The sequence below is a fragment of the Sminthopsis crassicaudata genome, chromosome 4 (genome assembly GCF_048593235.1).
Source record: "Sminthopsis crassicaudata isolate SCR6 chromosome 4, ASM4859323v1, whole genome shotgun sequence".
Classification (NCBI taxonomy): Eukaryota; Metazoa; Chordata; class Mammalia; order Dasyuromorphia; family Dasyuridae; genus Sminthopsis; species Sminthopsis crassicaudata.
In genome coordinates, this window is record NC_133620.1 from 374455569 (window position 1) to 374527657 (window position 72089).

General features: G+C 32.9%; 1 protein-coding gene and 1 pseudogene across 1 annotated transcript; both read left to right on the plus strand.

Annotated features, from left to right (window-relative positions):
• Window positions 1-6542: 6542 nt before the first annotated feature.
• LOC141540832 (olfactory receptor 10R2-like) lies at window positions 6543-14923 on the plus strand. Its single transcript, XM_074264775.1, has 2 exons — window positions 6543-6566; window positions 13958-14923. The coding sequence occupies exons 1-2, from the start codon at window positions 6543-6545 to the stop codon at window positions 14921-14923; spliced, it is 990 nt and encodes a 329-aa protein (XP_074120876.1).
• Window positions 14924-32327: 17404 nt separating this feature from the next.
• Window positions 32328-57330, plus strand: LOC141540833 (olfactory receptor 10R2-like; annotated as a pseudogene).
• Window positions 57331-72089: the final 14759 nt, after the last annotated feature.

Sequence of the window (72089 nt, forward strand, 5' to 3'; positions counted from 1 at the left end):
TGCACTCATTCTTCAGGATTGCATTATTTTGTTTCCAATTAACTTGCAATTTTTATTGCATTATACTTTGAAAAAGTTCATTGAACATCTCTTCCTTTTTGCATTTTGTTGTGAAGTTTTTAATGTTCTAATATATGGCCAATTTTTGTAAAGGTGTCATAAACGGGGAGAAAAAGTCCTAATACTTTAAAAAAAAAGTCCCTTTACTTTTCTCCAACTGTCCATCATATCTAAATTTTCTGATAGTTTATTTATCTTCTTGATTTATTTCTTTTATTTTAATGGATGATTTATTTAGGTCTTAGAGGAGAAAGTTGAGGTTCCTCACTAGGACAGTTTTATTGTTTATTTTCTCCTGTAATTCAGTAAATTTTTCTCATTAAAAATTAAAAATTTGGACTCTATGTCATTTTTTTTGCATAAATATACACATAAATACATATTCTATTTATACATATATGTATGTATGTATGTTACTTCATTACCTATGGTTTATTTTTTATTTTTGCTGTATCTGAAAGTATAAATGTTACCCCTACCTTTGTTGCTTCAGCTATAGCATAGCAAATTCTGCTCCAGCCACTTATTTTAACTTTGTATGTCTTTCCCTGTTTCAAGTGTATCTCTTGTAAACAACATATTGTTGGATCTAGCTTCTTATGTGTTCTTTTAAACACTTCCATTTTATTGGTGAATTAATCCCATTGACATTCTCAGTTATGACTGTTGGCTCTATACTTCATTTCAACCTGTTTTCTTCTGTTTGTCTTCTCTCTTTTTTTTTCTTGTCTCCTCTCCCTCCAAGTCAATTTTTCTTCTGTTCACTGTCTTGTTTTATTTGCCTTTCCTTTTATAACTTCCCCTTTTTTGTTTGCTTCCCCTCATAGTTCTCAGTTTGAGAAGTTAGGGTTCTATTATCACTTGAGTGTGTGTATGTATGTATGTATGTATTCACACATATATATGCATATGTGTTCAAGTATTGTCCACCCCATTACCATTTTCCCTTTCACTATAAAAGCTCTTCTTTAAATGCCTCTTTTATATAATATAACTTTTTCCCTTCTCCTCTCTCCTGCCTTCTCCCAGAACATTCTGCTTTTTTATTTGTTTTTTTTTACTTCTTAATACAAATCACTCCTACACTGTTTTATATAGATTCTTTCTAAATACCTTCCAAATAATAAAGTTTTTGAAGATGTATGTATCATCTTCCCATATAGTAAGTAAACAGTTCAACCTTATTGAGATCTTTTTGATTTATCTTTCGCTTTACCTTTTTATCCTTCTCTTGGGTCTTGTCATCAAAATGTTTTACTTAGTCTTTTCAACAAGAATATTCTAAAGTTCTCTATTTAATTAAATGTCCATTTTTCCCTTGAAGTATTATATTCATTTTTGTTGGGTACTTATTCTTGATTGAATTCTCAACTCTTTTGCCTTCCAGCATATCAGCATACCATATACCAATCCTAGTCCTTCAATATAGCTTAACTGCTAACTCTTGTGTGATATTGAATGTGGCTTCATGTTATATTAATTATTTCTTTATGATTGCTGGAGGCATTTTGTCTCTGATATAGAAGCTGTGATATTTGACTATAATATTTTTGGGAGTTCTCATTTTGGGATTTTTTCAGATTGTGATTGATGAATTCTTTCAATTTCTTTTTGCCCTCTGGTTCTAAGATATCATGTTAGTTTTCCTTGATAATTCTTGAAAGATGATGTCTTAACTTTTTCTTCATGACTTTCAAGTAATCCCAAATTCTTATATTGATGTTTTTTCTAATTGAATTCCCATATATTTTTCATATTTTTCTTTTTTCCTCATTCTTTTAACTATTGTTTCTTGATTTTTCATAGAGTCAATAACTTCCAATTGAGTAATCATTCATTGACAATTTGTACAATTTTCCCATTTGGCCATTTCTGTTTTTTAATATATTATTTTCTTCAGTATTTTTTGTGCTTCTTTTAGAAGGTTTTTTATGATTTTTTTTCTAGAAAATTGTACCTCAGAGTTGTTTTAATTTGTGTTTCTCTAATCAATACTGATTTAGAGAATTTTTTCATATGACTATACATAACTTTAATTTCATCATTTGAAAATTGTTCATATTCTTTGACTATCAGTTGGGGAATGACTTGTATTCTTATAAAATTAAGACAGTTCTTTATTTATTTTAGAAATGAGACATCAGAAACTCTGGCTGTAAAGATTTTTCCCAGCTTTGTATGTCCCTTTTAATCTTATTTCTGTTGGTTTTGTTTGTGCAAAACCTTTTTAATTTAATGTAATCAAAGTTGTGCATTTTGCCTTTCATAATATTCTGTAGTTGTTCTTTGCTCATAAATTCCTCCCTTCTCCAAAGGTCTGATAGGTACTACTCTTTGCTCTCCTAATTAGTTTATGATATCATTCTTTATGCCCAAATTATGAACCAATTTTTATCTTATTTTGGTATGAGGTATGAGATGTAGGTCTATGCCAAGTTTCTGACATATTCTTTTCCAGTTTTCCTAGCAATTTTTGGCAAATGAACTAGAATTTTTAAGTCATTTGAATGATAACAACAGTCACGTTGTGTTTTTATACATCCCATATTGTTCTCTTCTTAGATTTCTAAAGAAAGGCTGACCAACTTTAGAATTAATAAAAAGAAGTAAGAAAATCATGGATTTAGATCAAAATAACAGAAAGAGGTAAAATATATGAGGGTCAATACAATGTTGCATTTATAAGGTTATAATATGTAACCCCACTCTATCATTAAATGAAGTTTTTTTCCTTAAGTACAATATTGAATTATGGCAACCCCTACTTTTGACCTTTAGGTATAACTGGATATAGTAACTATGCACTAAATAATAAGGAAATACTACAATGTAGTTGTTATTGGATAAATTAATAGACAAATCTTTCATTGCTATTACAACTTGTATGTGAGATTCTGCAACTATACAGGATCAAACTCCAACTGAATTACTCCCCCAAACAACTTCTTTTAATTGGATTCCAATAGTTCATATATATGACTAGTAACTTTGGTAGATCTGATCCTCTTAAAATTCATGTGCTCTTCTTCATATTGAAATATGTAGCTTCCTAGTAACTGATCTTCAGCTTTTGAATATTTAGCCTTTTCTGAGATTTCATATCATTTCAAATGTAACTCACTAATTTTATTTTTATTGCTTCTTTTTCATTCCTTAGCATTACAAGCCCTAACTATTATGTTACACAGAAAGACATCTTTTCTCTCTAGAATGCAAGCTTCTTGAAGACATATTTGTTTTGTTTTGTTTTTCTATTCTATTTGTTTTCAAGGATAAAATCACTTATTTTAAGGAAGCATGAGAGGAGGAGAGAACTCTTCCTCAAAGAACTGCCAAAAAGTAGAATGGTTGCTTCTCTGGAGTTAATGGTTTTATTCTCTTTCCTCCTCAACCCTCATATGTCTTTGTAAGTACATGTTACATGACTACACTTTAGGAGAATTGTAGTGAGGATTCTTGTTAAGATATGGGTTGGATTATCTGACTTCTAAAGTACCTTCAGACTCTGAAATTCTAGGTATAGAAAGTGAGTTAATGGTTCCTTGGGGAGGAGGTCCTGACTGTGAAATCTGGGTGGTCACAAGGTAAATGGGTATTGTCCTGGGATCTGACAAAAAAAGAAACTCATGAACAAACTATACCAGAGGGCATGCATGGGGATTTTGATAGCTTGATCTTCTATCTGTGATATAGGAAGTAAAAACTCAGGACACCAACACAAACAAAAAATGTCTTTGATGATCAGAATAATGCTCATGAAAAATCATATTTATATAATGATAAAACCAAATATACACAAATAACTTTCATCACAATCTTCTCAATAGGTGATTTATTATCCTTATTTTGTGGATGAGAAATCTGAAGCTAAGACATATTTAAGTGGATAATTTAGAGTCAAGCAAGCTAGTTAATATCAAAGTTTAGACTCTAACTGAACATTTCTGACTACACAGCTAGTGCATTTCCCCCACATTGTGATGCCCTAATCAATTGCAAAGAATATCTGGTTCTAGTTGTTCAGAATTGCACCTTTCTGTCTGAAATTATTAGGGTCCATAATACTCAATCTTTTATTTCCTGAATACAGCCTTTCCTTGAACATCATTAAAGTTTTCTTTCATGAGGGGGCCTGTGAGCCCTGATTGTTATTCTTAGATGCAATGCTACTGCTATTCTTCTCCATCCTCAGATGAAGCTGAAGTTGTAAAAAATAGTTACCTCTAAAGGATGTCTGAGCCCATTTTGGAAATCTGCCTGCTGCTACTTGTCTAGATAATTTTGAGGTTTTTCCTTCCTCTCCCTGCCCTCAGCATAGAGATATATTAGCTCCCTGAAGTTGGAAATAAAACTGAACCAAAATTTTGGTAACATTTTGCAAAGTGATCTTACACAAACTTCACTTCTCTCTGTTTCCAACTTGCTCATTTTTACTACCTCTTCAGGCTCTAATTCTGTCACACAAAAGTTTCATATATTTGGAGAATGGAGTGACCTTTGATGCCATGGAATCCAAACTTCTAATTTCACAGTTAAGGAAATTGAAACATAGAGAGGTTAATTGACTAACTAAGGTTCACTCAGATCAGATGCTGAGATCAAATTCCAACTAATCAGATCTGATTCCAACTTCAGTGTCCACTCATTATGGTCAACTACCATTCTAGGAAGCAGCAGAGAAATGGAGATATGGCTTACTGAGCTTGATCCAGGATCTCATAATTTGAGAAAGTAGGAATCAGGAAATCTCCTAGGGGAAATTGGCACAGACTTGTTATTCTCTTCACTCATGGTGTTCAATAAGAGCCAGGTCCCTACTGAGAACCAAAGAAGCCTATGTGAAGAAGCCAAGAAATTCTCTATCTAAGTGTTTTCTTTCCCCAATTTGACCATAGATCTTTGGTATTCATAGTTTCATTTGTAATCCCCACTGAATTCCAGTCACTCATTAAGAAAAAAAAGGACCTGGTTGATAATGGCTCCCTAGAGTTATGGTGACACAATTACTACTCAGGATGAAGGGATCACTGTTGACCAAAAAAAAAAAAAATAGAAGAAGAAGAAGACAACATTGAAGATACTCATTGGGACACAACTTAGAGGAATGTTCTTGGAGAAGAAGCTAGTTGGGGCCTGTGCACAGGAGTTAGGTAAGAAAAGTATATCAGGGGAAATTCAGAAAAAGCTTTCTTGCTTTTAAGTTTCTTGCACACAGCTACAGGATTTCTGAGTATGACAGGGGAGACAGAAGAGCTAGAAAGTGGGAATAGTTTGGGAAATCTCATTTGGGAGTGAACTGGAGCAGAAAGGGAGATATACTCATGAAAAATCATATTTATGTAGTGATAAAACCAAATATACCCACATAAATTTCATCACAATCTTCTCAATAGATGATTTATTATCCTCATTTTGCAGATGAGAAATCTGAAGCTAAGAGATATCTAAGTGGCTAACTTTTATTGTAACCAAGTACCCATATTTGTGAGGACCTAAGACAGATTTGCCCTAGAAGTCTGGAGATTATTTTTTCTGAGAAGAAAGTTGAAGATGTAGGTTTCTTAAGGATTTTAGGGTCCTTAATACATTGGGGACTTGCCAATCACTAATAAACATAAAAATTATTTTCATGACTTAAAGTTGTTTTATTCATTTCATTTCATGGCTCTTCCCTGAACTATTGTCTATTGAACTTCCTTGATTGGATTATGGATGAGACATGGCAATATATTAAGCAGTTGGGGAAGAGGGGAGTAAGATGCTGAGACAGAAGCAAGCTGCTAATAGAAAGCAAGGGATAAAGGAAAAGGAGATGATGAATACAAGGCTTAGTGAGAGGGACCTTTAGGAAGCAGCTTGGAAAAAGAATAGAATCAACTCTGTTGAACTGGTCAGTGAGGTCTTTATGGTCAATAGAAATAGCTTACCACTTCATTCTAATTACTCAGCTATTTAAGTCCCTTGAAAATTTTTCTACTGAAGAGAACTGAAAATCTCTTTATTTTACCTGCCTCATCTATTTCTTATTCAAAATGCCTCATTGCTTTCTTTTATTTCTTTTATTACTCAATCTCTTCACACAAGGCTAGTTGGAATTCATAGTTGCTAGGTGGTACTTGGCATTCATAACTTTATGGCCAGACCTTATCTCCTATTCCATACTCTCTCCCTAATCTTTTAAACATCTTTTCAAAACATATCTCTTTTAGTAAGAGTCCCTAAGTTTTTATGAGAAGCAATGTTTTATTCAAGCTTCTTTGAAATTCATTTCCCCTAGTAATTCTTCCCTCATTATGATTCTGTTAATGACAAAGGGAAGTGGTCTCAGAGCACTAATGTGTAATTGAAAAAAAATGTCCAAGAAAATAATAACGAAGGAAATTTGTAACATGACTGTTTTATTCTAGAAAACCTTGTTCTCCTTGGATCTGACTTTCCTGTATAAATCTGAGAATTAATTCACCACACATTCAATATCAGAGATGAAGAATCAGATCACTGATGAGGTAAGGGACCCCAGTGGGCTGAGGAAAATCATGATAGTACCTGCTACATCAACCTGTTTCTCAGTCAGTGATTTCATCATTCATCCAGTAACAGTATGGATTTTATCCTCTTTGGGCACAGAACACAGTGGGACCATGCTGACTCAACAAATAGCACTGGTCCAGTTTGGAACGGAAGTGGAAAAAGCATTGAACTGGGAATCAAGAAGCTGGTTCTAACTATTAGCATTTGTCTAAACTTTGGCAAGTGACTTAGACAAGATCCTCTAAAGGTTCAACATCATTATCTATATATTGGGAGAAATAACACTTGTGTTGTAAAAACATGTACAATTCTTATAAGAATTCAATTAGTTAATGGATTAAAAAGTGCTTTGAAAAATCTGTCAAGTGCTATATCTGTTTAAGACATTCTTATTATCCAGTATTGTGGGTAATTATGGGAGAAACAAAAAGAATACAAAACCTATTCCCTATTCCTAGAGAGCATATGATCTACTTTAATAGATATATCTCTTATACATGTAACTGGTCATTGAAAGAAAGAAGGAAGACAGGAAGGAAGGAAAAGGGAAAAGATGAAAGAAGAAAAGAAGCAATTATTAAATACCTATTATGTGTCATGCAGTATGTAAAATGTTTTATACTTATTATATCAGGAAGACTAAGAGAGAGGGTGTTTGGTTTTTTCAATTTAGATTGACTTCATCACTCTGCATACCAAACAAGGTAAGGAATGGATGAATTGGGAAAATGTAATCTACTATAGAGATTATCTAGTGCGATCCTTATTTTGTAAAGGGTGAAACCAAGGTAGAGAGTTAGAGATTTGTTCAAGGTCACATAGCTAGTAAGAAGCAGACCTAGATTCAAATTAATCTGCTTGCTCCAGATTCAACATTCTTTCCATTATATCTTCTTGTCTTTTAGTAAGTCTTCATACAATATCTGACTGCTACTTGGAATAATCAATTCTGGGTCTCACTAGGAAAAGATATGTGCTTCTCAATTCTGATTAATGAATAAATCTGGTAAAGAAATTTATTCTTGTGAGTCTCCTTATAAAAACCATTCTAATGTTTCTCATATTGGTGAGAAAAGGAAAAACTAGAAAAATAATAATAGAATCAATTTACAGTATTTATAGAGTTGTTTCTTTTACTTATTGTCCTCTATAGCATAGTAGATATAGAGTTGAGCTCTGATTCTGGAAGACTGGAGATGAAATCCCTTTTCTCATGCTAACTGGTTGGGCACCCTTGGCCAATTCAATCTCTCACTGCCAGCTGACTATTCAAAAATATACACCAAGACAGAATGTTATAGAGAGGGAGGTGCTCTATATTGGTAGATATAATAACTTCTTCAACCAGGACATGTGTATTTAAATGAAATCACAGCTATAGCTATGGAAAAATGGAGTTAAAGAATAGATTATAAAGGGTTAAGGACATCAAACATGAGGTGGTTCAAAATTTTGCTAAACATTGACCCAAAACTGCAAGAGAAACTCAGCAAAAAGAAAGAATTTTTACTTTTAAAGTATCTTCTAAGTGAATTCAAAGTCATCTGTATGAAGCCCTTTAAATAAACTAATAGAGTATCAGTAGCTCAGTATACATTTATAATGTGACAAATATGTGGGATACAGAGGCAAAAGACAGTCCTTGCCTTTGAAAAGCTTAAAAATGGGGGAGACAACATGCAAAAAAAAAAATATATATATATATATATACATACATATATATATATAAACAAGGTATACATAGGATAAATAGAAAGCAATTAATAGAAGGAAAGCACTAGAATTAAGAGGGCTTGAAAATATTTACTGTAAAAGTTGAGATTTTAGTTGAAACTTAAAAGAAGGCAGGGAACTTGGTAGTAGAAGTTGAAAAGGGAGAGCATTCAAGGCATGGAAGACAGAAAATGCTCAAAGCAAAAAAAATATAGTATCTTATTTGTGAAGTTGAAATAGGACACTAGAGTCACTGAATCAAAGAGTTGGTTTTTGTTTCTTTGTGTGTTTGTTTGTTTTTGTGGGAGTGGGGAAGAAAGAAAGAGAGAAGAAGGGTGGAGGATATAGTATAAGTAGACTAAAAATGTAGGAGGGGCCAGTATAGTAAGAATTTTGAATGCCAGATAACCTTTTGTATTCATTCCTGGAAGCAATAGGGAATCACTAGAATTTATAAAATAGGGGAGTGAGATGGTTGGATTTGTGCTTTAGGAAATTTTTTCCTTTTTTTTTTTTTTTAAGCTGTTTCGAAGATGGATTAGAGCATGGGGGAGGGAAAAACTTGAGGCAAGCAGACCAACTAGCAGGCTATTGCAATAATTCAGGTGCATAAATCTTATTGTAGTTACCTATATTCTCTCTATTTGTAATTTTAATGGTACAATAACAGTTAATTATCTTAAAATATGACTTTTTCAACTACTGTCCAGACATTTTACCATACAGATAGTTGATGATTTTTATTATTAAAAATAGAATATTTAGGGGCACATAAGAGTTTTTCACCCCTTTTAATAATTTCCTTTTCTAACTTCACCTCAAATAAATTAGTTCATTGTATCCTGGAGGTGACCCTGTGTTCTTGGATGTTTGACAATCTCTGATAAAATCTATGAAGTTAGAGCTGCTTCAAGTAAAAGTTAAGTAATGGACTGTATATTTGTTATTTGAAGACAGATCTTTCTAATCAAAAGGATGCATATAGGATGAAGAAATTTTGACTATAACAACTTGTGAAATTTTCTTCTAGCGAGGAATTTTGAGCTGAAATAAAAAAGGGATTGCTCATATCACCACCATTTAACATCAGCAGTAGCACTATCACAACCAGCAGCATCACCAAAATCAATAGTAGCAAACCCAGATCCTGTACTGGAGATTGCTAACTTCCTTAGAATATAGTCATAGTAATAAAATCACTGGATGTAGGGGTATATGATCAATTTATAATTTAGTGTATAGTTGTATTGCCCTCCAAAAAAATGGCCTTTTTGTAATCCTACTATACTATGTATATTGTATTGCCTTGAAGCCTCAAAAACTTGGGTTCAATTCTGTCTTTGACATATAAATAGTTGTGTCCTAGACAAATAACTTAATCTTTCAGTACCCTCTGAAATTATGAAATTGCAGAAAACACACTAAACTGCATTGAAAGAGGCAGGTTTCTTTATTGAGCTCTTCCCTATACTAAAGGAATCATGGATTCCATAAAGGGAATTTATACTCCTCTCTCTTGCTATATGTGATATCATGGAATTCCTGTTTCTCATAATCTTACCAACTTTCATTACTGCCATTTTAAAGTTTTGTCTGGCCAGTTGATAGGTTTAAGATAATGTTTCAAAGTTCTTTTTATTCACATTTATGATTTTAAGACAACTTGAGCAATTGAAATTTACATTTTAAATTTACATGTTTGTATCTTGTGTCCATTTATCCATGGAGAAATTACTTTATAAAATTTTTTATCATCTCTATTGAATGAAGCTGTTAGATTTTTATCAGATAACTTTATTATAATAAATTTTTTCACTGTTTCTTTTTGAAATTTTCATTTATTTATTTTGCTATTGACATCTTTTTTTCTACAATTATTAAGTCCATTTATTTTGCCATCAATTCTTTATACATGTGACAGATAAAATATTTTCTAATTCTCCATGACTGAGATAAAGATATTTTTTTTTACATTTTAATATTTTTATATATATAAGCTATATACTATATGTAATATATGTCTATGTGTATATATATGTAGCATATGTTAAAATCTATATAATATAGATATATTTAGTTATCTTTATGGATAGATGTTATGACATGCAGGTCACATATGCAGATTCCATCTACATGTATTACATATATGTATATTTATACCTAAACATACATATACACACACATATATATATATAATATATATGTGGGTATATATATGCATATATATGTGGGTATATAGATATAGATATAGATATAGATATAGATAGATACCTTACTTCTGGCTAATGAGCTTTTGCTTTCTTGATGTAGTTTGCTATTGTTCTGAAGTTTGATGATGTGATTCTGTGAATTGTATTTTAAGTTTCTTGAAGTTCAGTGGTTGAGTTTTTTGGATTGAATTTCTTTTTCAGTCAACAAGTATTTATTAAGTGTTTATTATGTATCAGGCACTGTGTTAAGACTTAGAGATACAAAGTGAGAAAAAGAAAAACAAAACAAAATAGTTCTTATCTTTAAAGAATTCACATTTTAATGCAGGAAGCAGCATGTAATTGGGTAGATGCTCTGTGTGTGTGTGTGTGTGTGTGTGTGTGTGTGTGTGTGTGTGTGTGTGTGTGTTTGTGGTACCTGAAAACGTTTCTCAGAGGGGAAGCCACTAATTAGCAAGGAGGAGGATTAAAAAGGCTTCTGGCAGAAAATAGGATTTCAGTTGACTCTTAAGGACAGTCAGAAAAAGTGAAGTGGATATGAGGAAGAAGTATATCCTAGCTATGAGAAAAAGCAGTGCTAAGGCATTGTTTTACTAGGTTATGAAGATCTTTAAATGTCAGATAGAAGATACTGAATTTAACCTTGGAAGTAATAGAGAACCATAGATTTTACAAATGGTCATGGACATACTTATAATTTAAGAAAAATATTTTGGGGAGTTAAGTGAAAGATGTACATTTGTTGTCTCATTTTTATAACATTCTGGAAAATTTTCTTGAATAATTAAAATATGATAATTCACTTCTTTTCTATTTTAAATTTTTCTGAATCTCAAAAATTTGGTGCTGGCACAGTAGAAAGAAAAAATGGCTAGATTTGGAGTGACAGGACTTAGGTTTCAGTTTTAGCTCTATCACTTGCTACCTGTGTGATGTTGGCACAATTTTCTTTGTTTTTGTAATTGTTCTTGTGTTTTTGTTAGTGGTGGTTTTTACTTCTGGTTATATGAAGCTTAATTCATTTACTTCTTTAATTTTGTTTTCATCTCAGAAGTCCTAAATTGTTTTGAAATCTGAACAGTCAAGAGAATATCTCACGCCTGAACTGTATGGCAGATGTGGAGTAATACTTGCATAAGATGGTATCAGTATGAAGTGAGAGTAAAAGTATAAAACCATTGGCTAAAATAAGTAAACTACTTTTACCAATATACATTGCAGGACTACTCAGATGTCTCTAAGATTTCTTGTGGTCATACAATAAATAGATTCAGTGTAGACACTGGGAATTGTAGACTGTAATAAACTATATATAATAAGGAATTTCTAAACATATATGATCCTTATTCATGAAAGCATAAAATACTGTGGAAAGTCAACATGGTTGCTACATGGGGAAGAAAAGGAATAAGTATTTATTAAGCATCTACTATTTGTCAGACACAGTGCTAAATGTTTTTAAGATATCTCACTAGTTCTCCATCACAATCTAGTGATATAAATGCTGTTATGATTCCATCATATTTTTTAATTTCCATAGTATTTTATTTTTCAAATTATTTATAAAAAGTTTTCAACATTCATTTCTTTTTTTGGTAACTTTTTGTTTACAAGATATATGCATGGGTAATTTTTCAGCATTGACCATTGTAAAACCTTTTGTTCCAATTTTTCCCCCCTTTCCTCCACCCCCTCCTCCAGATGGCAGGTAGACCAATACATGTTAAATATGTTAAAGTATATGTTAAATACAATATATGTATACATATCTATACAGTTATTTTGTTGCACAAGAAAAATCGGACTTTGAAATAATGTACAATTAACCCATGAAGGAAATCAAAAATGCAAGCGAACAAAAACAGAGGAATTGGAAGTGCTATGTAGTGGTTCACACTCATTTCCCAGCGTTCTTTTGCTGGGTGTATCTGGTTCTATTCATTATTGAACAAATGGAACTGATTTGGTTCATCTCATTGTTGAAGAGAGTCACATCCGTCAGAATTGATTATCATATGGTATTTCACCATTCATTTCTTTAAGATTTTGAGTTTCAAATTTATCCCCCCTCTCCTTACTCCTTATTGTTCCCAAGACAGCAATCTGATATAGGTTATACATTCCCCTTTTATTGCTGAGAAAACTGAAGCAAATCATTTAAGTGACACAGCAAACAGAATTTAAGTGTCATACAACTATTAAGAGTCTGAGTCTAGATTTGAACTCAGGCCTTCTTGACTCCAGGTCCAGTAGTCTATTTACTCCACTACCTAGATTAAGAAAATCTATTATTGTTCTTAGAAAGAGTTTGCAAGTCTATTTCTAGGAAGAACTCATTTATATTATTTATGTAAACTTTTGAAAATTATTTGACACAATTCTATGTCAAAGTTAGCAAAGAAAAACTCCAAAGGAAATGAGGGGTTGCTGTTTGGTTTAGGACAGGGAGATATCTTAACTGAAAATAGGAAACAGTAGTTAAGATTTAAAGTTACTGATCTGGAATATGTAAGAAAAGTGAAGTTTCCCAGGGATCCATGTTGGGATGATTGCAAATTAATATTTTTCTCAGTGATTGGAAGAAGGATAATATAGTGAAATCTCTAATGTGTAGTTGGTTTTGTTTTCCCTGGCTGAAGAATACTAATGTGTGGGCAATAGATGAAAATAATTTCACAAAACTTTGGCAAGCTGAAGAAATGGTATATGTGCTTGATATAAAGCAAGCAGTAGATTTAAGGACTTGATTTAGAAATCAGATGCCAAAGCATTTGACAAAGATAGGAAAGATAAGAAAAAATACAGAGTAAACATATAGGACTATTATTAATAATTTGAAGTTATGGGAAGATAATTTAGAATAGTTAAGAATGAACTTCCTAAAACTTAGAGCTATTCAAAAATGGAATGGTCTATACTGTGAGTTGGAGCAGATGTTGAAATGCTGATTCCTGGAAATGTAAAAAAAAATTGATGGCTACCTCTTGGAAATATTAGAAAAAGTATTCCTGGGGGTCTATCCTAAGATCACAGACTAGATGCTCTCTAAGCTTTCAGAGTTATACTAATCCCTCAAATGTCAAGTAATAAACAAGCTTCCTTCTGTTTTAAAGATGAAAACATTCTTGTTTGTTTTAATTGATGTTCTGATGGCATAATTTAGGATTTCTGAATGTTGGCCAATATCTTGTGAATATGCCCCGGTGACCAGTGACCAGAATTTTTCTGACAAAACTGAAATAATTTTTGACATAAACACAGTCTTGGTTACCCTCAATTCTGAACTGCTCTTCTTTGACCACTTTTCCTTTTTTACCTTCTAAAAATATTTATTGAAGAAATCCAGAATCAAAACATTTACCAAAGCTATTCAGAATGAATGAATGAACCCCAGATTCCTCAGTGCAAAGAACTGAGACTTTTTTTCCCCTTCCTCATTCTAGGTCATTCCCTGGAACCAGCTTCCTATAGAGAACTTCACCATGGTCACTGAATTCCTATTGCTAGGATTTTCTGACCTTCAGGAAATGCAACTTGTTCTCTTTCCTGTCATTCTCTGCCTCTATCTGCTTATCCTGAGTGGAAACATCACTATTATCACCACAGTCCGCTTAGAGCACAGCCTCCATACCCCGATGTACTTCTTCCTGGCTGTTCTTTCTTTTTCTGAGACCTGTTATACCCTTACCATCCTACCCAAGATGCTCCTCAACCTTCTATCTGTGCTCAGGACAATATCGTTTATCAGTTGTGCTACTCAAATGTTTTTCTTTCTTGGCTTTGCAATCAACAACTCCTTCTTGTTGGGTTTGATGGGTTATGATCGCTTTGCTGCCATCTGTTATCCTTTGCGATACCCAGTTCTCATGAGCTGGGGGATATGCAAATTGATGGCAGGTATTTGTGGTGTGACAGGTTTTGTGATTTCATTGATAGGTGTATTTTTGGTCTTCAGCCTACCATTCTGTAATTCCAACAGGATCAATCACTACTTCTGTGATGTGTCACCTGTCATTCATCTCGCTTGTGGGGACTTCTCTATCAATGAGGTGATCATATTCATTTTTGGCGTTGTGGTACTCATGGTCCCCTTAACTTTAATCTGTATCTCCTATGGTTTCATTGTCAGAACTATCTTGAGGATCCCCTCAACTGAAGGGAAAAAGAAAGCTTTTTCTACCTGTGCCTCTCACATCACAGTGGTTGTGGTCCACTATGGAAGTGCATCTTTTGTCTACTTGAGGCCTTCATCCAAGTACACATTTAGCAAGGATCGCCTGGTGACAGTGACTTACACTGTCATTATTCCCTTACTGAATCCTTTAGTTTACAGTCTCAGGAACAAGGAAGTTCGGGTAGCCATTCGGAAGGTGATAAATTGGGGAAGACTTTCTTCTAAAAAGATATAATTTAGATGTTTCAGAACTGTATACAAATATATAAATGCCAATGGTATAGACCTAGCTAGGGTTCATGTGCTATTATCTGGTCTTGATGCTTCTTAAACCTGTGTAGGATTTTTCCCATGACCACTTACTACAGTGAGGATCAAATAACAGGGAAAAGATCACTTCTGTTGTCAGAGCTAATATGGGAAGAAATATGTTCAACCATTGAATCCCTCTACAAAGCTCAAAAAGGTCTTAGCATGGTCTTTTAAGAACTGATTGTTAAATTTTAGCCCTCTTGTGAAACATTCCCTTATGTCATAAGATTGCAGGTTCTGGGCAAATATTATTTCTCAAAAATTATTTCTTTGAAAGGCATTCTCATCATAGGTTTAACTATTATTGGAAAACTCACCTTATATGTATAGGTATTATATCAATGACATAAGACACCAGACAGACATCTTGGGACTGGATATTCAACAACACACACATACACATGCACACAAACAATCTCTCTCTCTCTCTCTCTCTCTCTCTCTCTCTCTCTCTCTCTCTCTCTCTCTCTCTCTCTCTCTCTCTCTCTCTCTCTCTCTCTCTCCCCCGCCCATCTTTCACTTGCCAGTCAATCTAATTAAATCCAAATCATCACATTTAGTGTGAATAAAACATTATACTAAGCTCTAGAGATTCGAAGACAAAACAAACCAGTCAATCAAGAAGAAAAAATATGGATCCTATCTAGGTGGAGTTTACATTCTTTTGGATCATACATATAAACAGATACATGTATGCAATATATTTGAAGGGTAAGAAAATTAACAACCAGAGTACTGAGCAACAAGATTAGAAAAGAAATTAAAATCATGAATATAAGATGAAAAAAAAGCAGTAATCTTTATTTTTTGAAAACAGATCAAAGAAATTCAGTAAAATAGCAAGATTCCAAAAGATAAAAATGAAAAGTATCTCTGTATATTCAGCAGGAAAGAATAGGAAATCATCCTGTTGGTCTGTAAGAAATGACCAACAGGATGATTTCAGAAAGGCCTGGAGAGACTTACATGAACTGATCCTGAGTGAAATGAGCAGGACCAGGAGATCGTTGGATACTTCAACAACAATACTATATGATGATCAATTCTGATGGATGTGGCCATTTTCAACAATAAGATGAACCAAATCCGTTCCAATAGAGCAATAATGAACTGAACCAGCTATATCCAGCAAAAGAACTCTAGGAGATGACTATGGACCCCTACATAGAATTCCCAATCCTTCTAATTTTGTCCGCCTGCATTTTGGATTTCCTTCACCGGCTAATTGTACGCTATTTCAAAGTTCGATTCTTTTTGCATAGCAAAACAACTGTTTGGATATGTATACATATATTGTATTTAATTTATACTTTAACATATTTAACATGTATTGGTCAACCTGCCATGGGGGGGGGAGAGGGGGAAAATTGGAACAAAAGGTTTGGCAATTATCAATGTTGTAAAATTACCCATGCATATATCTGGTAAATAAAAACTATTTTTAAAAAAGAATAGGAAAGGAAATTTAATATAAAATAACCAAAAAATGAATACAATATCTGAGAATCAATCACAACAGTATACTCAAGATGTGTAAAGACACAAATATAAAACACTCTTCAAAGAAATAAAAGATGATTCAAGTAAGCTGTATTGGGGGGGGAGGATTTTCAATTGCCATAGTTTGTATATGAAAATAAAATAAAAATGATAATCCTAGCTAAATTAATGTATTTTAGTATTTTGCTAACCAAACTAAGAAGGAAATATTGAGTAGAAATAGAAAATTATAAAAAAATTCATTTAGAAAACATAAAGATCTAAATTTCCAAGTGAACTAATAGGGGGAAATTTAGAAATGAGGAAGAAATAATACTTCCAGACCTCAAATAATACTATAATTGAATAATCTTCGAATTCATTTGATACACATTAAAAATAGAAAAGCAAAAAAAGACTAGATGAGGAAAAGGCAAAAGAAATTAATCTCAATGATAACAATGTTCAATGAATTACTTTGGTTAAGAAGTGGCAATTTTCTAACAACTGCTAAGAAAACTGGAAAAGATTGTTTTAAATTTTCAATTTTTTTGTCACATCAGAACATATTAAAAATTGTCATGCAGCCTGAATATTAAAGTTCACATCCATTAAAACAAAGATTTTGAGGAGAATCAGATCTGGAACCTCTCATATCAAAAAGAAAATTCTTTGTTTAATGTTTAATTTCGAATTATAATTTTTTAAAGTTCCCAGATATTCACAAATTTTAACCCAGAGATCCCACTACTAGGCATAGAAGCCATGGTTAAAAACTGATGAGTTTAATATCTACTTTTATATAATAGTAAATATAATAGCAAAGAACTGAAAATAAAAATATTATTTCTTCAATGGAATTGCAAAAGAAAAATGGGCTAGTACTTTTAATCATACAGGGGAAGCAAGGATTCAAATCTCAGGATCATACTAAGGCCAAGACAACTGTTTTATAACTCTAGTTTAAGAGTGGGTTCTTAAGTTCTCAGATGTAATCTCCAGGCTCAGACCAGAATTGAAGTCATTTTGAATTTATAGAATCTTCTAGCAGTTGACAAGAACCAAGATTAACACCTGTCTGCTTTATCTTCATTCAAAGGACAAATGTTCAGTTGTTTCACCTAAACCCAAATCTGGATCAAGATCTTAGTTCAAGAGGACAGCTATCAGCCACGCATTTGATCAAAATGCCACTTGAAGACCACCCAGAGAAAAATATGGAAAAAGGGAAGGAAGAAGAAAAAGAAAGAAGGGAAGTAGAAAGGAAAAAAAGGAAGAAAGGAAACAAGCATTTATTAAGCACCTACTGTGTAGTAGGAACTTTGCTAAGTATTTCACATACGTTATCTCTTTAATTTTCATAACAATCTTGGGAAGCAGGTGTGGTGATTGTTTCTTGTTACAGTTGAGGAAACAGGTAGAAAGAGGCAAAATAACTAGCCCAGGATCATATAGGCAGTGAGTGTTGGAAGTCAAATTTGAACTCAAGTGTTTCTGCCTTCAGAGTATGCTATTCACTATGCCACTTAGCCTCTTTGGACTAAACAAAGACAAAATGTTTATATTCTAATGAGAGAAATGGTAAAAGTCTGTCCCCAGAATCCTGATGTTATTAGGAATCATACATGCATTTAAATAATACAGAGAACTTGGGGTTCACTTTTTATGGTTTTATGATCTTAGAAAAAGAAGAAAAAGGAGGAAAAATGATATACTGAGAAAGAAAAATAAAGGGTGGAGGAACACACATGGATATATATATATCAAGGATTTGGAAGGGAAAGGATAGAAATCTATATCCCTTTCCCCCCACTCTATGTGTATCTCTATCTCTTTCTGTCTATTTCTTTCTGTCTCTTTCTTTCTGTGTCCTTCTATCCCTCCCTCCTTTTCTCCCTCCTTCTTTCCCTCCCTCTCTCCCTCCCTCTCTCCCTCCCCAGCCTATCTCTCACTCTTCTCTCCTCTCTCTCTCTCTCTCTCTCTCTCTCTCTCTTTCACACACACACACACACACACACACACACACACATACACACACACACAATTTGATACATAAATACCTTCAATCAAATAGGGAAACAGAATTGCAAAAATATTAGATTTCATAGAACCCTAATGATTATTGAATAAAAATGTAATAGACATTTATCAGTTGTTAACACTCTCACAAAAAAAATGGTTATATGGTAAGCCATAAAAACTTCACAAACAAATGCAGAAAACAGAAATATTAAGCAAATCCTTTATTGATGACAATGTAAAAAAGTACATTCAATAAAGGTCTATTGAAAAAACAATTAAAATTGATAGGAGCTAAATAAATTCTAAAGAATTAGTGAGTCAAAAATAAATAATGGTAATAAGAGAAAATTTCTTTAAAGATAATATCAACAATGAATTATTAGTATATTTTTGATATGCAGTCAAACTTGTTAGGCTATGCAACTAATCAAAGAAATAAAACAAAATGACAAAAGTAACAAAAAATAGAAATTTAACAAATTAAAAACTCAAACTAAAAATCAAATTCAAATTTGAAAATCAAAAAAGGTAATAATGAAAGCAAAAGCCAAAAATTCCTTCTTGAATTAATAAATGACTAGATTAATTTTAAATCAACAAAACCCAAAATATTAGAATCACATATATAAAGAATTAACAATTAATGAAGAAATAACGAAAATATTAGAAACAATTTTGCCTCACATATGTGAGCAACAAACAACTTAGTTGAAACGAATATTGACAAAAATATAAAATGGCCAGAGATTACTCTGAAAAGAGAATTTAAATAACCTCAGAAAAAGAAAAAAAAAGTCATAAATAAAATGAAGAGGTAAGGTTTTTTGGGGAAATTTTGGGGGATCATCTGTATTGATAAGCAAATTCTATCAAAGATTCAAAGAACAATTAATTCTAATGTTACACAAACTCTTTGCAAAAATGGAGGGAAAGTGACATTAAGAAATTCCATCTATGCTAAGAATATGATATTAATATCCAAGACTAGAATACCAAAACAGAGAAAGAAAAATATGAACTAATGAGGATGGACACAAATAAATAAAATGTCAGTAAAGATACTATAGCAAATCATCACAAAATTTATTCACTTTAGCCAGGTTGGAGTTTTACTAGGAATACAAAATTAGTTTGGTATTAGAAATACTATAAACATGATATGTCACATTAATTACAAAAATTATATTATGTTAATTTTTATAAGACACATATTGAGCATATGCTATATATGTAGCTATACAATATATATGCATATAAATAAATGTTCAACTTTTTACAAAACTAGAAAAATAAAACTAATTTTTCCTACACTTAATATTTCTCTAAATTGAGTCTGTCTTTATTTTGCTAATAATATTCTAGAGTATGTATTTTTAGTTAGGGATTCTTCCAAGTATTATAGACCTTCTGTAGTGAATTTAAATGGAGCTTCTCTATCTTTTTTATTTGTTTGTTGGTTTGGTTTTGTTAGTAATATTACAGTAATGCTGATGAATGTATTTTATATCCTGACACTATTAAAATCATTTCTAGGGGACTCTAGGAATCTATAAGTAAACCATCATATTATTTGCAAAACATCATAATTATGATTTCTCTTTGCATATGCTTATTCCTTATTTTCTTATTACTATCAGATAGTATTAATGCCAATGAAATCCTGGTCATCTCTTGGTTTTAGATAGATGTTTTCATTTTTGTTGTTCAGTAATAGCTGACTCTTTATGGCCCTATTTGGAATTTTCTTGGCAAAGACACTATTGCTGTTTGTCATTTCCATCTCTAGTACATTTTACAGATGAGAACTTTGGTGAAGGGGGTTAAGTAACTCATTTGGGGTCACATATCTAATAAGTATCTGAGACCAGACTTGACTTCAGGATGATGTCTTCCTAACTTTAGGCCCAGCACTCTACTCACTGTGTTACCTAGCTACCTTTTAGACAAATAGTATTTATTGTATTTCACAAAGGTTCATTTGTTTTTAATAGCAAAAATAAAGCTTCATATATATATTTGCATAAGACAGCAAGATAAAGTCTTATATTGGCCATGTCTAAAAATTGCTTCTTTTTTTGCATTGTAAGTTCATTGCCTCTTAGGTGACAATAGGTGAGAAGTATAACTCATCTTCATCCTTTTAGCTGATGATGTCTTATTGAATTGATCATAGTCCTAAAATTTTTTTACCATACTGTGGTTTTCATTGTATGATTTGCTCTCCTATTTCTACTCACATGCCTTTGCATCAGTTCATCCTAGTTCCATCTGAAATTGTCCTTTTCATCATTTCTTGTGGTCCAATCACATTCCAATATATTCATATACCACATTTTGTTTAGCCATTTCCTGTTAGGAAATGGTGGCTAAAATTGGCTAAAACTGGTGGCCAAACTGGAAAGTAAGGGAGTGTCTTTCTAAGTGTGTCTTAGTGTGTCTTAGAAAGACACTCCCTTACTTTCCAGGTTTTGGTGACTCTGAAAAAAGCTTTTTAAAATATTTTTGTACATACACATCTTTTACCTTTTTCTTTGATTTCTTATATGGATATGCCATTAGTGAAATAAGTAACTTTTGAGTGATTGTTCTAAATTGCTTTAGAGAATGGCTAGAACAATTCATAACTCCATCATCAATATACATGTTTTCCAAAGCCCCTCCAATATTTGCCATTATTCTCTAGTCATCTTTCCTGTTTGATAGTGTTGAAGTATGCTATAATTTATGTTTCTTCTAGTAAAAAGTGATATGGAGCATTTTTTCATACCATTGTTAATAACTTGGCTTTTTTTCCTTGAAAATTGCCTGATCATATCTTTTGACCATTTTTTTTAATGACTTTTGGTAGAAATTTGAATTCCTTATCTATCTGAGAACTTTATCAGAGAAACTTGATGCAGAGATTTTTTCCCAATTACCCATTTTCCTGCCAATTTTAATTGCATTCAATTTGTGCAAAAATATTTTTAAAATTAAGTATTCCAAAAAAAGAACTCCAATTGCCTCAGAAAAAAAAGTATTCCAAAATATCCACTTTAATTTTTCTGATCTTTTCTAAAGCCTATTTCTTTTTGAATACTTCCTCTGTTCACAGATTCAAAGGGTATTTTTTTCTTGCTTTTCTAACTTTTTTATAATGTTACTTTTATATGTAGATTATATATCAAAATTGTATGCATTGCATATGATAAAACATGTTAGCCTAAACAATGTTTTTTTTAAATTAAATCTTTTTATTTTCAAAACATATGGATGGACAATTTTTCAACATTAACCCTTGCAAAATTTTGTGTTCCTATTTTCCTTAACCTTCCTCTAACTCCTCCCCTAAATAGCAAGTAATCCAATATATGTTAAACATGGTAGAAATATGTGGTAAATCCAACATATGCATAACATTTATACAATTATCTTGCTGAACAAGAAAAATCAGGTCAAAAGGGGAAAAATGAGAAATAAAATAAAATGCAAGCAAGCAACATCAAAAAGAGTGGAAATGCTACGTGATGAAGCACACTCAGTTCCTACACTCCTCTCACTGTGTTTCAATAGCTCTCTTCATCACAAGATCATTGGAACTAGTCTGAATCATCTCATTGTTGAGAAGAGCCATGTCCATCAGAATTGATCATCATATAATCTTCTTGTTGCCATGTACAATGATCTCCTGGTTCTGTTCATTTCACTTAGCATCAATTCACTTAAGTCTCTCTAGGCCTCTCTGAAACCATCCTGCTGGTCACTTCTTACATAACAGTAAAATTCCATGATATTCACTTATTCAGTCATTCTCCAACTGATGAACATCCATTCAGTTTCTAATTTCTTGCCACTATAAAAAGGGCTGCCACAAATATTTTTTGCACATGTTGTTCCCTTTCTCTCCTTTAAGATGTCTTTGGGGTATAAGGCCAATAGAAACACTGCTGGATCAAAGGATATGCACAGTTTGATAACCTTTTGAGTATAATTCCAAATTGCTCTCCAGAATGGCTGGATCTATTCACAGTTTCATCAACAATGTACTAGTGTCCTAGTTTTCCTACCTCCCCTCCAACATTCACCATTATCTTTTTCTGTCATCTTAGCCAAGAGGTATATAGTGATACCCCAGAGTTGTCTTAATTTGCATTTTTCTGATCAATACTGATTTAGAGCACTTTTTCATATGATTAGAAATGGGTTTAATTTCTTCATCTGAAAATTGTACGTTCACATCCTTTGACCACTTATCAATTGGAGAATGGCTTGAATTCTTATAAATTTGAGTCAATTCTCTATGTATTTTAAAATGAGGCCTTTATCAGAACCCTTAAATATAAAAATGCTTTCCCAACTTGTTACTTCACTTTTAATCTTGTACAAAAACTTTTTAGTTTAATATAATCAAAATTTTCTATTTGGTGTTCAATGAGTTCCAGTCTTCTTTGGACAGAAATTCCTTCCTTCTTCACAGATTCCTATCCTATGTTCTTCTAATTTGCTTATAATATCACTCCTTAGGCCCAAATTATGAATCCGTTTTGACTTTATCTTGGTATATGGTATTCAGTGTGAATCAATGCCTTGTTTCTGCCATACTACTTTCCAATTTTCCCAGCAGTTTTTGTCAAATAGTGAGTTCTTATCCCAAAAGCTATTGTTTTTAGGTTTGTCAAACACTAGATGGCTCTAGTTATTGATTATTTTGTCCTGTGATTCTAACTTATTCCACTGATTGACTACTCTACTTCTTAGCCAGTACCAAATGGTTTTGATGACTGTTGCTTTATAATATAGTTTTAGGTCTAGCACAGCTAGGCCACCTTCATTGATATTTTTTTTTTCATTAATTCCCTTGAAATTCTTGATTTTTTGTTCTTTTAGATGAACTTTGTTGTTATTTTTTCTAGGTCTGTCACATAATTTCTTGGGAGTTTGATTGGTATGGTACTAAATATGTAGATTAATTTAGATTATTGTCATTTTTATTATATTCGCTCAGTCTATCCATGAGTACTTGATATTTTTCCAACTGATTAGATCTGATTTTATTTGTGTGGAAAGTGTTTTGTAGTTGTGTTCATATAGTTCCTGACTTTCCTTTGGCAGATATATTCCCAAATATTTTATACTATCAATAATTGTTTTGAATGGAATTTCTTTTTGTATCTCTTGTTGCTGGATTTTGTTGGTAATATATAAAAATGCTGATTATTTATGTGGAATTATTTTGCATCCTGCAATTTTGCCAAAGTTGAGAATTGTTTCTAGTAATTTTAGTTGATTCTCTAAGGTTCTCTAAGTATACCATCATATCATTTACAGAGTGATAATTTGGTTTCCTCATTAACTACTCTAATTTTTTTAATCTGTTTTCCTTGTCTTATTGCCAAAGCTAACATTTCTAATACAATATTGAATAGTAATGATGTTGGTGGGAAGCCTTGTTTCATTCCTGATCTTATTGGGAATGGTTCTAGTTTGTCCCCACTACATATGATGGTTGGTGATAGTTTAAATAGATGCTACTTATCATTTTAAGGAAAAGTCCATTTATTCCATACTATTTTTTAAAAAATAGGAATAAGTATTGGGTTTTATCAAATGTTTTTCCTGCATCTATTGAGATAATCATATGATTTTTGTTAATTTGGTTATTGATATAGTCAATTATGCTAAAAGTTTTCTTAATATTGAACCAACCTTGCATTCCTGGTATAAATCTTACTTGTTCAGACTATATTATCCTAGTGATACTTTCTGTAACCTCTTTGCTAATATTTTATTTAAGATGTTTGCACCAATATTCATTAGAGAAATTGGTCTATAATTTGCTTTTTCTGTTTTCACCCTACCTGGTTTAGGTATCAGCACCATATCTGTTTTATGAAAGGAATTTGGTAGATTCCTTGTTTCCCTATTTTTTCAAATAGTTTATATAATATTGGAATTAATTGTTCTTTAAATGTTTGGTAGAATTCACATGTAAATCCATCTAGTCCTGGAGATTTTTTTCTTAAGGAACTGATTAATAGCTTGTTCTATTTCTTTTTCTAAAATGGTAGCATTTAACTTTATTTAACATGTATTGGACTACCTGCCATCTAAGGAAGGGGGTTGAGGAAAGGAGAGGAAAAGTTGGAATAGAAGGTTTTGCAAGGGTCAATGTTGAAAAATTACCCATGCATATATTTTGTATATAAAAAGCTATAATAAAAAAAGAAAATAAGGAAAAAATAAAGAAAAATGGTAGTATTTAAGTAATTTATTTCCTCTTATATTAACCTGGGTAACTCATATTTTTATAGCTATTCCTCCATTTCACTTAGATTATCAAATTTATTGAAATATAGTTGAACAGGGGGCAGCTAGGTGGTGCAGTGGATAGAGCACCAGCCTTGAATTCAGGAGGACCCGAGTTCAAATGTGAATTCAGACACTTAATACTTCCTAGCTGTGTGACCCGGGGCAAGTCACTTAACCTCAGCCTCAGGGAAAAAAAAAAAAAAAGAAATATAGTTGGACAAAATAACTCTTAATTATTGCTCTAATTTCCTTTTCCTTAGTGGAAAGTTTGCCCTTTTCATTTTTGAGAGTAACAATTTGATTTTCTTCTTTCCTTTTTCTAATCAAATTAACTAAAGGTTTATCTGTAGTTTTTGCTTTTTTCATAAAACCAACTCCAAGTTTTATTTATTAATTCAATAGTTTTCTTGTTTTCAATTTTATTAATCTCCTCTTTTATTTTCAAAATTTCAAATCTGGTATTTAAGTGAAGTTTTTTTATTTGTTCTTTTTCTAGCTTTTTTTAGCTGTAAGCCTAATTCATTGATCTATTCTTTCTCTATTTTATGCAAGTATGCATCTAGATATATAAAATTTCCCCTTATAACCACTTTGGCCACATCCAACAAATTCTGGTATGTTGTTTTATTATTGTCACTATCTTGGATGAAGTTATTGATTGTATGTATAATTTATTGTTTCACCCATTCATTGTTTAGGATTAAATTATTTAATTTTTAATTAGTTTTTCATTTATTGTCCCCTCGTCTTTTATTGCATGTGATTTTTATTGCATCATGATCTGGAAAAAATGTATTTACTATTTCTGCCTTTTGGCATTTGATTTTGAGGTTTTTATATCCTAATACATGGTCTAACAGCCAAGAAAAAAAGTATACTCCTTTCTATCTCCATTTAATTTTCTCCAAAGATCTATCATACCTAATTTTTCTAAAATTCTACTTACCTTGTTAACTTCATTCTTATTTATTTTGTGGTTCAATTTATCTAGTTTTGAGAAAGCAAGGTTGAGATCCCACACTAGTATAGTTTGCTGTCTATTTCTTCTTGCAGTTCTCTTAACATTTCCTCTAGGAATTTGGATGCTTTACCACTTGTTGCATATATGTTTAGTATCGATATTGCTTCATTATCTGTGGTACTCTTTAGCAAGATGTAGATTCCTTTCTTATCTCTTTTAATTATATCTATTTTTGCTTTTACTTAATCAGGATCACTACCCCTACTTTTTTTTTTTTTTTTTTTTACTTTACCTGAAGCATAATAAATTCTGCTCCAGTCTTTTACCTTTGCTCTATGTGTATCATTCTGCTTTAAATGTGTTGTAAACAACATATTGTAGAATTCTGCCTTTTAATCCAGTCTGCTATCTGCTTCTGTTTTATGGGAGAGTTCATTCTATTCACATTCACAGTTAAAAAAAACTAATTCTGTATTTCCTGCCATCTAATTTACCCTAAGTTATTCTTTGCCCTTTCCCTTCCCCCGTTCTCCTTCCCAGTATTTTGCTTCTGACCACCACCTCCCTCATACAGCCTTTCCCTTTCCTCTCCCCTTTCCTCTCCCACTTCCCTAGAAGGTGAGACAGTTTCTCTGTGAAACCAAATATGTCTGATAATCTCTCTTTGAGCCAAATCTGATGAAAGTAAGATTCATACAATGTTCATCCTTCTCCTTTCTTTCCCTCTTTATAATAGGTCTTTTTTGACTCTTCATGTGATGTAAGTTCCCTCATTTTACCTCCATTTTCCTCTTCTTCCAGTACAATTTCCTTTCTACCCCTTGTTACTTTTTCATATTATCATAATAAAATTAAATTATACCCACACTCTCTAAATATACCCCTAACAGAAATATAGATCTGAAGAGTTCTTTCCTTTTTATCTTTTTATACTTCTCTTGAGTTCTGCATTTGGAGATCAAATTTTTTTTGTTCAGCTCAGGTCTTTTTCATCAGAAATAAAGGAAATTCACCTGTATCATTGAATGTCCATCTTCTTCCCTGAAAGAAAATGCTCATTTTATCTGTATAGCTTATTCTTGGCCTTAATCCAAGTTCCTATGCCTTTTGGAATATCAGATTGCAGGCCATTTGATCCTTTAAGGTGCAAGCTGCTAGCTCCTGGTTAACCCTGATTGTGGCTCTTTGGTATTTAAATTGTTTCTTTTTGAATGCTTGTAATATTGGGGTTTTTTTGGTCTGATAGTTCCAAAATTTCATTACAATATTCCTTAGGGTTTTTAATTTGAGGTCTCTTTCAGGAGGTGATGATTGAATTCTTCCAATGGTGATTTTGCCTTCTGATTTTAGGACATCAAGGCAATTTTCTTTTATGATTTCCTGAAGGATAATGTCTAAATTATTTTTTTTCATCATGGCTTTCAGATAATCCATAGATTGTCTCTCCTAGATCTATTTTTCCAGGTCAGTTGTTTTACCTATGAAGTATTTCATATTTTCTTCTATTTTTTCATTTTTTTGTTCTGTTTGATTCTTGAAGTCTTATTGAATTAGTCACTTACATTTGTTCAGTTCTAATTTTTAGTGTATTATTTTCTTCAGTTACCTTTTTAGCTCCTTTTGCATTTAGCCAATTGAATTATTTTGGTTCATTCCATTTCACAAATTTTTCATATCTATTTTGTAAGGAGTTATATCCTTTTTCCATTTCATCAAATCTATTTTAGGGAGGTATAAGCTTTTCCCATTTCATCAATTCTTTTTTTTTTAAATATTTTTCTTCAGATTTCTATTTTTCTTTTTCCATACTCTCTTGCAAAGATTTCATTTCTTTTCCCCATTTTTGTTGTAAATCTCTTTTAAGATCCTTTTTGAAATCTTCCAAGAAAGCCTTGTGAAATGGGGACTAGCTCATATCTCCCTTTGGGGCTTCATCTGGAGTTGATTTGAATTTAGGAACCTCAGGATTTGAGGACTGATCTCTTTCTACATAAAAGCTGTCCTTGGTGAAAGTTCTTTTTGGGTTTTTTTGGGCTCATATTTTTAAGGGTTGTGGTTTGCTCCTACTGCAAAGGAGCAACACCTGCTTTAGTTTGCCATAGGGCAGCTCTGCTGATAGACTTTCCAGTGCTGAATAATTGTGGCTAGGCTCATGTTCTTCCAGGGCTCAGCAGTTTACAATTTGCCTGTTATAGCAAATCTGCTAGACTACCCACTTGCAACTAGGACAGATTTACCTAAGAGGCTCACAAAAGATTCCCATGTGTGTGGAAGCTACAATACTTTGACTCCCCAGCCTAGCTTCTTTCCTGTCTCTCTGTGCTGTGGTCTAGGGTTGGCAAACTGTCCCCCACCCTCCCTGCCCGTTTGAAACAGATCTGAAATTCTTGAGTTCTTCCAAAGTATCTTTTTTTGGAAATGTGTTGTACTCCAAATGTTGTGGGTTCTGTCACTCCAAAAGCATTTTAGTGGCTTGATCTACTGTGGGTTTGAAAGAAGGTTAGAGGAGGTCAGGGAAAGTCATGTCTGCTCTCTATCATATTGGCTCAGTCCCCTGGACATCCATACCACATTTTGTTTAACCATTTCCTATTAGGAAGACACCTCATTACTTTCCAGTTTTTAGTGACTTAGGAAAAAGCTTATTTAAATATTTTTGTACATATACATCTTTTCCCTTTTCCTTTGATTCTTATATGGAAATGCCATTAGTGGAAATCTGGGTCACAGTTAAATAAGTTTTGAATAATTGTTCCAAATTGCTTTTGAGAATGGCTGGAATAATTCACAACTCCACCATCAATATACATATTTTCCACTGCTCCTCCGATATTTGCCATTATTTTCTCTTATCATATTTGGCTATCTGATAGTGTTCAGGTATGCTATAATTCATGTTTCTCTAATAATAAGTTATTTGGAGCATTTTTTCATACCATTGTTAATAACTTGGCTTTCTTCCTTGAAAATTGTCTGGTCAAAGCCTTTAACCATTTTTTTCTATTGGAGAATGGCTCATGTTACAAATTTGAATTCATTCCTTATATATCTGAGAATACTATCAGAGAAACTAGCTGCAAAAATTTCCTCCAGTAACCTGTTTTCCTTCCAATTTTAATTGCATTCAATTTGTGCAAATGTTTTTTAAATTAAATATTCCAAAGTGTCCATTTTAATTTTTCTAATCTTTTCTAAAGTCAGTTTAGTCTTGAATACTTCCTCTGTTCACAGATTCAAAGGGTAATTTTTTTCTTGCTTCTCTAATTTCTTTATATTGTGACTTTTTATATGTAGATCATATATCAAAATTTTATGTATTGCATATGATGTAACATGTTAGTCTAAATGTTGTTTATGTCAGACTTCTGTTAGATTTTCCAAGAAGGTTTTGTTAAATAATGTGTCTTTACTCAAATAATTGTGGTCTTTGAATTTATTGGATACTATGTTTGTTGCTTTTATATATCAAGTATGTATTCTATTCTACTAATTTATCTTTTCTTTATCAACCAAATAACTTCATGATTACTGCTTTGTAGCATAGTTTGTAATCTAATACTGAGAGCTCCCTTTCCTTTCTAATTTTTATTATTGACTTTTGAACTTTTATTCCTCCAGGTGAATTTCTTCACTGGATGAATTTCTTCAGTTGGAGGACAGAGTGGTCTTGATAGCCACTGAGGTGCAACATGCAAAGATGGAGGTATCAGATGTAAAATCTTGAATTGTTGCCCTCAGCACTGCTAGGCTACCTGTCAAAACTTGGGAGAAACCCAGGAAGAAATCAAACCTCCAGATACTTCCATTCCAGCCCTTCAAGAACAGCCTGGGGGATGAAAATCCAGAAGACTCCGGGGTTATAAAAGTTATATCTATATGTCCAGAAGAGAATATTCAATAATTCTCTTAAACTTCAAAGCAGAGATGATGGCCTTTTCCTTTTCTTTTAATTAATTAATTAATTAATTTGCAAAACATATGCATGGGAAATTTTTCCAGCACTGACCCTTGCAAAACCTTTTGTTCCAATTTTATCCACCTTTGCCTCCTCCCTCCCCTAGCTGGCAGATAGTTCAATACATGTTACATATATTGAAATACATGTTAAATCCAATATATGTTTACATATTTATATGTAACTATGTTTATACAGTTATCTTGCTGCACAAGAAAAATAAGAATGAAGGAAAAGAAAAACTGAGAAAGAAAACAAAATGCAAGCAAACAACAATGGAAAGAGTGAGAATGCTATGTTGTGGTCCACACTCACTTGCCACAGTACTCTCTTTGGGTATAGATGGCTCTCTTCATCACTTAGCATGTGCAACTGGTTTGAATCATCTCATTGTTGAAGAGAGTCATGTCCATCAGAATTGATCACCATATAGTCTTGTTGTTGCCATGTATAATGACCTCCTGGTTCTGCTCATTTCACTTAGCATCAGTTCATGTAGGCCTTGCCAAGTCTTTCTGAAATCATCCTACTGGTCGTTTCTTACAGAGCAATAGTATTCCATAACATTTATATAGCATAATTTATTAAACACCAATTGACGGGCAACCACTCAGTTTCCAGTTTCTTGCCACTACAAAGAGGGCTGCCACAAACATTTTTGTATATGGGGGTCCCTTTCCCTCCTTTAAGATCTCTTTGGGATATAATCCCAGTAGAAACATTGATAGACCAAAGGGTATGCACAGTTTGTTAACTTTTTGAGCATAGTTCCAGACTGCTCTTCAGAATGGTTGGATCCATTCATAGTTCCACCAACAAGGTAGATGATGGACTTTTCAACCGAAAATCACCTTAACAAGGAACCCTGACTCAAAGAAATCCCAATGGGAAAAACAGAAAAGTGGATCATATCTTTGAGAAACCTGTGATGATTCATCAGCCTTAAAGAAAACCTTTACCATAGAAATCAGATAAAGAATAACTAATGTTTTCTCCACTATCAATATGTTGTACAATGCTAAGTAGAATATATTACATTAGGTGACTGTGTCATTTTCATGCTTTGTCTTGGTCTATCCATGAGCAGATAATTATTCTACAATTATTTGTCTGTCTTTATGTCCATAAAATATTTAATACTTAGATTCATATATTTCCAGAGATACTCTCCCCAAATGCTTAATAACACCTGTATTTCATTTAAATGGAATTTCCAAATGAGCTTGATACTTCTTGCATATGACAGACTTTAAAATGTTCAAAAACTGTAAGCCTTTCTTCATGGAGTTTTCTCTTCATCAAGCTAAACATCCATAGATCAAGGGTTCCAGGTGGATCTAGATAAATAAGATTAGTCCCTTTCCTTAAGAGCATTTTTTAAAAATATGGCTTATATCCATTGATATTTATCACAATAGAAATTAAAGCATCTTGGTATTATTATGCAAATAGCTTAAAGGGCAATTTTTATAATAGAATTATACCATTTTAATATTATTATGAGAATAGTTTGAACCTCTCAGATCCTCTGAAAGGGGTTGTGAGGTCTCCAGTACATACTGAGAAACTCTGAATCTAACCAGTCTTTTTCATTTTATTAATTAGGAAAGCAATTAGATGGGAAGAAAGAAAAAATTTTAAATACCTACTCAGTGTCTAGTGTTTTACATATGATCCTCACAACAGCCAACTAGCTGTGGTATAGTAGATTGAGCACTCCCTAGTTTTAAACACTCTCTAGCTATGTAACACTGGGAGGGAAGGAAGAAAAAAAAAATATTTACTAAGTCCCTATTTTGTGCCAGGAACTGTGCTAAGTGCTTTTCAGATATTTCCCTTAATTCTTACTACAATCCTGAGAGGTGGGCTCTATCATTATCCACATTTTATAGATGAAAAAAATGATGCAGATAAAGAATTAGTGATTTGCAACATATTTCTGAGGATCTATTTGAACTCAGATCTTCTTGATTCTAGACACGTTGCTCCATCTACCATGCTAACTAGCATCCCTGAGAGGTCTTATTAGTTCTCCCAGAGGCATTCTGATTTGCCCATGATCATACATGTACCAAGACTGAATTATAGCCTATATTCAACCTATATTCAACTATAAAAGCTCATTGTTGAGTATTTGTAAAATTATGATAAAAATATTTGACCTATATTGAAAGACTGTAGGTTTTAAAGAGGAAATAGGCCCTGTGTCTGGCAACAGAGGACAGAGTTACTATCTATGTCATTTAGGGCATGAACCTTAAACTTCCTGGGTCTGTTTCCTCACCATAAAAGGTGGGGTTAAAAATAACATGGTTTCTCACATTTCTTCCAATTATCAATCGTATCTCTGGCTTATGGCTACTCCAGAGGACTGTGGGGATCAAATGAGGCAATGAATATGAATTTGTCTATAAATATCAGCTACTTTCATGGACTGGATGATCACTGAGGTCTCTTTCAATTGTCAAATTAGAATCACATTGTTATTGAAACCTAATATTATTAAAGAAAAAGAAGATGTAGTAGGGGAAAGAAAAATGGGCACAAATATATCTCCAGATCTTTAGGTATACAGCATCCACTACTTATTCATTTCTCTCTTTCATCCCCAAACACTTTGCCATGAGGCTGGTGGATGGAGAAAGTGAGTGTTCAGGTTGTCTGGAGGTTCTCCACAAAGGTTTTGGGGGCTCCGTTTGCAATGTTGGCTGGGGGAAAAAGGAGGACTTGGTATGCCAGGGGTTGAACTGTGGCAAGGCTCTCTCCCAGAAGCCCTGAGCCAGGAAGGATTTTGACTCTGGGAAAGGCTCGATCTGGATGGATGATGTCTGCTGTCTGGGAACAGAGACATCCTTGATACAATGTAAACACTGCTTTTGGGACTACCATAACTGCATTGGAGAGAATGTGTCTATGTTATGTTTTGGTATGCCTGAGGAGCAAATGCTCCTAGAATGCTCAACTCCATGAACACATTATCTCTCTGATGTACTAGTGCATATCATTAAACTCCACTAATTTTTATAATAGAATTATACCATTTTAATATTATTATGAGAATAGTTTGAACCTCTCAGATCCTCTGAAAGGGGTTGTGAGATCTCCAGTACACACTGAGAAACTCTGGGGTTTAAGAAGGGGGAGAAATGACAGTCCCAAATCAAAAAAGTTGTCTAGTTTACCCCTTTCTTTTTACAGATAGAGAAATTGAGGCACAGAGGGAAGAAATGACTAACCTGAAGTTACATAGTTATAGAGCTAAGACTATAACCCAAATCTACCTCTCTCCTTGTCTAGAACTATGTTTCTACTTCCCTTTGTTCTGTTTTCCAAATGAATCCCAAACAAGATGATGAGAAAGGAGTACAACTCTACCCCTACTTCCTGGAGTTCCATGGACTCCATCTGTGGAAGGTCATACCAGAAAACCTAGTTTCTATTTCTGTAGAATGGAAATTCCCAGGACAATGAAATGAGGATGCCCTAACCATAATCCTTCAAAGCCTTCAATAGTTGTTGAATAATTTGAAGAAAGGCCCTATGTGAGAACATCCAGTAGTCTCAATCCCCTGCCTTTCTAGAGGCTCTGCTCTCCAATATGAACAGAATTGTAAGCATAAAGATTAGAATTATATGAGACATTCAGCCTCCTGCTATCTCTTATTCTGAGGATAAAGTTAGGGGACTGGCTGGTTCTCAGGACCTCTATACCAAATACCTAATTCTGGGATCTAGAAATGACAGTGTTATGATTACAATAATAATAATTTCTATATCTAAAGTCCATTAAAGCTCTCACTGTGAAGTGAGTAGTGACAGTGTTATTATCTTTATATTACAATTGAGAATATTGAGGCTCAGAAAAAATTAGTAATTGTTCCAGTTTTACTTGTCCTAAAAATTAGAGTTATAATTTATAATCATTTCAGGAAACAGGTAAATGCATCCTGTAGACTCTGCACCCTCTGTTTTTGACATGGAATAGATATAATGAGAGCATTGAGCAGTGACTTTAGAGATAGATGTCTCCTTCTTTCCTGTTCTATGACTTTAGTCCTTTAGACTATCAGGAAGCAATTCATAAGGACTCATTGCATTTTGAACTAAAGGGGAACTTAGAATTCCATTATTCTTCCTCTCCCCCAAAATACATCTAGAAAATGAGAATAAATCCCAAAGAGATAAAGTCACCTGAGACTAAAAACCATGCCTTCTGCCTCCTAGTATAGTACTTTTTACTCCATCACTCTGATGTTCCTCCCCACTGCCTCCTCACAACTCCTTTCCTTACTGTCTGGTCCTCTTTACAGAAAAAGAGCAGGATTCTTCTTTGAAGCTGAGAACTGGGCCCAATCTCAGGATGTCTCCTGCCAGACTTATGGATTCCATCTCTCCCATAGCTTCTGATGGACCAGAAGGCTTCATCTACTTCTCCCTCACTCCTATCAAGGAGCCTTTTAACTTGGACCAAAGAAGCTGCTACTCTGAGATGAACACTTTTATATCTTCTAAAAGTTATAAAGTATGAGAACAGAAGAAGGATAAATTTGCTAAGATGTGGAGTTCCTGATATTTCTAGAATCCTTTTTTCACTGGAGACCACATAACACAGACTTTCTAACTTTTCTTCTCTTTTTTGATTCCATTTGGGACCCTCCAGTACTACCTTTGTTGGTAATTTTCCCTACTGAGTTGTCAGAACAAGACCTGTGCATGTGAATTGATAAAAGCATCAAAGGAAACTGGATATTAGATTCTTTTATCTAGATTTTTAGAAGCATTTTGAGACTAATTGGTTCTACTCAGAGCTTTAGATCTCATCATAGTAGGGCATCTTGCCTCTCCTGTGTTCTTAAGATTTTAGATCCATGGTTAGAGATAAGACTTAGGCTACAGATCATCTCCTGTTTCTGCTGTCTTCATAGCCATTGGAATAAATTTTTCTCATCCTTCCATACCATCAGGGGAAATCTTTACATCTTTGTATTAGACATCCCCCTAACTCACCAATAGGTTTGGGACTCTCAAAGTGTTTCAACCTGTCTGCTGAAACAGTTTTATTGAGGTTTGGCAACTGCCAATCTCTCTACCAAAATAGTTTACTAGAGTGTCAGCTTCTTGGAACCTCAGGGTAGAGTTGGATAAATTGATCTAAAGATGAAAAGGGCTTAGCAGCCCTCAGAGCCTGAACCCTACATCCCATCTCAATATTATACATTTATATACATATCCACATGTTAATATATGATTGGAAAGTTCTAGTTATCAGAATTGCCCAGTTTTTAACTTCAAAGTACTCAAAACAGTCATACATAAATTAGTTGCTGGGAAACAAGACACCTGAACCATTTTTGCCTTTAATAAATACTTTTGCCTCTAGGGATTTTTTTTTCTCTAGGGTCCTCTTAGTACTTTTATCTGAGGAACTATTTCTTTTCAGGTCCTCAGAGTTATCTGTTTCTCCCCAAGTACTTCACTCTCAGAGCTTTCCTCTCAAATGTTCTGTCTATTTGTTCTCTTTTACATGAATAACATTATAGAATATGTTTGTATTTTTGGTTTCTCATTGAAATCCTTTTCAGAAAAAGAAAACTCAAGTTTTCTTTTAAGTTAAATCTTGGTTCTTAAAGGAGCGAAAGGGACCCACATGGGCAAAAATGTTTGTGGCAGCCCTTTTTTGTAGTGAGTGGCAAGAAACTGGAAACTGAATAGATGCCCATCAGTTGGAGAATGGCTGAATAAGTTATGGTATATGAATGTTATGAAATATGATTTTTCTGTAAGAAATGACCAGCAAGATGATTTCAGGGAGGTCTGGAGGGACTTACATGAAATGCTAAGTGAAATGAGCAGAACCAGGAGATCGTTATTCATAGCAACAAGATTATACAATGATCAATTCTGATGGACTTAGTTCTCTTCAACAATGAGATGATTCAGACCAGTTCCAATTGTTTAGTGATGAAGGGAGTCATCTACACCCAGAAAGAGGACTGCAGGAACTGAGAGTGTGGACCACAACATAGCATTTTCACTCTTTTTGTTGTTGTTTTCTTGCATTTTATTTTGCTTCTCATCTTTTTGTCCAGTTTGACTTGATTTTTCTTGTGCAGAAAGATAATTGTAAAAATATGCATGCATATGTTGGATTTAACATATATTTCTACCATGTTTAACATATATTGAACTACTTACCATCTAGGGGAGGGGTTGGGGGAAGAATGGGAAAAATTGGAACACAGGGTTTTCCAAGGGCTAATACTGAATAATTGTCCACGCATATGTTTTGAAAAACAAAAAAAAGCTTTAATAAAGGAAGAGAAAAAAAGAGTTAAATATTAGTGCCTTTTGATAAAAAAAATATGATAATAGAAGCAAGTGGCTGCATGAAAGGTTGAATTAAGTGTTTCATTTGGACACATGTGAATTTATATACACACATTTTATATAATCTGAATATATTCATTGGGTGAATATATATGTATGTGTATGTATATTTGTGAAATTTGAAATAAAATGCTACAACATTATCATTCTGGAAGAATGAAAAATAAGAAAGTGGGAAGGTAGGAAATGAAATAGAGAATTTTTTTCAAAATTGAGACAAAATAAGTTGCCTTTTAATTTCAAAGTATCCCAAAGAAAGATTCTTTCCTTTTATTATTTTCACAATTATTATGTTGCCCAATTGTCATGGTACTGGCATTATAATTAAGAGTGTATGTTGGATACATCCAGTATATTTTCATTGCCAGAATGTAATCATTGAAATGAAATATGAAAGACACAGGTTAAAAATATAGGATTATGTAGAATTATAATTCTTAGTAGATAGCAAGTAGTTGTGAAGAGTTTAATTACTTGGAAGTCATTTTTATCCAGTGATGTGGTCTTTTAAGTTGATTATTGATAGTATTGCCTTTTTGTGGGAAACTCCCACATTAGTGGAAAATGTTTCAAATATCTTCATTGTTGTTTAAATATAGTTTAAACTATAGATTTTAAATTATTTTAATATTTTATGAGAAAGTACTGTTACTTTTAAATAAAATATGCTTCTATTTAAATAAAATAAGCAATTTGGTCTTAAGGAGTCTGTAATTTATGAAGATTATAAATAAATAATTAAAACATAAAAAGAAATCCTTTTTCCATTTTGAGGGGTGGGGTGGTGGATAAGGTGCATACTTCATTGTCCTTAATAATCAAGAGAGGTGTTTTTCTCAATTCTCTTCTTAGAAAGACACTTGGAACATGATTATTGTTGGATGTGTCAGAAAGGCAAATGTCACATATTTATTGAAAGTTACTGCAACATTTGCTCTGTGTTCCATAATGATTAAATCTTTCTCCTTCCACTCAAATCCTTCTATTTTTCTTTTCCCTCCTTGAATTTCTACCCAAGTCATTATTGACTCTTTTCACAATTCCAAAGCCTTCATGATTCTAAATCACCTTATAATTCCTTTCATTTCTCTTCTAGAACTCATCTAGTTTTCTTTCATCTACATAAGCCTCTCTTGTGGAAAACAGAAGTGATTATGATGTGAGTTCCATTGTTCTTTGAAATAAAGTGAATGTACTTGAATGGGCAAGTTATACATGGAGTTATAGATGGGCATAGATCATAGACCAATGAAACTGACACTCCCAGACACATGCTCTATGCTTTCTAATATATGGAGTTGTAAAAGAGATAAGCTTGATCAGTTCCACTAAGAATAACTCATGTGTTCTCAGTGTCTGCAGGGGAGGAGTGCTTTTTGGACTTTCCCTTTTTTTATTCTATCAAATGTTTTTTTTAAATTATTTTTATTTATATTTATTTTGTTAAATATTTTCAAAACACATTAATTTTTAAAAATAATAATTTTATAATTTCAAGTTCCAAATTTTCTCACTCTTTCCCGTGCCTTCCCCTTCTTTGAGAACTGAGTAATTTAATGTCAATTATACATATGAAACCATGCAAAACATATTTCTTTATTTGACACATTGTAAAAGAAAATACAAATAAAACAAAAACAATAAAGAAAGTAATAAAAAGCTTTAATCTTCATTCAGAATTCCAATGCTTTTTCAGAAGATGGATAGAATTTTTTGTTATGAATTCATTGAAATTTTCTTGGATTATTATCTGGACCAGAATTGCTAAATCTTTCATAATTAATCATCCTTACCATAGTGATGTTACTGTGTACAATGTTCTCTTGATTCTATACACTTTACTTTGCATGAGTTCCTATAATTTTTTTTGAAATCATTTTGCTTTTTTATTTTTATAGCACAATAGTATTATATCACAATCATATGTGACAGTTTGCTCAGCCATTCCTCAATTGATGAGCAGTTTCCTAATTTTATAATTGTTTGATATCATGAAAAGAAACGTTATGAATATTTATGTACAAATAACTTCTTTTCCTTTTTCTTTGAAGTCATTGAAATACAGATATAATACTGATATTGCTGGGTCAAAGTGCAGTTTAATATCTCTTTGAACATAATTCTAAATTGTTCTTCAGAATGGTTGGACTAGTTCATAATTTTAATCATCAGTAGTACATTGTATCCCATTTTTTCCATATCCTTTCCTGAATTTGTCATTTTATTTTTCGATCCTGTTAGATAATCTGACAGGTATGAAGTATCTCAGTTGTTATTGTTTTTTAATATCTTTTTATTGACAAAACATATGCATGGGTAATTTTTCAATATTGACCCTTGCAAAAACTTCTGTTCTAGCTTTTCCCCTCCTTCCCTTCACCCCCTCCCCTAGATGACAGGTAGTCCCGTACATGTTAAATATGTTAAAGTATATGTTAAATATAATATATGTATATATATTTATATATATATATATATTACATATGTATATATATATATATATATATATATATATATATATATACATTTATACAGTTGTCTTGCTACACAAGAAAAATCAGATTTAGAAAAAAGGTTAAAAATAATCTGGAAAGAAAAACAAAAATGCAAACAAACAATAACAGAAAGAGTGGAAATGCTATGTTGTGGTCCACACTCATTTCCCAGTGTTCTGGGTGCAGTTGGTTCTATTCATTACTAATCAATTGTAACTGACTTGGATCCTCACATTGTTGAAGATAGCCACTTCCCTCAGAATTGATCCTCATATAGTACTGTTGTCTAAGTATATAATGTTCTCCTGGTTCTGCTCATTTCACTTAGCATCAGTTCATGTAAGTTCAGAGTTGTTTTAATGTGCATTTCTCTACAGTTGTATTTTAGACCATTTTTAATGCTATTATTGTATAATATATAATATTATTATATTATATCATTATATAATTATTATATATAAATAATATAAACATTATATTATTATATAATATAAAACTATTATTAGTTTTAATTTCTTCTAAAAATTGTTTGTGTCTTTTGACCATTTATCAACCATTTATCAATGGTTTTTATATTTGTACATTTGGCTTATTTGTCTATACAGTTGAAAATGAGGCTTTTGTGAGAGAAACTTGTAAAAAAAACTTTCCTTTAGTTTCTTATTTTTCTTTTAATTTTGATTGCATGAGTTTTGCTTGTATAAAATATTTTAATGTCATATAATCAAAATTATCTATTTTGCTTTCTATATTTCTCTAACATTTAGTTATAAGCTCTTCTCTTATCCATAGATCTGACATGTATGTTTTTCAGTGTGGCCCTAATATGCTATGTATACCTTTTATACATAGATCATTTATCTATTTTGATCTTATTCTGGTATATTGTTATGTGCTAGAATTTGAAACAAGGTGCTAAGTCAGTGGAATTGATAGAGACAATGATTATTTAGCATGATATTTAACAGTTCTCTAGTTCAGTACATGTACTTAGTACTTATTCTAGTTCTACAAGATTCACACCTTTAAGAGAGCATATATAAGCTAGGAGTCTCAACCAGGATTCAATCCGGGAGATTCAGAAGCCAGAAAAGGCAGTCAAGGAGATTCAGAAGCCATATATGTGTGTGTGTGTGTGTGTGTGTGTGTGTGTGTGTGTGTGTGTGTGTGTGTATATATATATATATCTATATATATCTATATATAGATATATATAGATATATATATATATATATACTTTGTTTGCATCCCACAAATTTCGAAATGTTTTCTCACTATTGTCATTCTCTTTAGTGAAATTATTAACTGTTTCCATTTATTCTTTGGTGCACTCATTTTTCAGGATTATATTATTTCATTTCCAATTAACTTGTAATTTTTATTGCATTATGATTTGAAAAATGTGCATTTAATATTTCTGCCTTTCTGCATTTGGTTGAGAAGTTTTTATGTTCTAATACATGGCCAGTTCTTGTGAAGGTGTCATAAATGGCTTAGAAAAAGCTTTACTACTTCTTACTCCCATTTAGTTTTCTCCAGATGTCCATTATATCTAAGTTTTTTGAAATTCTATTTATCTTTTTGATTTCTTTCTCTTTTTATAGTTCTTAAAGGAGAAATTGAGGTTCCTCATTAGTATCATTTTATTGTTTATGTCCTCCTGTAATTCAATTAACTTTTCTCATTAAAAATTTGAATTCTATGTCATTTGGTGCATAGGTATAGACATAAATACCTATGCAAATATACTTATATATGTATCTCTGTGTTATTTAATTGTCTGGTTTATTTTTTATTTTTGCTCTGTCTGAAATCTTAAATGTCACTTATATTTGTGATGCTTCAGCTTAGCATAACAGATTTTGTTCCATCCATTTATTTTAACTCCATATTATCTTTCCCTGTTTCAAGTATGTCTATTATAAACAATATATTGTTGGATTCTGGTTACTGATATAATCTTTAAACACTTCCATTTTATGGATGAATTAATCTCATCCATATTTTCAGTTTTGATTACTAACTGTGTATTTCATTTCAAGCTATTTTCTTCTGTTTGTCCTCTTTCTTTTTTTATCCTGTCTCCCTTCCCCCACCCTGACAAGTCAATTTTGCTTCTGTTCACTGTCTTGTTTTGTTTGCCCTCCCTTTTATAACCTTTTATAATCATTTTTTTCATTTCCTTCCCCTCCTACTTCTTTGCTTTATGAGTTCTATTATCAGTTCAGTGCGTGTATGTATGTATGTATTCATACATATATATGTGTTAAAATATTGTCTACCCATTGCCATTTTCCTTTCACTATAAAAGCTCTTCCTTAAATGCCTCTTTTATGTAATATAACATTTTCCCTTCTTCCCCTTTTTCCACCCTTCGCCCAGAAGATTCTTCTTTTTCATCTGTTTTTTTTAATTCTAATATGTCACTCCCACATTATTTTATGTAAAATCTTTCTAAATGCCCCCCAAATGATTAAAGTTCTTGAAATATATGTACCTTCCCATATAGTAAGGTAAATAGTTCAAAATTGTTGAGTCCTTCATCATTTATCTTTCATTTTTACCTTTTTATCCTTTTCTTATATTCAAAATGTTCTATTTAGTCTTTTCAATAAGAATGCTTTAAAATTCTTTATTTCATTAAATATCAATTTTCCCTTTAAGGTATTATATTCATCTTTGCTGGGTATTTATTTATGGTTGTATTCCCAATTCTTTTGCCTTCCAGCATATCATATACCAATCTTACTCCTTTAATGTAGGTTAAATACTAACTCTTGTTTGATACTGAATGTGGCTTCATGGTATATCAATTATTTTTTTATGACTGCTGGAAGCATTTTCTATTTGACCTTGAAGCTTTCATATTTGATGGTAACATTTCTGAGAGTTTTCATTTTTAGGATCTCTTTAAGGTTATTATTGGTGAATTCTTTCAATTTCTATGTTACCTTCTGGTTCTAAAATATTAGTTTTTGTTGATAATTTTTGAAATATGATGTCTAAACTCTTTCTTTCTTCATGGTTTTCAGGTAATCCAAAAATTTTTGAATTATCTTTCCTTGATGTATTTTCTACTGAGTTCTTTTTCCTATGGATATTTTATATTTTCTTTTTTTCTCATTCTTTTAACTTTTGCTTTATCATTTCTTCATATTTCATTGAGTCATTAACTCCCATTTGCCCAATTCTTCATTGATCATTTGCACCTCTTTTCCATGTGGCCATTTCTGGTTTTTAATATGTTATTTTCTTTTTGTGTACCTCTTTTAGAATGTTGTTAATAATATTTTCATGATTTTCTTCTGTTTTAGTTTCTTTACCAAACTTTCCTTATATTGCTCTTATTTGATTTTAAAAATAACATTTTATTTCTTTCAGAAATTGTTATTGGACTTGTGTGCAATTCCTATCTTTTTTTGAGTCTTTACATGTAGTTATTTTTTAATTAAAACTTTTTATTTCAAAGCATATGCATGAATAATTTTTCAACACTGACCCTTGCAAAAGCTTGTATTCCACATTTCCCTCCCTTCCCCTCACTCCCTCCCTTAAATGGCAAGTAATCCAAAATATGTGAAACATGTTAAAAGTATGTGTTAAATCCAATATTTGTATACATATTTATAATTATCTTGCATGTAGCTGTTTTGACATCTTTGTTTTCCTTTGAATTTTTATGGCCAGGTTCTTTCTCTATTGTTTGCTCATCTTTTGAACATTCGATTTGGAACTATTTTTTGATGTTAGGCTCTATTTCTGGTTTGATGGATAGGAGCACTGTCACAAGGTTCAGGTTTTTTCTCACTACTGTTTTCAGAGCTAGTTCTGGGGGATTGGAAGTTTTCAGTGTTTCCAGGGTGACATGATTGTGGAAGAGATATAGTCACTGCTCTCTTGATTTGCACTCTGGTTGTTACTCAGAAAGAATCCTTGATCCTGAGATTTCAATTGATACTATTCCTTATGACTTCTCATCTAGTTGGACCAGAAATAATACTGTTCCTCAGAATCCTTGATCCTTTGGGATTGGAAGTGATATTGCCCCTCAAGGATTCTACTCCCTCAGTACTGAGAATGTTCCTCTTCACTCTTTAACTAAGACCTCAAAGTATTTATAGGCAATGGAGTTGCTAAACAATCTCTGATCTTATGTCCAATGTTAGCACAAAGGTGCTGTATAATTTATTTTTGACCAGTTGCCAGGTCATCTTCCATCTCTGACTTGAGAGTTCCTATAGCTGTTGCTGCTTCAGTTGTGTCCTACCACTGGCATTTCATCCACATAAGCTTCAGGTCTTTTTCTGTGACACAGATTTGTTTTTTTTTCCTAATGTTTTATGTTGTCTTAAACTGGAATAATGTCTCATTCTGACATTTTGTTGGCATTATTTTAAAATTATTTGAAGGGGAATGTTGGGAGAACTTGGCTGAGTGTTTTCTCTATTTTGTCATCTTGATCAGCACTTCTTTTCAGTGAAACAAAGCCTCCCTTCCTTTGTCTCTACTTTTCTCTATTCTCCAGATACTTTCTTATCTTTTGACTTTAATGAATGAAATCCAAAGATCTGACAACATTACAATCTAAATTCTATTGCACGTGGCTTTAGCAATCACTATTTCTGCTTCATCGTGCCTTCCACTGTTCCACTTATTCAGACATTATAAATTTCCTTAAGGTTGGTGACTTCCTTCCCCACTGCACTTCTATTTCATACCAGCATAGTAATATTTTAGACCTTACCTTCCCTCATGATCATACCATTTTTTAGATTTGAAACATTGTAACTGCTTGTTGTAATTAATATCTCCTCTCTTTTAATCTCTTTCATTCAAATTGAGTCTACTCATCCCTTACCATAACCTTCTGATCCTTTTATCAATCACTATTATCTCAATTTATCATCCCTTCTCCCTCCACCTTGTTCTTCACATATCAAACAATAGGAGAGATTGTTAGGGCTCTAAGAAATAATTGAATTTCACTCCTCATACACATAATTTTCCCATAATTAAATGGAAAATAACTTGATTTATACAACAAATCTTTAAAGATATTGTCAAGAATTGAAGTACAAAGATCACTAGATTTGCCAGGCTCTGTTTTAGAAGATGCTAAAATAGATTGGCTTATGGATAAATATTTTTATTCTGGCAAGAAACTGTATAGTGAGTGGATGCCCCTCAGTTGGGAATGCCTAAATAAGTTATGGTATATGAATGTTATAGAATATTATTGTTCTATAAGAGATGATCAGTAGGATGATTTCAGGAAGTCCTGGAGAGAGCTGCAAGAACTGATGCCAAGTGAAATGAGTAAGAACCAAGAGAATATTATACACAGCAAAATAAGATTGTGTGATGATCAACTATGATAGACTAGGCTCTTTTAAACAATGAGGTAATTCAGGGCAATTCCAATAGACTTTTGAAAAAGAAAGCCATCTTCATCAGAGAGAGGACTGTGGGGACTGAATGTGGATCAAAGTATCGTATTTTTATCTTTGGTGTTATTTTTTTGCTTTTTCCCATTTCTCATAATTTTCTCTTTTAGTTCAATCTTTTTGTTCATCATGATGAATATGGAAATATATTTAGAATAGGTGAGTACATGTAACATAGAAGATTGCTTGCTGTCTTTGGTAGGTTGGGATGGGGGTAGGAGAGGGAGAAAAATTAAAACACAAGGTAAATGTTGAAAAAAATTTTGCATGTATTTGGAAAAATAAACTGCTATTAAAATAAATGAATAAAAACAAAACTAAAAAGGGGGGAAAGGAAACAATGATGCTCAGAAAGAAAAAGATAAGACTGAATGGAAAGGTATGTTTAGCACTTATTATGGGTCTAACACTAAGCTCAGAGTAGGGAATACACATAGAATAGCTGATAGCCCCTGTTCTCAAAGACTACATATTTTAATTAAGGATTCAGTTTCAATGAATTCAACTATAGGTGGTTCAGATTCAGGACAAATGGTAAGTCCTGGAGGTGGATCAGGAGGAAAAATAAGCAGGAATTATGATAAGATTCAGCAGTCTATTAGCTTACTGGAAGGACTGTAGCTGATAGTTTCCTGCTCATCCAATCAGAGAGAGTGGTTTTGTTCATGACTGATGATTATTATAAAGGCATTAGTGGGCCCAAGGGACTTAGCAGAACAGGACTGGTAGTTATCTTGGGAAATAGAAAAGGGTGGAAAGAGGCTCAATTTCTAGAACAAAGCTTCTTAATTTGGGTTGCAACACCATAGAGAGTCATATTGACTGAATATTAGGGTTGTAAAATTATGATTTATTATTAGTAAACCTATAAACTCAGCAGGTCACATGAAATTTCTTAGCCAAAAGGGGTCATGAGTGGAAAATTTTTAAGAAGTCCTAAACTCCAGAAAGATAGAGACAGCATCAAGTGGGTAAAAGGCAACCAGAGTAGTAGTGGAGGAGAGACATCCTTCATATGTTCTTTACCATGCCTGTCTCTGCTTGTTTCAATACTGAAGAACTGATTCAGAGAACCAATAGTTAAGCTACTTGCAAACTGCAGCTGAAAAACATACCTTTGAAACTATTAGAACTTTAATTAGATACCTGGAACAAATTTTAAGTGAACTCAGACTGTACTGAAAAAAAAAAATCTAAAGATCATCACAGCTAAATTTTTTTTAACAAATAAGCCAAACCAATATTTCATACATATATGGTATTCCTTTAACTACAATTAGTTCTGATTATGGAAAAAAAGAGGATTTCCAATCTAAATGTGACAAAAATGAAAGAGACTAAATCACATTGATAAAGTGTTAGATGATATCATTTTTAAATGTTTTTCAAGTTTTTAAAAGAGAAATTTTCTCTCTAAAATCAAAACATAAATAAGAATAGTCAAGTTATTTACTGGAATACTCATTTTATCAGTCATAAAGGGATTAAAAAAACAGAGGAAAGCAAGAAAAAAGTTACATTAATATTAAATTAAGGATATTGAATTTTGGTTATTTAAGATAACTAGAATTTTGGATATTTAACATAACAGGAGATAATACAGTGGATATAACACTAGGCCTAGAATCAGGAAGACCTGAGTTCAAATGCAACCTTAGTTTATAATTAGCTATGTGGCTTGGAAAGTCAGTTATAACAAAATATAGTACACATTCCTATTAAAAAATCAGAGAGCAGGAAGCTTAAAATGATTAGCATTATTTATCTAAAACCATTAGCTAATATTATATGTGATGAGGAAAAACTAGAAGCCTTCCTGGTATGATCAAGGTTGAAGCAAGACTATCCACTATCACCATTTTTGTTCAATATAGGATTAAAAATGTTAGTTTTAGCAATAAGAGAAGAAAAAGAAATTGAACAAATTAGTTTAGACAATAAAGAAAAAACTAGCATTCTTTGCAGATGATATAAAGATATACTTAGACAATGCTAGCAAAGCAACTAAAAATCTACTCAAAATAATTAACAACTTTAGCAAAATTGGTTGTGCTGTATATAATTACTTAGGCTGCAGCATATATATTCAATTCTGGACACTACATTTTAGAAAGAACATTGAAACAACTAGAATGACAGAAGGCCTCAGAACAATAGCAAAGTCATTTATAACTGGTCATCCCAGAACATCATAGCAGAGAGTCTTCAAATTTTGCTTCCTAGATCTTATGAAGAAGGGGGATTAAATTTGAGGTTTTTGTGATTTAGACTCTTGGAAATTCCATTTGGGAATTTTCTCAGCAAAGATTGTGAAATAGTTTGCTCCTTCACCAGCTCATTTTACAGATGAAAAAATAGGCAAACAGGATTACGTGATTTTCCCAGGATCACATACCTACTAGGGGTGTAAGGTCAGATTTGAATTTAGAAAGAGGAAGATGAATCTTCCTGACTTTAGTTCCAGTGGTCTATTTATTCTATTGTCTAGCTGCCCAAATTTCAGGTAGCATAATACAAAGGTGAAAACACTCTTAAGGGAGTGGGAGAGGAGGAGAAAAATCTTCCTCAAAGAACTGCCCCAAAATAGAATTGTTCCTCTTGGGAGGTAATGGTTTTATTCTCTACCCTCCTCCACTCTCATATGTCTTTGTGAGTTCATGTTCGATTGACTACATTTCAGGGGAATTGTAATGAGTATTCTTTTTAAGGCATAGAATAGATTATCTGATTTCTAAATTATCTTTAGAAAGTATCCAAAGAATTTTAGAGATTCTAGATACCTAAATGGTCAGTTGGGGAGGAGGGCCTGACTGTGGAATGTGGGTGATCACAAAGCATCTGGGTACTGTCCTAAGATTTGACTATAAAAGAAAACCATGAATAAACTACACCAGAGGGCATGCATGGGGATTTTGATAGCTTGGTCTCCTATTTGTGATATTTGTAAGTAAAAACCCAGAACACCAACACAAGCAAAAAAAAAAAAAAAAAAGTGCTTGATGATCAGAATAATGCTTATGAAAAAGCATATTTATGTGATAATAAAACCAAATATACCCACATTACTTTCAACACAACATTATGAGATAGGCAAGGTATTATTATCCCCATTTTGTGGATGAGAAATCTGAAGCTAAAAGTTTAGGTAGCTAACTTAGGGTCAAGCAAGCTAGTTAGTGTCAAAGTTATTTAAGACCTGAAAATTTCTGACTCCATATCTAGTACTGCTTCCCCATATTGTGATATACTAATCAACTGAATAGAATATCTGATTCTGGTGGTTCAGAACTGCATCTTTCTGTCTGAAATTATTAGGGTCCATTAATACTTAACCTTTTATTTCCTGAAGACAGCCTTCCCTTGAATGTCATCCAAGCTTTTTTCCATGAGTGTGCCTGTGAGCCTTGATTGGCATTCCTGGATGCAGTATTATTCCTCTCCTCTCCATCCTCAGATGAAGCTGAGGTTGTGAAGACTAGTAACCTAGAAAGGTTGTCAGAGCCCACTTTGAAAATCTGTCTGCTGCTACCTATGTAGCTAATTTTGAGGTTTTCCCCTCTTCTCCCTGTTCTCAATATAAAAATATATTAGCTCCCTGATTGAACAATAACTTTGGTATTATTTTGCAAATTTGTCTCATTTCTCTCTGTTGCCAACTTGCTCGTTATTACCATCTCTTCAGGGGTTAATTCTGTTAGTTCTAGCACAATAGGTTCATATACTTGGAGAGTGGAGGGATCTTTGATGCCATAGAATCCAAACTCCTAATTACATAGAAAAGAAAATTGAAATACAGAGAGGTTAATTGACTAATCAAGGGTCACACAGATAATCAGTGCTTGTAGTGAGATCAGATTCCAACTGATCACATCTGATTCCAACTTCCTAGGTTCCTAGGGGGAATTGGCACAGACTTATTGCCTTCACACATGGTATTCAGTAATAGCCAGCTCCCTAGTGAGAACCAAAAAAACCTATGAGAAGCCAAGAAATTTTCTTCTAAGTGTCTTCTTTTCCCAATTTGACCACAGATCTTGGGTATTCATAGTTCCATCATTTGTAATCCCCATTGAATTCTAGTCACTAATTAAGAGGAAAAAAAGACCTGGTTGTTAATGGCTCCCTAGAGTTATGGTGACATAACTACTCCTTAGGGGATAGGGATCAGTACTGATCCTTGTTGACAAAAAAAAGGAACACAACACTGAATGAAGATACTCATTGGGACATTGCTTAGAAAAATGTCCTTGGAGAGGTGGCTAGTTGGGAGCTATGCAAGGTGAGAAGAATAGAACAGGGCAACAGCAGAAAAGCTAAGTCTCTTTCATTCTGCCATAAGATTTTTGAGTGTGACAGGGGAAAATAGAAGAGCTAAAAAGTGGGGACAATTTGGGAAATCTCATTTGAGAGTGATCTGGAGCAGAAAGAGAGACATACTCAGGATCCATGGTAACCAAGTGCACATATTTGTGGGGACCTAAGACATGTTTACCTAGAAGTCTTGGGGTTAATTTTCTAGGAATGAAGGTGAAGATATAGGTTTCTTAAGGATTTAGGGACCTTAATGTATTAGAACTTGCCAACCACTAATAGAAAAATTATTTTCATGATTTAAAGTTGTTTTGTTCATTTCATTTCATGGCTCTTCCTTAAACCAGTGCCTATTGAACTTCCTTGATTGGATTATGGGTGAGAACTGGGAACAAATTAAGCAGTTGGTGAGGCGGGAGTGAGTTGCTGAGACAGAAGCAAGCTGCTAAAGGAAAGCAAGGAGATCATGGGTATAAGACTTAGTGAGAGGGGCAATAAAGAAACAGCTTGGAAGGAGGGCAGAACTGACAATGTTGAACTGGACAGTGAAGTCTTCATGGCCAATAGAAATAGCTTACAACTTCACTTTAATTACTCCTAGCTTTTTACATCCCTTGAAAACTTTTCTATTGAAGAAAACTGCAAGTCTCTTTATCTTACTTGCCCCATCTACTAATCATCATTGAAACAATTAGCCTGCTTATTCAACCACTTGCCTTAGCAGTAAGACTAACAACTAATATTACCGCTGGCCACCTCCTAATCCACCTAATTGGCTCAGCCGTACTAGCACTTATATCTATTAGCCTTATGCTATCATCTATTACATTCGTCATCCTCTTTCTCCTCTCATACAAAATGTCTCATTGTCTCTTTTATTACTCAATCTCTTCTCTCCAAAAAATTTAATGCAACCCCTTTATGTATTTGCATTGCTCTTCTAAGCCAAAAGTCACAACTTTTATTATTCACATATTAAATGTGTGTGTGTGTGTGTGTTGTTAACATGAATTTAGGAGAAATCCCATCATGGAAATTCTCTCCATGGAAGCAAATTGGCAACAGGTCTGTAAATTCACATCTTAGGGAATTCAATTAGGTCATTGAGAAGTTAGGCAACTTGGCCTTGACACATGGCTAGTTGGCATTCATGGTTTCTAGTTGGTGCTTGGCATTCATAACTTCATGGTCAGACCTTAATCTCCTATGGCATACTTTCTCCCTAATCTTTAAAACATCTTTTCAAAACAAGCCTCTTTTAGTAAGACTCCCTAAGTTCCTATGAGAAGCAATGTTTTATTCAAGCTTCTGTGAAATGCTCAACTTAATATACACTATGTAAATTCTATTCATCATCCCTCTTTAATGACAAAGGGAAGTTGTCAGGAACCTTCCCCAACCTTTCCCCTTGCTCTTCCCCCCTCTTGAACAAACCCAGGTCACCACGGCCCTGAGGCTGATGATTTCTGAAAAATGTCAAGACATACAGTTCCCAGAACTGATATGGAACAGACAAAACTACATTGTTCCACCCCGTCCTTGGGCCCCTAACCGTCTCATAATCTGCACCTGGTAAATGTTACAAAAATATTTGACTCATCTATCATGCTACCCAATCCTTATGCATATGTGGCATTGCGGTTTTCTGCCTATATATTCTGTAACTGTAAGCCCAATAAACGAGACATGCTTCACCTTCGCTTTGAGTAGTCTCCCCTCTCTCTCTCTCTAGATCCTGTTCCCCGGGCTGTCTTAGCCCCCGCAGGCTTTTGCCTTAATTTCGGTCTATGTCCTTCTTTTTTTGACCCACGTTGAAGACCTGCTGGACAGGTCAGGAAGTGGCTTCAGAGTTCTATTGTTTAATTGAAAAAAAAAGTCCAAGAAAATAATGGTGAAGTAAATTTGTAACATGAATGTTTTAATCTAGAAAACCTTGTTGTCTTTGGATCTGACTTTCCTATATAAATCCTGGAATGAATTTCCCAGCAAGTCATTATCAAGGATGAAGAATGAGATCACTGATGAGGTAAGGGAGCCCAGTGGGCTGAGAGAAATCATGATCATATCTGATACATCAACCTGATTCTCAGTCATTTCATCATTCATCCAACAGCAGCATGGACTTTACCTTCTTCGGGCATAGGACTCAGTGGGACCATGCTGACTCAACAAATAGCTCTGGTTCCAGTATGGGATGGAAGAGGAAAAATCATTAAACTAGGAATCAAGAAGCTGATCCTGCCTATTAGAATCTCTCTAAGCTTTGGCAAATGACTTAGACAAGTGCCTCTAAGGTCTCAATTTCATTATCTATATATTGGGAAAAATAATATTTGTGCTGTAAAAACCAGTAGGATTGTTACAAGAATCCAATTAGTTAATGGATTAAAAAGTGTTATGAAAAAATCTATTAAGTACTATATCTGTGTAAGACATTTTTATTATCCAGTATTGAGAGTAGTAGTGGGAGAAACAAAAGGAATAGACAACCTATTCCCTATTTCTAGAGAGTTTATAATCTACTTTGAAAGATATATCTCAGGGGCAGCTAGGTGGCACAGTGGATAGAGCACCAGCCCTGAATTCAGGAGGACCCGAGTTTAAATCTGGTCTCAGACACTTAACACTTCCTAGCTGTGTGACCCTGGACAAGTCACTTAACTCCAGCCTCAGAAAAAGAGAAAAAAAAAGAAAGATATATCTCTTATATATGGAACTGGCCATTGAAGAAAGAAGGAAGGAAGGAAGGAAGGAAGGAAGGAAGGAAGGAAGGAAGGAAGGAAGGAAGGAAGGAAGGAAGGAAGGAAGGAAGGAAGGAAGGAAGGAAGGAAGGAAGGAAGGAAAGAAAATATCAAAGAAGAAAAAAAATTAATAAATACCTACTATGTATCATGCAGTATGCAAAGTGTTTTATATCTATTATATAAGGAAGACAAGGAAAGAGGGCCTTTGCTTCTTTCCATCTAGATTGACATCATCATCCTGCATAGCAAACAAGGTAAGGAATGGATGAGTTGGAAAATTGGAAGCTACTACAGAGATTATGTAATGCAACCTTTTTGTGCAAGGGAGAAACTGAATTAGAGAGTGTTTTAAAGATTTCTTAAGGGTCACAGAGTTAGTAAAGAAGCAGACCTAGATTCAAATTCATCTGCTTGCTCTAGATTCAGCATTCTTTCCATTGCATTTTCCTGTCTTTTAGTAAATCTTCATACTATACCTGACTGCTATTTAGAATAATCAATTCTGGATCTCATGAGGAAAAAAAATATATGCTACTCTTAATCCTGATTAATAAATAGAATCTGATAAAGAAATTTATTCTTATGAATCACCTTATAATAACCATCCTCATGTGAATAAGCTTTTTGTATTGGTGAGAAAAGGAAAACCCATAATAATAATAATAATATGATAATAAAGTATTTATAGAGTTGTGTCATACTGATTGTCATCCATAGCATAGTGGATATAAAGTTGAGCTCTGATTCTAGAAGACTGGAGATGAAGTCCTTCTTCTCATGCTAGCGGCTTGGGCACCCTTGGCCAACATAATCTCCAATACTAGGCAACTGTCCAAAAATATAAACCAGACAGAATGTTGCAGAGAGGGAGCTAATCCATATTGGTAGAGATGATTACTTCTTCATGCAGGACATATCTATTTCAATGAAATCACAGCTGTAGTTCCTATAGTTCCTATCCCTTTCCTTATTACAGTTTGGTGAGACATGTAGTGTAAGCATCACTAATCTTTGTCTCTCAATAAATCCATACTGGATACTGGAGAAATATGCAAATGAAAATGGCATTGTTCACTCAAATCAACTGAGGCAGAATTGCAAAAAAAAATAAAGAACTAGCTTCAGATTCAAGAAGATATGGATTCAGATCTCAACTCTGATATATTCTGGATATTTTACTAATGACAAATCAATTAACTTCTCAATGCCTCCAGGCATTTTACCAAAATGAGATCTAGCAGAATACCACTTGATGTATTTGGGAGAAGTCATTTTTTTTTTTATGACAATAAAACCACAGCTCTGGACAAACATCATATTCTAAAAGAGTTTAGTTCTATTCTTTGACTTATGCTCTAGATGATCAGTTCAGGAGAAAAAGTCTTGTGTCCAATTGGGAAAATATGAAAACATTATACTGAGAAAAGGCAGGAAAAAAAAAAACAACTCAAATAAGAACAAGAAATCCAGTAAGTATGTAAATTAGGAATTTCTTTTGTGGTGGGTTTTTGAGTAATACTATAAAAGTCTCTACTCCCCCAAATTCGGGGCCCTCACCAAATTCCTGCATATTTTGTTGCCTGAAATTTTAACATTTTGTTCCACATTTTTGACAAGGTATTGACCTTCTTTTCAAAACATAAATATCCACTAATTGATCTAACAATATCTCTGAGTGCTATCCATTGGACATACAAAGAGAAGACACAATCGCTGCTTAAAATCTAGAAGTAAGGATTATATGCAATATGAAGCAATAAAAAGTAAATTATACAAAACATGTGTAAACAAAGTATTTTAGGAGTTCAGAGAAGGAAGAGATCATTCCCTCTCTGATAGAGAGTTGACCAATTGCCTTGTAGAAGAGGTCACATTAGAACTGGGTCTTGAAAAACCGTGAAAGTTTCACAGGGGATATATAGGGAAGATGCATATTCCATGAGGAAAAAAAATTGTCAGATATCAAAAGACAGCATTATGGAGACAACAGATTAAGATGTATAATAAATTCAGTCCAACATGCAAAAATAATATTCTTTCAGAATTAGCAGAAGTTTGAAAATAGATTAGACTTGTTTTGATTGAGTCTAGGGAGTAAAGCATGCAAAATGGGTGAAAATTGCAAAGAGGCAGATTTAGTCTTAATGAATTTTTTTAAAAATACTTTCCCAACAATTAGGTTTGTAGCACAGTATAATGAGATTTCTCAGAAAGTAATGAGATCCCCCTCCCTGGAAGTCTTTAATATAGTTTGTATACATACATTTGTAGGACATTATTGTTGGGATTCTTGGTCAGTTTCTAGTCCAATCCAGTTATGATATTTTTTATTCCATATATTGAAAGAAGGAACTGGAGATATTCCTTCTATGGGGACTTGTAATTGAATGTGAGGATTGTGAAATAAGATTTATTATCAATAGATAGAATTGTATCAATAGATACAAACAAATGTTTGTTTACCTGTTTTATATCCCCACATACCTTGGATCATATAAAAATTTATTGGATGAAAAAGGGTCAGGAGTAGTAGAAGTTTAAGAAGCTCCAATCTAGAGAAGAAGAGCATGTTAAGGGTAGAGTTGAGTGGTTATACATGTCTTCAACTATTTAAATGTCTATTATAGGGAAGAGTTTATACTATCACAGCTTGTACCTAGAAGAAACAATTAAGGGTAGACATTTCAGACATAAGTTTGTTCAATATAAGGAAGAATTTCTTAACAAAGAGAACCAAATAAACATGGATTGTTCTGTTTTATAGGATACAGAGATTCTTCCCACTGAAAGTGTGCATTTAGATTCTGCAATAGAAGAAATTTATGTTTTAGGCAATGAGTGATGCAGAAGATCCCTAAGGTCTTATTCAATTCTAATATTCCAAGATTCTAGAAAGTATCTGAAAATACACTACTGGACAAGGGAAAGATGGTGAATAGATTATAAAGGGATAAGGATATCAAAAGATGAGGTGGGGACCAAAAACATTTTTGGCAGTTAAGTGAAAGATGTATATTTGTTGTTTCATTTTTATAACATTCTGGGAAATTTTCTTGAATAAGAAAAATATAATAATTTAATTCTTTTCTATTTTACATTTTCCTGAATCTTAAAAATTTAGTGCTGGCATAGTACAGAGAAAAGATGGCTAGATTTGGAGTGGGAGGCTTAGGTTTCAGTTTTAGCTCTACCACTTATCACGTGTGTGATGTTGAGTACAATTTTCTTTCTTTTTGTAATTGTTCTTTTGTTTTTGTTAGTGGTGGGTTTTTTGTTTGTTTTTATTGTTAGCTCTGGTTATATGAAGCTTAATTCCTTTTATTTCTTTAATTTTGTTGTCTTCTTAGAAATCCTAAATTGTTTTGAAATCTGGATAGTCAAGAGAATATCCCAGACCTGAACTGTAGGACAGATGTGGAGTAATACTTGGATAAGATGGTATCAGTATGAAGTAAGAGTAAAACTAAAACCATTGTCTAAAATAAGTAACCTGATGTTACCATCTCCATTTAGTTTCAGGACTGTCAGATTCTCTGTAGGACTTCTTTCCTCATCCAAGAAAAAGATTCAGTGAAGATCTTGGGAATTGTAGATGGTGATGAACTATATACAATTAGGAATTTCTAAACATATACAATCTTTATTCATTGAAGAATAAAAGACTGGGAAAAATCAATATAGTTGCTACATGGGGAAGAAAGGGGAACAGCATTTATTAAGCAATTACTATTTGTCAGACACTGTACTAAAAGCTTTACAAATACCTCATTTTTTCTTAATCACAACCTTGTGATATAGATACTGTTATGATGTCCATTTTATTGGGTTTTTAAATTTTTCAGTAATATTTTATTTTTCTAATTACATGTAAAGATAATTTTTAACATTTATTTATGTAAGATTTTAAGTTACATATTTTCCCCCCTCCCTTACTCTCCACTATTCCCAAAATAGTGGTCTGATATAGGTTATATATTACATTTAATTGTTGAGAAAACTGAAGCAACAGAATTTAGGTGACACAGCAAACAGATAATGAGGGTAATAAAGCTGTTAAGATTCTGAGTATGGATTTGAACTCAGGCCTTTCTGACTTCAAGACCAGTACTCTATTCACTCCACTACCTAGATGAAGGAAATTTATTATTATTCTTAGATGGAGTTTTCAAGCCTATTTCTAGAAAGAGCTCATTAATATTATTTATTTGAAATTTTGAAAATTATTTGATACAATTCTGTCAATATTAACAAAAAGAAACTCCAAAAGAAATGAGGGATTACTCCTTGGTTTAGGACGGGAAGATATCATGGTTAGAATTTAAAAGGTACTAATCTAGAATAAATAAGAAAAGGAAGGGGCTTCCCAGGGATCCATGATGGGATGGGTGCCAATGAATATTTTTCTCAGTGATTGGAGAAAGGATAATATAGTGAAATCGCTAATGTATAGTTGGATTTGTTTTCCCTGACTGAAAAATACTAATGTGTAGGCAATAGATGAAAATAACTTCACAAATCTGTGGCATGCTGAAGAAAATGGTAGGTGTGTTTCACAAGAAGCAAGCAGAAGATTTAAGGACTTGATTTAGAAATCAGATAGATGTCAAAACATTTGACAAAGATAGGGAAGATAGGAAAAAAGACAACACCACAAAAAGTATACGGACAGAACTATTAGAAATAATTTGAAGTTATAGGAAGATTTTTAAAAATAATTAAAAATAAACTTCCTAAATCTTAGAGCTCTATAAAAATTGAATGGACTATATTGGCAGTTGACATCTTAGAGCTCTATAAAAATTGAATGGACTATATTGGAGGCATTGAAATGGTGATCTTTGAAAATGCTTTTTAAAAAATTGATGGTTACCTCTCAGAAATACTAGGAAATGTATTCCATCCTAAAAGCATAGAATAGTTATCCTCTAAGATTTGAGTTATACTAGTACTTCAAATGCCAAATAATAAGCAAGCTTCCTTCTTTCAAAATTAAAACATCCTTGATTGTTTCAATTGATATTCTGATGGTAAATTTAGGCTTTTTTAGAATCTTGGAAGATTTCTTGGGAACATATTCTACAAGTTGACCAGAAATCATCTGACTGAACTCAAATAATTTCTGTCATAAACACAGTTCTGGTTACCCTCACATTCTGAGTTACTCTTCTTTAACCATCCTTCCTTTTTAATCTTGTAACAATATATTTATTGAAGAAATTGAGGGTTGAAAAAATTACTAAGGCTATACAGAATGAATGAATGAATGAACCCCAGATGCCTCAGTGCACAGAATTGAACTTTTCTCCCCCTTCTTATTCTAGGTCATTGCCTGGAAGCAGCTTCCTGTAGAGAACCTTACCATGGTCACAGAATTCCTATTGTTGGGATTTTCTGACCTTCAGGAAATGCAGTTTGTTCTCTTTGCCATCATTTTCTGCCTCTATCTGCTCATCCTGGGTGGAAACATCACCATTATCACCACAGTCCGCCTAGAGCATAGCCTCCATACCCCGATGTACTTCTTCTTGGGTGTCCTTTCTTTTTCTGAGACCTGTTATACCTTTACCATCCTACCCAAAATTCTCCTCAACCTCCTTTCTGTGCTCAGGACAATATTGTTCATCAGTTGTGCCACTCAAATGTTCTTCTTTCTTGGATTTGCAACCACCAACTGCCTTTTGTTAGGGGTGATGGGTTATGATCGCTTTACTGCCATCTGTCACCCTCTGCGCTACCCCGTCCTCATGAGCTGGTGGATATGCAAGTTGATGGCAGCTACTTGTGGTGTAGCAGGTTTTGTGATTTCATTGGTGGGTACATTTTTGGTCTTCAGCCTCCCATTCTGTAACTCCAACAGAGTCAATCACTACTTCTGTGACATTGCACCCGTCATTCATCTCACTTGTGGGGACCCCTATATCAATGAGGCGATCCTATTCTTTGGTGTGTGCTGACACTCATGGTCCCCATGACTTTCATCTGTATCACCTATGGTTTCATTGTGAGAACTATGATGAGGATCCCATCAACTGAAGGAAAAAAGAAAGCCTTTTCTACCTGTGCCTCCCACCTCACAGTGGTTGTGGTCCACTATGGATGTGTGTCTTTTGTCTACTTGAGGCCTTCATCCAAGTACACATCTAGCAAAGATAGGCTGGTGACAGTGACTTATACGATCATCACTCCCTTACTTAATCCTTTAGTTTATAGCCTTAGGAACAAGGATATTCAGATGGCCATTTGAAAGGTGATAAGCTGGGGAGGATTTTCTTCTAAAAACATATAATTTAGATATTTCAGAACTGTACACAAATTTTTAAAAGCTATCAGTATAGACATAGATATCATCCATGTGCTATTATCTGGTGTTGATGCTTCTTAAACCTGTATAGGATTCTTTTTCCTGACCACCTACTAAGTTCACCACATATTGCCATATCTAATATGGGAAGAATTATGTTCAACCATAAATCCCTACACTAAGCTCATAAAGAACTTAGTATGGTCTTTTAAGAACTGATTGTTAAATTTTAGCTCTCTGATGAAACATGTCCTTATTTCAAGGGAGTACAGGTTCTGGGCAAATATTATTTCACAAATATAATTGGAATAATCTTTGAAAGGCATTCTCATCATAGGCTTAACTGTTACTGGAAAACTGGAAAACTGACAAACTAGGACACCAGACATCTTGGGAGAGGATATTCATAGACACACACACACACACACACACACACACACACACACACACACACACTTCCAGCTTTCCCTTGCCAGTCAATCTAATTAAATCCAAATTTTCACATTTATGCTAAGCATTAGAGATTTGAAGACAACACAAACCAGTCAACAAGCAAGGAAAAATATGGATCCTATCTTCGTGGAGCTTACATTCTCTTGGATCATACATGTAAAAAGATACACAAACAGAGTAATGAGCAACAATATTAGCAAAGATATTAAAATCGTAAATATAAAATGAAAAGCTATAATCCATATTTATTGAAGACAGATATTTTATTAAGAAAGCCTTAAATAATCATCAAAAAAATTCAGTAAAATGCAAGACTCAAAAAGATAAAAATGAACAGCATCTCTGTATATCCAGCAGGAAAGAATAGAAAAAGAAATTTCATTTAAAATAACTTTAAAATTTAATACAATATCTGAGAATCCATCAGAAAAATACCCTTGAGACCCATAGAGATGCAAGTATAAAACACTCTTCAATGAAATAAAGGATGATTAAAGTAAGCTATACTGGGTGAAGATTACCAGTGCCCATTGTTACATGAAAATAAAATAGAAATGATGATCCTACCTAGATTAATTTACAAGTTTAGTATTTTGTTTCTCAAACAAAGAAGGAAATATTTAGTAGAAATAGAAATACAATAGATAATACAAAAATTCATTTAGAGAAACAAAAGACCTAAATTTTCAAAAGAACTAATAGGGGGAAAAGTAGGAATGAGGAAGAATAATAGTAATAGTGTAATTGAAAAATCTTCAAAACTATTTGGTCCACATTAAAAAATATAAAAGCAAAAAAGACTAGATGAGAATAAGTCAAAAGAAATTAATATCAATGATCCACTGTTTAACAAATTACTTGGGGAAAAAAGTATCCATTTTCTAAGAACTATTGAAGAAACTGGAAAAAATTTGATTTAAATTTTCACTTTATGCCATATATCAGTGTTGAGAGCCAACGGCTTCGGCCCAGGTGTCTCTCCCCCCTAAGTGGGCCTGCCCAGGTGTCTCTCCTCCCTAAGTGGGCCTTGCCCTCAGACAAATTGTTCTGAGAATCGGCCGACCATAGAATATTCCAATATTGTATCCTAACCGCGAACTGTTCCTATTCATTGAACCAGCCATCCCCTATTCCTTTCCCAGGCCCAACCCTACTTCTCCATCACTCCTGCTCCTTTCCCAGGCCCAACCCTACTTCTCTTTCTCATGCTTTTTGCTATATTAGCTGTACCCCAAGAGCAATAAACTGAGACCTTGACAAGAATCTGCTTGGTCTCGCTCTTCTTTCTCGCCCATTTCTCTTTCAGGATGGGTCCCCCTCGACTCCCCGAATAACTGAGTCCTGGTGGACAGGACAGTTGGCGCCCAACATGGGGCTCGAGGTACAGACCCTTGACAGACGGACCCCTCCCAGAGAAGTCGTCGCGACCCCCATTGGAAGAAGGACCGCTTTCACCGCTCATGAGAGTTCCAGTCCTTGGTAAGTTTTGAATCGTCCGTCTCATAGAAATGGGTCATAAGTTATTTCTTCTTTCTCACCCATTTCTCTTTCAGGCTGGGTCCCCCTCGACTCCCCGAATAACTGAGTCCCGCTGGACCGGGACATATCAGAATATATTAAAATAATCATACTGCCTGAATATTAAAGTCACATTGGTTTTTAAAAAGACATTGAAGAGAATCAGATCCAGAACATCTCATATCTAGAAGAAAATTATTTGCTTAGTATGGGATAGAAGTAATCACAGGAGATTAAAAAAAGATAATTTTGATTAGCCAAAATTTTAATGTTAATGAATAAACCAAATCAAAACCATTGATTGAGGAAAAATCTTTATATTAAATATTGCTAATGAAGATTTGATATTAAATATGTATTGAAAACTAATTCAAACATATAAGAGCAAAAATTAATTTCTAGAATTGTCAAATGATATGTGCAGTTCCTAAAAGAATTGTAAACTTTTAATAATCATGCTAAAGAATCCTCCAAATCACTAAGAATAAAAGAAATGAAAATCAAAATAATTTTGAAGGTTGATCTCACACCCAATAAATTAGCAAAGATGACCAAAAGTTGCAAATTGTCAGAATTGGAAGAGCTGTGGAAGAATAGGTACATTAAAGTATTGTTGGTAAAGTTAATAATTGATCCAACCAATTTAGAATTACAATTTTTTAAAGTTACCCAAATATTTACACACTTTAACGCAGAGATCCCACTACTAGGCATATAAGCCATGGTTAAAAATGGATAAGTCCAATTTCTACCATTTTGTAACAGCAAAGAACTAAAAACAAAAACTATATTTCTTCAGTGGAATTGTGGAAGAAAGATGGGCTGCCTCTTTTAATCATATAGAAGAAGCAAGAATTCAAACCTCACCTTCATACCAAGTGGCCAAGCTAACTGTTTTGTAACTCTAATTTCAGAATGGGTTCTGAAGTTCTCAGATGTAGGCTCCAGGCTCAGACCAGGATTGAAGTCATTTCGAATTTACAAAATCTTCTAGCTAGTTGACAAGAACCAGGATTAACAGCTGTCTGCTATATCTCCACTCAAAGGGTAAATGTTCCATTATTTCATCTAGACCCAAATGTGGATCAGGATCTTAGTTCAAGAGGACAGCTATCAGCCATGAAGTTGATCAGAGTGTGACTTGAAGACCACCCAGAGAAAGATATGGAAAAAAGAAAGGAAGAAGAAAATGAAAGAGAAAATAAAATAAAAAAAAAGAAAAAGAAGAAAGGAAACAAGCATTTATTAAGCACCTACTGTGTAGCAGGCACTGTGCTAAATACTTTACAAATGTTATGTCTTTTAATTTTTATAACAAACATGAGAGGTAGGTACTATGATTGTTTCATGTTACAGTTGAAGAAACAGGTAGAAAGAGGTAAAGTAACTTGTCCAGAATCACAGAGGGATTCTGGTAAATGCTAGAGGTGATGTTTTTGGTAAACAGGTGGGGTTTGTGTTTGCTGAGTTCCTTTTATTCCTTTTAATCTTTCCTTAAATGCATATCTGAGTTGGGTTAACAATAATTGTAATAGAGTGCTAGTGTGTGGATGCGGCTATTTATTTGATTAAGTAGTAGTGGTTGTTCCAGGATAAATTATGTTTATGCAAGGAGAATTTGTTCATGTTACTGATATTAACATTATATCTTCTATATAATTATAGAATTGTCCAATATTAATTTTAGGGATTTTGATAAATTTTTGGGATTAAGTGATATGTTAATTTGAGCTTTAACGCTTTCTTAATTGATGGCTGCTTTTAGGCCTACAATGTTTTTGTAAAATTTTCATTATCCGCTAAGTAAGTTTGTTTACTTGTCAAAAGAGATGTCCCCCTTTTGATTATCATTTAAATTTAAGTTAGGTTTACAGGTACTTTAGTTAAATTTAAAGTTGAACTTAAATTCGTTTTTTGGATAACCAGCTATCATTAAGTTCGATTAGGCTTTTCACCTCTATTGTAAAATCATCTCACTATTTTGCCACATAGACGAGTTCGTTCTGTCAACTGTTCTACAATAGCTCACTTAATTTCGGGGAGTTGGGCTTAAATTATTTTTGTCCGGTTTGACTAGCTAAATCATTATGCAAAAGGTAAAAGGTGTAATCTTTGCTTTTTATTGCTTACAGGTTATTTAAAGGATCTTTCAAAGTTCCCTCACGGTACTTTCGTTATTGTGCCTATAAGTATCTGTTCTATCACCTATACTAGGATTAGTCAATGTTTTGAAGGTTTGGTAGGATAGTTTGATTTATTGTGTGTTAGGACTAGGTCTCGCTCAAAATGGTCAGGGTTAGCTGAAATCTTTTAGGTGTAGGCTAAATGCTTTAGTTAAGCTACATTTTGACATTCCAAGTGCACCTTCAAGTACACTTACCATGTTACGACATCTCCTCTTTTTTACGTATTCTTATTAGGTATAGGTAAGTTACTTTGTTGAGGAGGGTGACGGGCGGTGTGTGCGCACCCTATTGCCATTTTCAATTAAGCTCTCTATTCTTAATTTACTGCTAAATCCTCCTTCATATCTTTGTTTCAATAGATACTTCGTTATGTTCTAAAGTAGAAAATGTAGCCCATTACTTCCCCCTCCATATGCTACACCTTGACCTAACGTTTTTATGGTTTCATGAGTTTGCTCACTTTTGAGCCCTATTGGGGTGAGCTGACGATAGCGGTATATAGACTGTTGGGCAAGAAGGGGTGAGGTGTATCAGGGTTTATCGATTATAGAACAGGCTCCTCCAGGAGGTTCTAGGGCACCGCCAAGTCCTTTGAGTTTTAAGCAGTGGCTCATAGTTCTCTGGCGAGTAATTTCGTTATTTAATTACCTCTAATCCCAGTTTGGACCTTAGCTTTAGTGTCTTCAGCAGGTGGTAAAGTCACGTTAGTTGCATATTTTAATTACAATTAGGGTGTATTACAGCACAGTTGATTTTTAACCTTATTGAAGAGTTATTTAGCTTAAACAAACTTTACGCCGTTCTTCTGTTAATTTGGATGTTGGAAGTGAGTTTAGAACTCAGGTCTTTCTGCCGGCAAAGTGAGTACACTATTCACTCTGCTACTTACCTACCTGTTCAGACTAAACAAAGACAAAATGTTTATATTCTAATGAGAGGAATTATACAATTCTGCCCCCAAAACTTTGACATTATCAGGAATCATAGTGGAAGTGACTTTGTTATGTTTTTATGATCTTAGAAAAAGGAGAAAAATGATATTCTGGGAAAGAAAAATAAAGAAAGTGTGAAGGAACCTAGTAGGATACATATAGATAAATGAAGAAGGAGTTGAAAGGGAAAGGCTATATATCTTTCCCTCCTGCCCCCCTGTCTGTCTCTGTCTCTGTCTCTCTGTCTCTCTGTCTCTCTGTCTCTCTGTCTCTTTCTCTCTCTCTCTCTTTCTCTCTCTCTCTTTCTGTCTTTTTCTTTCTGCATCTCTCTTTCACTCTCTATCTTACTCTCTCTTTCTCTTTCTGTGTGTGTGTGTTTCTCTCTTTCTCTCACACACACATGATTTGATACAGAATTACTTTCTCTTCAACTTCAAATTCAGATTCAAATAGGGAATCAGAATTGTGCAAATGTTAGATTTCATAGAATGCTAATGATTACTGAACAAAAATGAAAAGAATATACACATTTATCAACTGATAACACTCTCATAAAAAAGTGATTATGTATTAAGGCATTAAAAAACTTTATGAACAAATGCAGAAAACCAGAAATATTAAACATATACTTTATTGATAACAAGACAAAAAAGAATATTTAATGAAGGTCCATTGAAGAAATAATTAAAATTGATAGGAACTAAATAAATTCTAAAACATCGGTGAGTCAAAGGATAAATGATGGAAATAAGAGAAAATTTCTTTAAAGATGATATCAAAAATGAGAATTTTCCAATATTTTTCATATGCAGTCAAAGTTCTTAGGGCATGCAACTAATCAAAGAAATAAAACAAAATGACAAAAGTAACAAAAAAATGAGAAAATTAATAAATTAAAAAACCAAACTAAAAATTAAATTCAAATCTGAAAATCAAAAAGGCAATAATAAAAGCAAAAGCCAAAAATAACCTTCTTGAATTAATAAATGATTAGATTAATTTGAAATCAACAAAACCCAAAGTATTAGAATCACAGATATAAAGAATAAACAAGTAATGAAGAAATAAGGAAAATATTAGAAGCTATTTTTCCCCTTATATGTCAATTAAACAAGCAACTTAGATGAAATGAATGTTGAGAAAAATATAAAATGCCCAGATTAATAGAATAAAGAGAGAATTTAAATAACCTCAGAAAAAGAAATTAAACAAGTCATAAATGAGTTACCAGATGAAGAGGTGAAGGGGGGGGGATTTTTTTTTTTTTTTGGATCAGTTGTATTGCTAAGAAAATTCTATCAAAGGTGCAAAGAACAACTAATTCCAAAGTTACATAAACTCTTACAAAAATAGGGGGGAAATGACCTTAAGTAATTCCATCTATAATAAGAATATTATATTAATATCTAAGCCTAAAATGTCAAAACAGAGAAAAAATGAACTAATATCATTAATGAGAATGGACACAAATAAATAAAATGTCAGCAAAGATACTGGAGCAAATTATCACAAAATTTATACATTTCAACCAGGTTGGATTTTTATTAGAAATACAAAACTAGTTCAGTATTAGAAGTACTTTAAATATAATATGTCACAACAATTACAAAATAATTTAGATTATGCTAATTTTTATGACTCATAATATATAATATATAATTATATATGTGTCTATATGTATATATAATATATATGTGTCTATATGTATATATAATATATATATGTATATATATATTATATATATACATATATATGTATATATATAATATATATACATATATATATGTATATATAATATATATATGTATATATATTATATATACATATATATTATATATATATATTATATATATATGTATATATAATATATATGTGTCTATATGTATATATAATATATAATTATATATGTGTCTATACAACAATATATATACACATAATTATATATTCTACTCTTTATAAAATCAAAAAAATAAAACTAATTTCTCCTACATTGAGTTTCAGGTGTTTTTTTTTTAATTTTTGTGGATCAATGGGTCCTTATCACAGTAACCCGGTGTCTCTAAGTTTGTAAAAATAATAGGTTACTACATTTGTTTGTGTCTGTACGCAAAGTATCTCATATGTTTCATAGATGTTATTAGTCAATAATTTTAGTCACTTGTGATTCTTCATGACAACATTTTCTTGGCAAAAAAATACTGGGATGGTTTACCATTTCCTTCATCTCTTTTTACTGATGAAGAATTGAGACAAACAGGGTTAAATGACTTGGGCAGAGTCGCACAGAAGTACAGTCAAATTTGAATTCAGGAAAATTCACTTCAGACCTGGAACTCTATATAATATATTGCCACCTAGCTGCTGATGTTTCATAGACCTTTCTAATCAATGCAAAATTAATTTTATGATTATTCTCTTTGTACCATATTTTTGCGAAGTGGCACTGTTAAAACCCTTTCCATTTCCATTTTTGCATTAGTTCCCTTGAGAATTCTTCCTCCAAAAGAATTTCAGTGTTATTTATTTTTAAAAACTAATTCTTTATTAGTTTTTTTTAAATTTATGAAATTAATTTAGATAGTACTATGTACAATTTGTATGATGTTGACTCAAAGGACTGGGTAATTAATATTTTTCTACATTGAGTCCATCTTTGCTCATAATATTCTATTTTTGTATACATTAAACTTCTATATGTTTTTTGTTAGGGACTCTTCCAAATATTATAGACATTCTGTAGTGAATTTAAATGGAACTTCTCTATTTTTGGTTGGATTTTGTTGGGAATATTAGAGTAAGGATGACTAATGTATTTTATTTTATTATTTTTAAAGCTTTTTATTTTCAAAGCATATGCATGGATAATTTTTCAACATTGACTCTTGCATAGCCTTGTGTTTTAGATTTTCCCCTCCTTCCCCCTAAAACCTCCCCTAGATAGCAAGTAATACAAAATGTGTTATACATGTTAAAATATGTGTTAAAGCCAATATATTTAAACATTTATACAATTCTCTTGCTGCACAAGAAAAATCAGATCAAATGATGGACAGAAATAACTATACCCAGAGAAGGAACACTGGGAAGTGAATGTAAATTGTTAGCACTACTGTCTATCTACCCAGGTTACTTATACCTTCGGAATCTAATACTTAATGTGCAACAAGAAAATGGTATTTATACACATATATTGTATCTAGGTTATATTATAACATATGTAAAATATATGGGATTACCTGTCATCAAGGGGAGGGAGTAAGGGGACAGAGGGGATAATTTGGAAAAATGAATACAAGGGATAATATTATTTTAAAAATTACTAATGCATATATACTGTGAAAAAAATATTTTAAAAAAACTTCACAAACAAATGAGTAAAAGTAGAAAAATTAAACATCCTTTACTGAACACAATGCAATAAAACAATAAAATTTATTTAATTTAATATATATGCATATTTATGTATATTTAATATATTTATATGTATTATATTTTATATCATATAAATAAATGGCAACTAATAATATTTTAAAAAAAGAAAAGAAAAATCAGATCAAAAAGGAAGGAAAATGAGTAAGAAAACAAAATACAAGCAAACAACAACAAAAAGAGTGAGAATATTATCTTGTAATCCACATTCAGTTGCTACAATCCTCTTTCTGGGTGTAGATGGATCTCTTCATCACAAGATCATTGGAACTGGCATCAATCATTTCATTGTTGGAAAGAGTCAAGGTCATTAGAACTGATCTCTGTATAATATTGATGTTGCCATGTAAAATGATCTCCTGGTTCTGCATATTTCACTTAGCATAAATTCATATAAATTTCTCCAGACCTCTCTATAATTATCTTCCTGATTGTTTCTTACACAATAATAATACTGCATAACATTCATATATCATAACTTATTCAGCCATTCTCCGACTGATGGGCATTCACTCAATTTCCAGTTTTTTGCCATTAAGAAAAGGGCTGCCACAAAATGCTACAAAACATTTTTGTGGGTCCCTTCCCTTCCTTTAGTATTTCTTTGGGATATAAGCCCAGTAGTAGCACTGCTGGATCAAAGGGTATGCACAGTCTGATAACTTCTTGAGCATAGTTCCAAATTGTTCTCTAGAATGGCTGGATCCATTCACAATTCCACCAACAATGTATTAGTCTTCCAGTTTTCCCACATTTCTTCCAACATTTGTCATTATCTTTTCCTGTCATCTTAGCCAATCTGACAGGTGTGTAGTGGTATTTTAGAGTTGTCTGAATTTGCATTTCTATGATAAATAGTGATTTAAAGCACCTTTTCATATGATTAGAAATGGTTTTAATTTCTTCAACCGAAAATTGTCTGTTCATATCCTTTGACTACTTATCAATTAAAGAATGGCTTGAATTCTTATAAATTTAAGTCAATTCTCTATATATTTTAGAAATAAGGCCTTTGTCAGAACCCTTAAATGTAAAAATTCTTTCCCTACTTATTGCTTCACTTCTTATCTGCATTAGTTTTATTTGTACAAAAATTTTTATCTTAATATAATCAAAATTATATCTTTGGAATTATGAGTCCTAGTTCTTTGGACACAAATTCCTTCCTACTCCACAGATGAGAGGTAAAGTATCCTATGTTCTTCTAATTTGCTTATAATATCACTCTTTAAGCCTAAATCATGAACCCATTTTGACCTTATCTTGGTACATGGTGTTAAGTGTGGTTCAATGCCTAGTTTCTGCCATACTAGTTTCTAATTTTTCCAGCAGTTTTTTTTTTAAATAGTGAGTTTTTATCCCAAAAGCTGGAGTGTTTGAGTTTATCAAACACTAGATTGTTATAGTTATTGAATATTTTGTCCTATGATTCTAACCTATTCCACTGATCAACTACTCTATTGCTTAATCAGTACCAAACGATTTTGAGGACCATTGCTTTATAATAGTTTTAGGCCCGGCACAGCTAGAACACCTTCCTTGGCATTTTTTTTTTCATTGATTCCCTTGAAATTCTTGACCTTTTGTTCTTTCCAGATGAACTTTGTTGTTATTTTTTCTAGGTCTGTAAAATAATTTCTTGGGAGTTTGATTGGTGGCACTAAATAAGTAGATTAATTTAGGTAATATTGTTATTTTTATTATATTGATTAGGCCCACCCATGAAAACTTGATATTTTCCCAATTGATTAGATTTGACTTTATTTATATGGAAAGTATTTTGTAGTTATGTTCATATAGTTCCTGACTTTCCTTTTGCAGATGACAGATTCCTAATTGTTTTACACTATTGACAGTTATTTTGAATGGAATTATTTTTTTGTTTCTCTTGATACTGGATTTTGTTGATAATACATAAAAATGCTGATGTTTTATGTGGATTTATTTTGTATCCTGAAATTCTGCTAAAGTTGTGAATTGTTTCTAGTAGTTTTTTAGTTGTTTCTCTATGATTCTCTAAGTATAGCATCTTATCATTTGCAAAGTGATAATTTAGTTTCCTTATTACCTCCTCTAATTCCTTTAATCTCTTTTTTTCTCTTATTGCCAAAGTTAACATTTCTAATACAATTTTGAATAGTAATGGTGATAGTGGGCAACCTCGTTTCAGCCCTCATCTTATTGGGAATGGTTCTAGTTTATCCCCATTACATATGATGCTTACTGATGGTTTTAAATAGATGCTACTGATTATTTTAAGGAAAAATCCATTTGTTAATATATTCTCTAGTGTTTTTCATAGGAATGATGCTGGATTTTATCAAATGCTTTTTCTGCATCTATTAAAATAATCATATGATTTTTGTTATTTTGGTTATCCATATAGTCAATTGTGTTAATAGTTTTCCTAATATTGAACCAGCCTACCATTCCTAGTATAAATCCTAATTGGTCATAGTATGTTATCCTAGGGATGACTTTCTGTATTCTCATTGCTAATATTTTATTTAAGATGTTTGCATCAATATTAATTAAGGAAATTGGTCTATAATTTTCTTTTTCTCTTTTCATCCTACCTGGTTTAGCTATCAGCACCATATGTGTCATAAAAGGAATTTGGTAGGAGTTCTTACTTCCCTATTTTTTCAAATAGTTTAGATAATATTGGAATTAATTGTTCTTTAATTTCTTGATAGAATTCACATGTAAATCCATCTGGCCCTGGAGATTTTTTTCTTAGGGAGTTGATTAATAGCTTGTTCTATTTCTTTTTCTAAAATAGGACTATTCAAATAATTTATTTCCTCTTCTGTTAACCTGGGCAACCTATGTTTTTGTTGATATTCCTTCATTTCACTTAGATTATCAGGTTTATTGACATATTGTTGGACAAAATAACTCATAATTATTGCTCTAATTTCCTCTTCATAGGTGGAAAATTCTTCCATTTCTTTTTTTTTTTTTTTTTGAGGCTGGGGTTAAGTGACTTGCCCAGGGTCACACAGCTAGGAAGTGTTAAGTGTCTGAGACCAAATTTGAACTCGGGTTCTCCTGAATTCAAGGCTGGTGCTCTATCCACTGCACCACCTAGCTGCCCCCCATTTCATTTTTTAGACAAATAATTTGATTTTCCTTTTTTTCTTTTTCTAATCAAATTAACTAAAGTTTTATCTATTTTGTTGGTTTTTTCATAAAACTAATTCAGTTTTATGTATTAATTCAATAGCTTTCTTATTTTCAATTTTATTAATCTCCCCTTTTATTTTCAGGATTTCAAATTGATATTTAATTGAGAGTTTTTAATTTGTTTTTATATTAACTTTTTTTAGTTGTAAGCCCAATTCATTGATCTTCTCTTTATTTTGTGCATCTAGAAATATAAAGTTTCCCCTAATAACCACTTTGGCTATATCCCACAAATGTTTCTATGTTCTCTCATTATTTTTATTCTCTTGAATGAACTTGTTGATTGTGAATGTGATTTTTTTTCACCCATTCATTCTTTTGGATTAGATTATTTAAATTGCAATGAACTTTTGGTCTATTTTTTTCTGATCTTATATTGCTTATGATTTTTATTGCATCATGATCTGAAAAAATGCACTTACTATTTCTGCCTTTCTGCATTTGGTTTTGAGGTTTTTGTGCCCTAATACATGGTCAGTTTTTGTATAGGTTCAATGAACCACCAAGAAAAATAAACTTCTGTGTCCATTCAGTTTTCTCCAAAGATCTATATATCTAACTTTCCTAACATTCTATTTATCTCCTTAAGTTCTTTCTTGTTTATTTTTTGGTTCAATTTATCTAGTTCTGAGAGAGCAAGATTGAGATCCCCCCCCTCCCAGTATATTTTTGCTGTCTATTTCTTTTTACATCTCTCTTAACTTCTTCTCTAGGAATTTGGATGCTATGCCACTTGGTTCATATATGTTTAGTATTGATATTGCTTCATCATCTATGATACCCATTAGTGAGATATAGTTTCCTTCATTATCTCTTTTAATTAGATCTATCTTTGCTTTTACTTGAACTGAGATCAGGGTTGCTAAACCTCCTTTTTTACTTCACCTGAAGCATTATAGATTCTGCTCCAACCCCTTACCTTTATTCTGTATGTATCACTCTGCTTTAAATATGTTTCTTGTCAACAACATATTGTAGGATTCTGGCTTTTAATCCAGTCTGCTATCTGTAATTCTGCATTTCCTGCCATCTTATTTACTCTAAATTATGCTTTTCTCTTTCCTTTCCCCCTTCTCTCCTTCCCAGCATTTTGCTCCCTCAAACAGCTCTCCCACTTTAGCCCTCCCCATTTTTTACACTTTTTCCCTAAAACTTCTGTCTTTCCTTCTATTAGTCTTTCCCTATTTTTCCCTTCCCCTCTCACTTCCCTACAAGATGAGACAAGTTTCTCAGTGAAACCAAATATGTCTGATATTCTTTCTTTTAGCCAAATCTGATAAAAGTAAGGTTCACACAATACTAATGCCCCTCTCTTCTTTCCCTCAAATAAAATAGGTCTTCTTTGCCTCTTCTTAAGATGTAATTTCCATTACTTTACCTCCTTTTTCCTCCTTTTTAAGTATGATCTCTTTTCCACCTCTATTTTCTTTTTCATATTACCATGATAAAATCAAATTAGACCCACACTTTCTAAGTATATCCATAACAGAAATATAGTTCTCAAGACTTCTTTCCTTTTTACCTTTTTATGCTTCTCTTGAGCTCTGTGTTTGGAGATCAGATTTTTTGTTCAGTTCTGGTCTTTTCCTCAGAAATAGATGAAATTCACCTAGTCATTGAATGTCCAACTTCTTTCCTGAAAGATAATTCTCATTTTAGCTGGATAGCTTATTCTTGACTGTAATCTCAATTCCTTTGTTTTTCAAACCTTGGTCCTTTAAGGAGGAAGCTGCTAAGTCCAGGGTAATTCTAATTGTTGCTCATCTTTCTTTCTGGCTGCTTGCAATATCTTTTCCTTGGTGTGGTAGTTCTGAAATTTAGCCACAATATTCCTTGGAGTTTTAATTTTGGGGTCTCTTTCAAGAGGTTTTTGGTGAATTCTTTCGATGGCTATTTTATTTTCTGATTCTAAGACATGAGGGCAGTTTTACTTTATAATTTCCTGTAAATAATGTCTAGGTTCTTTTTTTCATCATGGCTTTCAGGAAGTCCAATAATCCTTAGATTGTCTCTCCTATTCCCATTTTTCAAATTAGTTGTTTTTCCTAGCAGGTATTTTATATTTTCTTCTATTTTTCACTTTTTTTTTTTTTTGGTTTTGTGTATTATTTTCTTCAGTTACTTTTTTTTTTTTTTTTTTAGTTCCTTTTGTATTTGGAAAATTGAATTGTTTTGTTCATTGAATTTTTTTTTTGTTTCACAAATTCTATTTTCAAAGAATTGGTACAGTTTCATATCTATTAGGAGTTACATGCTTTTTCCATTTCATCAAATCTATTTTGTAGAGAGTTATATGCTATTCCCATCCCTTCTTGCAAAGATCTCATTTCCTTTCCCCATTTTTCTTCTAACTCTCTTTTGAGATCCTTTATGAAATCATCTTCCAAAAAAGTCTTATGAAATGTAAACCATCTCATATCTCCATTTAGGGCTTCATTTGGAGTTGATTTGCCTTTAGGAACCTCAGGATTTGAAGTCTGATAGTGTCTCTCTCTATCCATAAAAGCTGTCTATGGTAAGAGTTCTTTTGGGGGAGTTTTGCACATTTTTAAAGACTTGAGGTCTGCTATTAACAAAAAGGAGCAACAGCTGCTTTAGTTTGCTCTGGGACACTTTTGCTGATTGACTTCTGGTGCTGGGTAATCATGGCTAGGTCCTGTTCTGCCAGGGCTCAGTGATTTACAATTTGCTTTTTGTAGCAAATCTACTAGATCACCCACTTGCAACCAATATAGAGTAGCCAAAGAGGCTCACAGATTTCTAGGTGTCTAGAAGCTGCAATGTCCCTGCCCTAGAAATTAAAGCATCTTGATATTATTATTCAAATAGCTTAAAGGGCAATGCTTATAACAGAAATAAGACCACATTAGTATTATTATGAAGATAGTTTGAACCTCTTGGATGCTTTGAAAGGGATTGTGGAGTCTCTAGTACATACAGAACAACTCTTGACTTTAATCAGTCTTTTCATTTTATTAATTAGGAACACAATTGGAGG

Coding starts and splice junctions, on each gene's coding strand:
- LOC141540832 (XM_074264775.1), top strand. CDS start 6,543: ATGAAGAATCAGATCACTGATGAG. Junction 6,567..13,957: donor AGAATCAGATCACTGATGAG/GTAAGGGACCCC, acceptor TCCTCATTCTAG/GTCATTCCCTGGAACCAGCT.